General features: G+C 35.9%; 1 long non-coding RNA gene across 1 annotated transcript; it reads right to left on the minus strand.

Moving 5' to 3' along the window:
- Window positions 1-13,589: 13,589 nt before the first annotated feature.
- On the minus strand, window positions 13,590-43,721 carry LOC103097482 (uncharacterized). Its single transcript, XR_468205.2, has 4 exons — window positions 43,642-43,721; window positions 38,920-39,026; window positions 24,334-24,367; window positions 13,590-13,953 (listed from the first exon to the last, which is right to left on the minus strand). It is a non-coding gene; the product is annotated as an uncharacterized LOC103097482 (long non-coding RNA).
- Window positions 43,722-72,089: the final 28,368 nt, after the last annotated feature.

The raw sequence follows: 72,089 nt of genomic DNA on the forward strand, positions 1-72,089 counted from the left end.
AAATCCTTTGCCTCATGGAATATCATATTCCACACCTTCTGATCCTTTCATGTAGATGCTTCTAGGTCCTGTGTAATCCTGATTGTGTTTCCAATGTATTTGAGTTGAGTTTTTCTAAATGCTTGTAGTATTTTCTCCTTGACTTGAGGTTTCTTGAATTTGGCTATAATAGTCCTGGTATTGTTAAATTTTGAAATACTTCCAGGAGGTGATTGGTGGATTCTTTCAATGTCTATTTTCTCTTCTTGTTCAATACATGATGAGAGTTTTCTCTTATAATTTCTTTCAATATGATGTCTACGTTGTTTTTTGACCATGGTTTTCAGGCAATTCAGTAATTCTTAGTTATATTTCCTGATTCTACTATCCAGTGAGAGATTTTGGATTTTCTTTCTTTCATTCTTTTGAATTTATTTTATTGTTTTCTTTGGGCACATGAAGTCGTTAGCTTCCATTTGTCCAATTCTAATTTTTAGGGAGGCATTTTATTCTTTGAGGCTTTGTATTTCCTCTTTTTAGGAAGTTATTTTTCTTTTTGAGGTATTGTATTTCCTTTTTTTGGAACTATTTTCTCCAGTTTGTTTTTGTTCTACACTATTGATTTTTTCTATCATCTTTGTATCTAATTTTTGTTTTAAGTTTATTATTGCTTGTTTTTACAACTTTTTTCGGGGATATTTTCTAGGGATTCATTTGGGCTATGACACACTTTCCCATTTTCCTTTGATATGTCACAAATTTTCATTTTTGCATTGCTGTCCTCTTCTGAGCTTGTATTTTGGTTGTACCATTATTACTTACTTTGTGTTTCCCCTCCATATCATTTCTCCCTGTTTGTCTTTCTTTTTTTCTCTCCTTTCAGCCTTTCCCTGTTCACAAGGCATAAGGAGTAATACACTGGGGTTGACTCAACTGTCCTTATTTTAGATTGAGCACTCTTAAAAGGCAGTTTGATTGGCCTGCTGAGTGAAGGTTTAAGGCTATTCAATTCAACTGGTGGAAGTTGAGTGTGCCCAATCCTGCAGAGGCTGGACCTTGTTGGGCTGAATTCCTCCCACTGGTGTCTATGCTGGGTTGCACCTGTCCCCTGTTCCTGGTTAGATTATGCAGAGCTGCTTTCCTCCCACTGCTGCTTATTCTGTATTGCATTGGTTTCCATTCTTACCCTGCTAAGGCTAAGCTGAGCCAGCTATTCTTTTCTCCTGCTGCCTGTGTTTTATTGCATTTGAGTTTTGTGCAGGCTTATTCAGAGCTTGCTCTTCCTACTCCACTGAGGTGTGCCCTCCTTGCTGTTTATCAACATTGTTCTTGCCTGGAGCACTGCTTTACCACTTCTTCTGTTGGAGCAGAGGGAGGCAAAGAGGAAGTAAGGAAAAGAAGATGGAGAAATAAGCATTTATTAAACACTTATTATGTTCCAGGCACTCTGCTAAATGCTTTATAAAAATCTCACTAAATCCTCACAACCTAGGAGATAGATGCTATCATCATAATACTCATTTTTCAGTTGAGGAATTTGAGGCAAATAGAGGTTAAATGACTTGCCTGGTATCATATTGCTAGTAAATGTCCATGATTGGATTTGAATTAATGCATTCTTGAAAATGACTCTAAGCTCTACTCAATTAAATTCCATTTAAAAACAGTGGCAAGTAAAATGCTGAGCCTTTCTAAGCCTAAATTTGGAGTAACTCAGTAACAAAAGATAAACAAGAGATTTAAGAGATTTATTTCTAATCTTGCTTCATTTGGGCAAATATAAGGGGAGAAAGGCTAGAAAAGGGCAGGAAAGATGAATCTTTTAAGGACCTGACAAAATAATTTTAACTTTGGATGTTTGGGAAATGAATAAGCTTTTATTAAATTTCAGTTAAATGCCAAACACTTTACAAATATTGTCTTATTTGATCCTCACAACAACCCTAGCTTCACTTTACAGTTCGAAAAACTGAGGCAAACATAAGATAAATGAATTGCCTACAGTCATCCTGGTAGGAAGTGTCTGAGATAAGATTTGAACTCATCTTCCTGATTCCAGGCCCAGAACTCTAATCATTGTGCTACCTACCTACCTTTTTGGCGAGTAAGATCTAATAAATGGAGAATAATTCAAGAAATGGAAGGGAAACTAAGAGATAAAGAGTTAGAATTACCTAGGAGGTCAAAGTGAGGGAGGCCAAAATGACCAGCCTTGAAAATACAGGAAAGTCTTAACAAGCTGGCTAGCCTTGGAAGTTAGGAAGACCCCAATGAACATGCAGCTGCAGTAGATACCAGATAAAGGCCAGGAAGACCCCAATAAACATGCCAAACCCCAGCTGCAGTAGGTACCAGATAAAGGCCAGGAAGACCCCAATAACATAAAATTGTCAAGGTCCCAAGAATAGTATGTAACCGATAAGGGCTGAGGGGAGCCAAACATGCCAGCAACGTTCCAAGAATTGTATGTAGCAGATATGAGGCTGGAAGAGGGGGTCATACATGCTGGAGAGTACTTAAGGCCCAGCCTCTCAGAAGCAAGGGGGAACTCTGATGGCAGAGGTTCCCCCTGATGTGCATATCAGTTCAATAAATGACCTTTCTCTGCCTGTTTGCATTGTCCACGGGTCTTCCTTGGTGGTGGGTGAAATCCTGGACCTTAACAAAAAGATGCACTCAGAATTACTTTCTGTCTCTAGTGCAGGATCTTATTTAAAACAAAACAAAACAAAATAAAAATAGAAAAGTAGCATGAGAGCAGGATCAGGGCCAGACTAGGTCAAGAGACTTTGATTCTGATCTCAGTTCGGAAGTGATAAAACTTTACTGATAATACCAAAAACTTGTTCTCAGTATGGAATTTTTGTCTATGTACTAGAGTAGCGCTAAACATCATCCTGAGCCTTCGTCTGAGACAATTCCCTCCTGCCATTGAATAAAAAACGCCTGGTACTTGCACAAAGAGTTGATATTTGAGAAGTTTTAACATTAGGGGATAAGAAATATTGGGTTGAGGTGAGTAGAAAGAGTAGAAATGAAATTACTAGGTTATAATAAATAACAGATGGTATTAGTTCTTAAATATTTCATGATACTCATATTTTTAAGAAGTCTTATACTAGTTACCTGTATGCCTAGGTAGTATCTTAAAAGTCAGTTAGATGAATTGGACTGCTTCCCGTTGTGGGGGTGAAGAGGTGCACCCCTGGGGTTTGGGAAGGATACCTTTTGCAAGAATGCAAGACACCAAAGCTTAGCTTAAAAATAAAAAGAAATTGATAAATTTAGAGAGTATTATTGAGAATGGCCAGGAAGATGGTACAGGTGGAACAGCAAAATGGAAGGCTGCTCCTTGGGAGGACAGCATGGATGGAAAGGCTATCACCCTGGGAGGACAACATGGATGGAAAAGCTGTCCCCCAGATGACATCAGTTCTGGAGATTTTATACTCTTTACAACAGATGCTGTGTCATGGTGTGGATATGAATCTAGAGTGGTAAACCCTCAGGCATTCAGTCAGGGGTTTGGTTATCAGACTGGGGTCTGCCTGGAGACACAGGGAATGACCCTCATAAAAGATTCTTTAGTTTTAGGGAACAGACTGATGTCTGAGATACAGCCTGATAGATTCAAAGTGTAGCCTGGAGGTGCATCTCTCTGTCCATCTTAAATCTAAAGGAGGATCAAAGGAGGACAATCATCTCAGGGTCCTATAGGGCATCTCTAGATGTTTCAGGCTGGGAGTCATAAGGATGTAAGGGAGCAAAGGAATTTCCCAGATAATACTTTGCCTGAGTTTCTGGAGGTACAATGTCCATGTCACTTCCCACTTAGGCAATGCTATCATTGAGACAAACACTCTAGACATTTTGCTTTTAAGGTGTATTTCAAAGTTCTTGAATTTTTTTTTTTTACATTTTTTTCCCAACATTTCCCTCTCTCTAGCCCCACCCAAACTTATGGAGAAGGCAAACAATATGATACCCATTATACATGTGAAGTCAAAATCCATGTTCTTTCTGAGCTTCATGATGTTTCTTTTAGTCATTTTCATACAGTACAGTGAGCTTAGACGACATATCATATGGGTTTATTTAGATGTGGTAAGGCAGTTATTTTAAGTAAAGGAAATATCTTCATGGCAGAATATCAGTGCAGACAGAGTCTAACATGAACTAAAACTGACTAATGATCTCCACTCCCTGTTGTGTTACACAGCAAGCCTTTGGCAGGAGTAGTTGACTAGAGACATGTTACTTAATGATATGATTGGAAAACTCAGTAAGGTATTATGTGAGTTTTAAATAATAGGTCTTCTAATGAAGAAAACTGAAAAGGACTTCCTATGATGTATTCAATTCAACAAACACTTATTAACTAGGCAATGAGTTAAGTGCAATACAAAGAAAAAAAATTAAAGCAGTTTCTGCCATCAAGGAGCTCACATTGTAATTAGAGACATTTGAATAACTAAGTACATAAAAGAGATGTATGTGTATATGTATGAATTTGCTTATATATACAGATATATTGACACACACACCTACAGAGAGAGAGAGAGAGAGAGAGAGAGAGAGAGAGAGAGAGAGAGAGGGAGATAAAGAGAGAGAGAATGATTTCAATATCTCAAAAAGGGAAGGAATGCATAGCTGGAGAGATAAAAAAGGCATACTGGAAAAGGCAAGGTGAGGAGCAGAACATTCTAGGCAGTGCAAAGATATAGAGATGGGAGATGACGAATTACACAAGAAACAACTAGGTGAATATAGCTTGATTATAGAGTCCACTGAGAAGAATAAAGTGTAAGAAAATTAGGAAGAGAGGAAGGGACTGGATTTTAAAGAGTTTTAAATACCTGAGGACTGTGTTTGATTCTGGAATTATTGGAGTTTGTCATGTGTGAGGGTGTGAGGTTGGGAGGGGATGGCATGAGCAGAGTGCTCCTTTAGGAAAATCACTTGGGCAGCTGAATGGAGAATAGATGGGAAAGGGAAAGAATCTTGGGGCAGAAACCAATTGGAAGGTCATTGAAATAGTATAGGTGTGAGATGAAGGGAGTCAGAACTAGAATGGTGCCACTGTGGAAAAATGTGAGCATATAAAAAACATGTTATAAAGGTAGAAATAACAAGATTTGTCAATAAATAAGATATGCTGGGTAGGTGAGAGTAGATTGTCAGGGATAATACCAAGTTAACAACATTGGATCACTGGGAGAATGTTGGTACTTTCTATAGAAATAGGAAATGTCAGAGAGGAGAGGAGACTTTTGGGTGGGGGCCATTGTATTTTGACATACTGAATTAGAGATGCCTATAGGCATTTAGTTTGAGATGCCTAAAAATCAGGTGTATGAGACTGCTGATTAGGAGAGAGACTAGAAATGGACATACAGATGTAGAAATCATGCATAAAGATTATTAAGTAAACCTGTGGGAGCTGATGATATCACCAAGCAAGATAGTATATAGGGAAAGGAAAAGAGGGCTCTGGACAGATTCTTAGAGGACACAATGTTAGATTCACTCTTGTGTGAATAAAGAAACAGAAAAAGAGACTAAGAAACATCTGTCTGTCAGATAAGAGAACTAAGGGAAAATAGTGTCATGAAAATCCAGAAAAGAGAGCATATATAGGAAGAGAATGTGATTGATTTGTCAAAAGCTGAAGAGAAGTAAAGAATAACAAGGATTGCACTGGGGGAAAGATAATAAGATTTGGGAAATTAATCATTTTTATCTTTGGAGAAAGGATTTTCAGTTGAATACAATGGTTCAGATACCAAATTGCAGAAGGTTTCACAGAGAATAAGAGGAAAGGAAATAAAGGCATTGGGTACAGTTGTTTTTCTCATATATCTTAGGGAAAGATAAATGAAATTAGCTAATATGGATAATTGGATTAGTTGAGAGAAATGGGCTTGTGTGTAGGCAGCAGAGAAGAAAGGTGTCAATAGAAAGGGAGAGATTGAAAACAGGAGGGACAGTGCATGGATGATAATGGGGGCAATTGACTGGAGAAGTAAGGAGCAGAGAAATTAAGGGGGTAGATATAAAGGTGGACTGCAAGAAGAAGAAAGTTCCCTTGTTTGGAGCATGAAAAAAGGAAGACATATTGGGGGTGATATCAGAGTAATGAGAGATGAGGGAACCTCTTTACACATGGTCTCAATTTTTTCAGTATAATGTAAAAAAGGTCCTCAACTGAGATTAGCTAATATAAATTATTTGTGGATTCCATTACCATAGTTTGTAATTTCTTCCATTTCAGTTTAATGCCACATGAATTGAACTAAGGAGGTCCATGATTGGACTAATCTAGTACTGAGGTATCAGTGAAAGGACAAAGGATGAAAAAGAAAAATTCTTGGAACAAACTTCTAAGTGAAAAAGAATTTATCGCAAATGCACATTTCCATAAATTCATGTTCTATAGGTATCTCCAGTATAACCTGAGACCCTGAGCTTTGAATTGAGATGATACATATACCCAAGCTAAATTACACAAATACAGTTTAAAGTAGGTCTGCCAAGAAGGTCCTTTCTTGGCAAGAAGGTTGTTTTTCCCTTGTGCAGACATGGTACCCTCTTGCCAAGAAGGTCTGCCATTTGGGTTTTCTTTATGAAGGTCAGTTCTTCCCCTGAAATTCATACCCCTTCTTGACAAGGTCTGAAGTCTTTCTTAAAAGGTCAGATCTTCAGACCAAGGCTGGACACACACTTGACAAGCAGGTATGAGCCTTTTCTTGGCAACAAGGTCAGATATTCTCATATCTTATAACCCTCCACTTCATATGTGGTAATAGTGAGGATAGCAAAGTTTATTCTGTAGCTTCAGAACAAATAAGATAACAGCTTCAAAAACTCCTGTATATATTCCATGACATTGAAGGTATGCACAACTTCCCTTGGCAATGATATCTATAGGGAATTCCATTATTAATTTTAAGGATACTATAATTTTTGATTACTGATTATCTTATGCAGTTTTGAATAATTTAATAACTGGAATTGTAGCTTATTATTTAATCGATTATGAATACAACTTACTAAAATACTGATTATGTTAATAGAATTACATACAAAAATATATGGTCATATAGAGGCATAAAACAAAGCTTATAAACTGAATTAGATTATATTTTAAAGGGATCAAAGTATTTGAGAATTGAACTGTTTATAGTTGAACTAATTCATCAGGGATCAAAACATGGTAAGAGAGAGATAGTCTTTGCAGGGGTCCTATCCTGGGGGGAGGGGAATTCAGAGTGAATGGAGATCATGGTGAGGAGAAGGAATATGCTTAGTAGTAATAAAATACAAGAAAAGATGGAAAGGAATTTTGGAGTTTATGAACATGGAAAACTGGAGCTCAGGGTTAAAGAGTCATATGAATGAAACCAGCCCAGTCTCCTCTTAGAGAGTTTTGAGTTTTACAGCCCATAGAATTGGGATAGAAGCCAGCTTTCATTTCCAATGACCCTCAGTTTTTAGTACAGCTGCAATATAAATAATATGGTCTTGTGTGCCTTTCAAATCATCCCAAATTAAGGCTTCTCTCCCTTTTTTGTAAACAAGCTCAGAGGTATCTTCTCTCTCCAACTCTGTGTGAGTGTGAGCTAAGCCTATTTGTTTGTCAGATTCTACAATTTATGATTTCTTACTGTTGCTGCTTTGCTATTTACAAGTCTTTGCCAGTCACAGTTTAGGAGGGAAGCCAAGATGATTTCTTGATTAAAGCATTTGTGTAATACTGAAAAAATGGTGATTGAAGGCTCACTGTAAATTGCAACCTATTTTCTAAATCAGTCAGCTGGAAAAACTGGACAGAATCTTTAAAGTAGAATCTTTCAAGTAGAATCTTTAAAATATGGGGGCATAGTTTCCCTTAGGAATTAAATGAAGTAAAATGGTGGCTATCTTTTGAAAAAGAAAAAAAATAATTAAAAGCTGAAAACAATAATTTCACAAACCTTTTCATCATTTTACCATAAACTAACTTTAAGAATATTTTCAAATTAGATCCTTACAAAAAAGATCATAGCTTAGAGTTGGAAAGGGATGTCAGAAGTCATTTCCTCCAATTTCCTGACTGAAGATACATATAGACCTCTCAGGTTTACATATAAAAGGCCTGGACCCCAGAGGCCAAGAAACAAAGTGTCAAAAGTCACATAGTTAATTGATGGTTGAACCAACATTAAAACCCATGCCTCTTGGTTAATTTTATTACTTTCCAACAATATGCTGAGTTTCATGTTTAAAAAGAACATCTTCATCCTTCTTAACTGTTGAATACCTTCATTTTAAGACTGAACTTAGCTTTAACCTTCACCTTAAAGGTTTTCTTGATTTTCACAACTGAAAATGTTCAAATTTTCTTAGAGCAGGGATTCTTAACCTCTTTTTGTGACATGAAGCCCTTTGACCTTCTGGTAATGCCTATGGATCCCTTTTCAGGATAATATATTTAAAAGTATGAAATGAAGAACATAGAATTGTGTAGGAGACCAATAATATTAAAATCAATATGTATTTTGTCCTATCCAAGTTTATAGACTCCTTGTAATCTATCTATGGATATATTAAAAGTCTATGTACTCTAAGTTAAGAAACCCTCTCCTAGTAGACTTTTTGTGGCTTTCTCCTTTGGTCTTACCATATTCTGCTCTATATCATCTTTACTTGTGTATTTATTAAATTCTCCATACCTCTATGAAATTGAAATTTCCTCAAGAATAATGACTATTTCTAGGATGTCACAATGTTTTTTTGATATAGTAGGCATTTATTAATATGGGTTGACTTCAATCTTACTCTCAATAGAATCAACTCTGAGAGGAAAGTGCATCTAGATCCATTGCAGTATCAAATTCTATCTTACTCTACAGGGAAGTTGAGAGAGGGCAAACTTAGGGGGTTACTGGGACAAAGAGTACCAAAAATGAGGGAAAGAGAGAGGGGAGGGAGTTCAATAGATCCTAAAGAAAAATATAAGGGGAATAAGAAGGAAGGGGTTGGGAAGGAAAGTAAAATAAGAATGAGGATTATGGGGACTAATTAAAAGCAAAAAACTGATGGAGAAGGAAATAGTGAAAGAAGGAAGGGTAAACTAGGAGAGAAAATTAAAATGATGGGAAATACACAGGTGCACTTTTTCAAATGGAATCAGGCCCACTCCTCTGCCTCTTATTAGGTTCTTGGCTCAATTCTTTGTCCATCTGTAATATCTGTCCAAAATATAGAAACTCATCGATGACCTTTTTGTCTAATAACATATCATAATCTGGAGAGTACATATCCTTCATTTAATTGGCTTTTTCCTTTAGGACTAGTTATATTGAAATATCATAATTATCTTTACATAAGTCAAGGACTTCCTTAATTAGATGAGACAAGCTGATGGAGAATTTTGAAAATGATATTCCATAGCAGACTTCATCTTTATAGTCAAACAGTTGACTGAAAGTTTGAAAGGAATAGTAGATTTTACTTTGCTTGTATTGTTAAAATATGAAAATAATTGATTCAATTATGCCAAATAACATCTTAAAGTTTTTTTCCATGTCTCCAATGCATTTGTTAAAATCATACAAAACCAACAATTAAAATTTTAAAATAGAAACATAGGTAACCAATACTCAATGTCTCTGGCTATCTTCAGTTATCAAAAAATTCCTTCCAACTTCCTTAATCTTATGATGGTATAACAGAAAAACCTTCTTTATTTCCAATACCCTTTGAGATTGCTCATTTCCAGTTTTTATTTTTCTTTTAGACTAAGCTCATTTGAGATGTTTTTACGCAAAAACACCATACCTTAAATTTTCAGCTGGAGATTATGTGAACTTAAAGATTTCACATTTCCTTGCTATTTTCTTACTCATTCTGAGGACATCAGCTGATAGTGCTGTAATTAGTAAATTTTTCATCTGAGATTAATAAAAGGGAGAAAGCAGTTTTGATGATGTTGCATGGAGAGCAATATAGGAGAGTCTATTCTTGACCCCTATAGGCTTTGGGACTGGACATGGGAGAGGAATTCCATGCTGGTGGAATAGTGTGAGAGATGGCTTTATTCACTGTGGTTCAGGAGTATTGATGGCAGAAAGGTAATATAACCTTCACTCCCAAAGTTAGCACCCTGCTTAGGTCCTGCTTATCTTCATCTAGTTTTAGTTTTTCTGTCTAGAATTCTGGCTGAAAGGTTACTGAGCTATTTGTTTTCTTCCTTTGAATAGGACTAGTGTTGACATTAAAATGTTACCTCTTGATTCCTGTTTCTGGGAGTTAAAAATTTCATGGGGGACAACAGCTTCCTTTTTGTTTGCAGCACCTCTCACCTTAGGCCAAAAGAGACACAGTGATGCATAAGTGACTACAGGCTTCCCAACAGATGGAAAAGAATATTATTCAAAATTTGAGGAAAAGAGAAATTACAAATAATTTTGACCACTGTGGAGTTTTCCTTTTGAAAGCAAAGTAGTTTCATATTTATTAGCTTCATAGTCAATATTTGCCTTAATGAAAATTAGCCCAAGGAGAGCTCCTGGAAAGAGATGGTGAACTGGCATCTAAAAAGGAGATCCTATAGTTTAAACTGTCAGTTTATACTGTCAATTTGTGTAGCTCAGAAGAGATATAAAGAATACTTGGGGAAAAGGCAAGATACTCCCCTTACTGTAGGTACTACCTTTCCTATCTTGGGTGATCCTATTCTTTATTTTCTTAAATTTATTTATCAATTACACATAATAAACATCTTTTACATACATTTTCCAAAATTAAAATATACAAATTGTCTCTCTTCCTCTTTTTGTTCCCCCTTCCCTGAGATTGTAAGCAATTTGAATTGGGTTATACATGTATGATCTTGCAAAACATATTTCATATTGGTCATGTTGTGAGATAATACTTATATAAAATCAAAAGTTCAAAATAAAAACCACACAAAAATAAAGTGAAAATTAGCATTCTTCAATCTTCACTCAACTGCCATCAGTTTGTTCTTTGGAGGTGAAAAGTATTCTTTGTCACAAATCCTTCAGAATTGTCTTGGATCATTATATTGGTCAAAATAATTGTTTTTCAGAGATGGTAATTGTATAATATTGCTGTTACAGAGGACAATGTTTTTTCTTGGTTATGCTCACTCTACTCTGAATCAGTTCATGTAGATCTTTCCCTGTTTTTCTGAAATAATTCTGTTCATTATTTCTCATAGTAAATAGTATTCTATTTTAATCATATGATCCATGATTTCAATACCCAACTGAGTAGGGATGTTATTCCCTCTTTGAGCCAATTTTGATGGAAGTGACATTCAAGACTCTTATTCTCCTTTCCATTTGATTAGGTTTTTTTTTTCAGAACTCTTCAGATTAGATAATTTTCCATACTGTACCTCTCTCTTCTCTCTCCTCTCAATGGAATCCTTTTTCATTTTTCATTTTTTTTTCTTTTGGATATCATCATCATAGTGAACATATTCCCAAACCCTTTGTCTATTTATACTCTTTTTAAGCGACCTAATAATGATAAAATTATTGAATTACAAATATCATCTTTCTACAGAGCAATATAAATACTTTGAACTTATTGAATCTTAAGTTTTCTCTTTCCTGTTTCCCTTTTTATGTTCTCTTGTGTTCTGTATTTGAACATCAAATTTTCTCTCTAGATTTGGTCTTTTCTTTGGGAATGCTTAGAAGTCTTGTTTCATTAAATAACCAATTTTTTCCACTGATAGGCTATACTCAGCTTTGTTGGGTAGGTGATTCTTGGTTGTAAACCTAACTCCTTTTCCTTCCAGAATATCATATTCCAAGCCCTTTAATCTTTTAATGTAGAGGCTGCTAAGTCCTTGGTAATCTTGACTCTGGTTCTCTGATATTTGAATTATTTCTCTTTGGCTCCTTGCAGTATTTGCTTCTTGGGCTGGGAGCTTAGGAGCTTAGCTCTAATATTTCCAGGAATTTCCTTTTGGGGAGCTCTTTTAGGAGGTGATCAGTTGATACTTAAATTTTTTATTTTGTCATTTTGTTCAAGAATATTAGGGCAGGGGGGCCAGATAGGTGACTCAGGGGATTGAGAGTCAGGCCTAGAGATAGGAGATCCTGGGTCCTGACCTCAGTCACTTCCTAGCTGTGTAGCCCTGGGAAAGTCACTTAACTCCCATTGTCTAGCCCTTACTGCTGTTCTATATTAGAACAAACACACAGTATTGATTCTAAGTTGGAAGACAAGAGTTTAAAGAAAAGAATATCATAGCAGTTTTCTTTAATAATTTCTTGAAATATGATGTCTAGGATTTTTTTATCTTAGCTTTCAGGTTCTCCAATAATTTTTAGATGATCTCTATTTTCTAGGTCAATTCTTTTTACAATGAGACTTTTCATACTTTCTCCTATTTTTTTCATTTTTTTATTTTTAAAAATCATTTCTTGAGGTCTCATGAAGTTCATTAGCTTCCACTGCCCTATTCTAATTTTTAAGAAACAATTCTCTTCAGTGAGCTTTTGAACTTCCATGTTCACTTGGTTAATTCTACTTTTTAAAGAATTTTTCTCCTGAGTGGACTTTTTGTGCTTCTTTTACTATTTAATCAATTCTATTTTTAAGGTGTTGTTTTGTTCTTGCATCACTTTCATTTCTTTCCCCCATTTTTCCTTTGCCTCTCTTATTTGATTTTTGAAAAATTTTTAGCTCTCCCAGACCATGAAATCAATTTCCATTTTCTTTGAAGCTTTGTATGTCACCTCTTTCATCTCATTGTCTACTTCTATGTTCATGTATTGTGCTTTCTTGCCTCCATTATAATTTCTAAAATTATAATTTAAATTTTTTACTCATTTCCCAGCCTTTTTCTTGATTTTTATTTTACCTTAAAGGTGAACTCTGTTCCCATAGTAGAGGAAGCAGTATCTTGAACTTCAATTTTTTTTCTCAGACCTAGTTTTGGGTGTCTGCAAGTTTCAATTCTTCCAAAGTGATGAAGGTCTGTCAGATGAGGATTCAGGAAGCTGCTTCCCACTGCTGATTCAGAGCTTGCTGTTGATTTGCAATCCTATGTGTACTGTTTATGCCTCTCTGTAGGCTTGCATTGGCCAGGAACATTGAGGGGTTATGCTAGGGCTCAGAACTTTGAGGTATAGGTGTGGGGGTTGGTCTGCTGTTGGCTTAGGCATGGCCTCCAAGTCCTACTGCTGGGTTGAGTCTTAGTTTAGAACCTCAAACAGTATGTGTATGTAGAGGAAGTCTCACTGTGGGCCTATGCTGTTGGTACAACCTTCTTAGGAATTTTTCTACTCTCTTATTCCAGTGAAAAGGACCTTCTCCCTAACTTCCAAGTTCATTTTGAAGCTTTATTTTAAGGTTCGTTGGAGAAGGTTTTCAGAGGGATTCAGGGATTTCTGTCTCTATTCTGCTATCTTGGCCCTGCCTTCTAGAGGATCCTATTCTTAAAATTCATGAGTGACATTTTTATAGAAGTTGAAATAAAACAGAAAAAAAAATTTGAATACATCTTTTTATATTTTGTTTAATAATGGAGTAAAGTTCATCTTTGCCTTTCATTATTCTCAGTAATTATTTTTGGAAATATTTGGAAATATTATTTGATAAAAATTTATTGTCACTCCAACATTCACTCCACATTGTAGCTTCAAATCCTAATCCTCATTTTCTCTTATTCCTGGACCCTTTAGTTAAATCCCAAACCATATCTCTTACACTTTCTACATTCTCCTCCCTGCCTTCCTTAGTGAACCAGTTCAACTCTCCACCTCTTCTCTTGAATCCCTTGCCATCTGATTTTATCCTTGATTTCTCCCACTATCTGTTGCCTTCACTCCTTGTAATGCCAAAGTAAACTGGAGAAAATCATGAAAAGATGATGATTGGATCCATTTCAAATGTGTTATATAATTCTTCACTGCTGCAAGGCGATCCTTATATACTTCTTTAATTGACTCACTAAAGAAAAAGAATACATGTGTTAATTTGTTTCTCTGGCCCACACAAGTCCTCAATTATCTAAGCTGGCCTCCCTCAAATAAAGCAGCAAATTTAGAAGTTGTAGGAAACAAGACCTTCATGTAATTGCAGGATGGTTCTGAGTAGACGCAGAAATAAAAGATTCTAACCCCTTTATATTGTGGTTTAATAATTTCAGTATTGTCTGGCTTTTGTGACACCAATTTGGGTTTTCTTGGTATAGATATTGGAGTGATTTGCCATTTCCTTCTCCAGACCATTTTAAAGATGAGAAAACTGAGGTAAACTGAATTAAATGAGTTGCCCAGGGTTGTATAACTAGTAAGTATCTGAGGCCAGATTTGAACTCAGGAAGATGAGTCATCCTGACTTCAGGTCTGGCACTCTATCCACTGGACCATCTAGTTGCCCTAACTGGACAGGGTTTTCAGAGAAGACTAGCACTTCTGGTTTGAGGGTTTGCTGAGTCCTTTAAGGGCTCTTTTCTTCCTTCAGTGTCCACTTGCCCCCCAGCTCTTACCTGTGGCTACAAGAAGCTGTAGCGTGTGCATCAACCATTCATAGTAATCCATCTTGGCAGATGGGCTAATTAACTGACAGCTCTCAAACTCATCGTGAATTAAGGAGGTATCTACCTCAGGCATGTGAAGACTTTCCCCAATGGAATGGGCTATAATAACAAATTTTTAAAATTATATTTTCCCCCAATTATATGTATTAATTTTTAAAAATATTCATTTACTTAAAATTTTTAAGTTATAAATTCTCTTCCTCCTTCCCACTTGTCTTTCTTCCTTCTCCCTCTTCCCTGATCCATCCTCTCTGAGAATAAGCAATCCAAAATAGATTTTACATGTGCAATCATGTAAAACATTTTTCCATATTAATCATTTTATGGAAGAGGTCTCAAATTAAAAAAATAAGAAAAAAGTGAAATATTGTATATTTCAGTCTTCATTAAGACTCCATCAGTTGTTTCTCAGAGGGCAGATGGCATTTTCTTCATGAATTTTTGCTTTACTGAGAACAACTAGGTCATTCATAGTTGTTTATCACAAAATTCTGCTATTACTGTGTACAATGTTTTTCATATTCTGCTCACTTCACTTTGCATCAGCTCATGTGAGTCTTTCCAAATTTTCTCAAAAACATCTTCCTTATCACTTCTTATAGCACAATAGTATTCCATCGCAATCATATGCCATAATTTGTTTAGCCCTTCTCCAATTGATGGACAGCTCCTCAATTTCCAATTCTTTGCCACCACAAAAAAGGGTCTGCAATAGATATTTTTGTATAAATAAATCATTTCCCCCTTTTTGATCTCTTTGGGATAGAGGCCTAGTAGTGGTAATCTTGGATCAAATGGTATGCAGAATTTTAGAATCCTTTAAACGCAGTTCCAAATTGCTTTCCAAAATGATTAGGAAAGATCACAACTCCATCGACAATACACTTGTTACCCAATTTTCCCAAGTCCCCTCTTACATTTATAATCCTTTTCTGTCATATTGGCCAATTTGATAGGTGTGAGCTGGCACCTCAGAGCTGAAGAAGCCAAGGTCATCCTCTGTATCCCAAGCCATCAGCAGTCATCCTGACTTATCTTGCCAGTGCTCTTTGATGACTTTGGAAAGGGAGTGAGGGCTGACAATTTTGTGCCACTCTGCCTCTTTTACATCCAATTTATGCATGACTCAAAAGACCTCATCAGTCTTTTTTTTGGTCCTCTGAGTAGGAAGGGCAACAATGAATTGACTCACTATACCACCCACTATGGTGCATTTTTCAAACTTTTTCAAGTCTCCTTCAACTCCTTGTTCTGTATTCTAGAACAAAATTGACTAAATATAAATACTAAGTCTGAATGACTGTCCTTCAAATACATTAAGACAGAGATCATGTCATTTCTTCTTAAATCTATCTAATTCTTTTAATTGATCTTCATGTGGCTTACTTTTGAGGTCTTTTGCCATCTTTCTTTAGATTTCCTTAAAAGCCTTGATATTCTCTTAACCATTTCTTATCTAGAATTTCATATCCCTATTAAATATCTTCATTCTCTACTTTCCAGTATAAAATCAATTTACCTTGATAGAGATACATAGGCAAAATAGGAATGAAGTATTTTTCTTTTCTCTCTTTGTTGTTTCTTTATCCCCTTCATTATAATCTGTAATCCCATTTTAGTTTCCATTGCCATTCATCATATATTACTACCATGAATACTAAAATGAAATTTTCTCAATATTTATTAGCATCTATCAGTAAATTTCCCAGTTGCTTCATCTTAGGTTATTGCTCTCCCAAAGACAATACTGTGTTCCTTCAGTGATGTGGAAGATACTTCCAGATACTTCAATTTCTTTAACGTATGATGGGTTCAACAAAGACTTCCAGGAATTAAATGTTATATAAATTCAAGACAGTGTTACTATCTTCTTTCAGGAACACACATTTCTTGAGATACTCTTTTGAAAGATTTATTCTTGACAAATTCTTCTAACTATTTGTAAAAATTATAAGGATAATCATTATAGAATATGACTTTCTTTTTACTCACTTCTCTTCGAAGGAGCCTAGGAAACTTATTTTGGTCTATTTGCCAAATCTTCACACAGTTCTTGTTTTGTACCATTTCCATTTCAAAGTAAAAGAAGACAAATTAGTACATTGTAAATAAACTCTTTAAGTTGAAAAGTAGAACCATTTCCACAGCCAGTATTGCCCAAGGGAACAAATTAAGGATGTGGTGAGCACTCTACAAATTTTTCAGAGTGGCTAGAATTTTTTTCCTGCCTTTCTTTGTTCTTTTTTTTCCCTTTTCCTAACTTTATCAATGGAAGTATAAAAAGAAAATATGAAAATTATGCAATCATCTGTATATTTCAGGTAATTTAACATGAATTCTTTGGATCATGGCATTTTTCACCTAGCAATCAAATCCTGATTCAATGTGCAATCCACTGTACAATCAAATAAAACAGTCATTTTATAAACATATCAACTACTGTTTACTAGATCAATAATATTTGAGGTTTGAGTTACCAGCAAAATTCCTTGAGGTCAAGGACTATCTAAGTCATCTATAATTTGCTATCTATTGTAGTTTTATAATTAGCCCAGAGTAGCTGTTCAAAAATCACATTTAAAGGGAATGAAAAAATTCCTTGGAATCATTGATCAATTGGCATAAAACTTCGGTGAGAAGTAGCATTGCATGTGTCTAAAGAGCTAGTTTGGGAGCCCGGAAAACTTCGGTTCTAACTTCACCTTTGATACATACTGGCAATATAATCCATGGTAAGTCACTTAACCTCTCTTATCTGGGCAACTCTAAAATAATAAATTCCAGAGAAAGTGTTGACCTATATCGTCAAAGACAATTTCATCATTCAATAGTTCCCTTTTTGTTGAAATCATAGACCCAGTCCTTAACCCTGACCCTCTAACTAGGGTCATAAATAAAATATTTTTAAAATTCCTGTTACACGGACTAAAAAATTTAAAACATGGTGTCTCTTTTTTTAGTGAGACAATCAATTTTTAAGCACTGATTAAAACCCTATGAGGTCAGAGGTATTGTGCTAGGCAGTTATTCCAGTGTAGATGTATATATCTTGATAAGAAATAAAGCCATATTGCCCTATTGTGAATAAAATAAAGTTTTTTTGAGGTTCTTGTAGACACAGCCAAAAGTACTTGGCTTAAATTTACTCTGGAATAACTGCCTCTGTTACCCCCACCCCAAACTGGCTATTTGCCCTCTTTTTTGGTCTTCTAAAGACTGAATACTAAGCTCCGGCTGCAGTTTAACAGCATTTACAAGTGACATTCTCTGTAACTCATTTTCCATAACTTTATTTCATTAGTAGCCATAGTTGGAAAGCATATGCTTTCTAATCATAAATTGTGAAAATGTAAAAAGTTATTGTCATGTATGACTAGTTGAATATTTTTGTTTCTTTATGGAAATATCTTTCATCAGTTGCAGGGAACATTAAGGTTGAGCAAAGGTTATAGACATGCAACTGTCTGGATATATTTTTGGCAAGAATATTGGGCCAAAGTTTTGAAATATAGTTTATTTGGTCAAATATGTTTTCATACTCAGTATGGTTGCTTTGCCAGAAGAAATGGCTTTATTCATGTCATATGGCATATCTATACACATATTCCTTTATGCTATTCCAAAGAAACACTGTTTATAAAAAAACTGAGTGACTTTGGTCATTGATTATTTGAACTCATCAAGATTATCAAATACAATATATTAAATTTTTATACTGCGCATTAAATGATTAATCAATCCAGATGTATTTATAAAGCACTTACTTAGTGATGAATAATACATTAAGTTCTGGAGATACAAAAAAAAAGGCAAAAACAACCCCTGTTCTCACTAAATTTATTATTCTAGTGTGGAAGATGATATGTAAATAATTAAGTACATAAAAGATACACACGTAGTAGATAGAAAGTAAGCTTAGAGGGAAGGGTTCTAGTTACTGAGAGGTCCAGGAAAGATCTCTTATAGAATATAGTATTTGATATATTTGAAGAAAGTCAGAGAAATTAAAAGATATTGAAGAGCATTCCATGCACTCATGGAATAGCATAAATGCCCAGAATCAGGAGATGAGTGTTTTTTTTTTTTTTACACCAGGTCCTTATGAGTTCAAGTCCAAAACTTTATCCATTACATAACACTCCCTTTTTTCATGAGATAAAATCTGAAATTCAAAGCTAATATGTTGACTTCTTATCAAATGTTATAGTCCATACCCCAAAGCCAAAGCTGTGCTGTACCTGAAATTAGAATAAATTAAATCCCTCAACTATTTCTCATGACTAAGCCATTTGAGTTCCAAGACCTCATTAAATTAACTTAGTTCATTTTTTAAAAAGGTCATGTTTTAACAAGATTTTATGTGGAAAATGCTTTACCAGTAAACAAAGAGAATACAGTCATTTCTCATTTATCACTAGAGGTATGTTCCAGAGATGCCCACAATAGGTGAAAATCTATGAAGTACAGTCACTGAGCCAATCAGTCCCCACGATACAGAACACAACCTTTCATTCCATCAGCCAGTAGTGTGCTATGCACAATTTCACGTTGGCAAATTTGCACCAGCGACAGTGGAGTACTGCATTTCCATTGTGTATAATACAGTTTTCAACTATAAAATCCTGTGATATAGCAAAAACTCAGAGATACAGAATTAGATATTTTTTTAAATCTGAGGTACAGTGAAGCTGTGATAGATGAACTGTGATATAGTGAGGGTATATATTTATTATGCAAAGTCTATTATATTACTATTTACCTGAAGCAACAATTTGTGACCTTATTAATATGGTCATAGCTTAACCTGTAGATTTAACCCAGGGGAGAAAATTCAATCCAGTCCTCCAATATATACATATAGTGAGGGAATAGAACAGTAATTAAATGTTTAAAATGTTGTTTGGCTATCTGCATGTATAAATGGCCTGTTGGTCAATGACAGAAGCATATAAAAATATTTTGAAACTTCAGGAGGGAAAAGATAATCTAGAACAAGGAAGGGGAAAAGAGATGAAAGGAAAAGATAAGGTTACTCACTCTATAGGAAAAATCTTGTTAAAAAGGGAATAGGAAATACTACTATACTTATTGCAAGACTTCCATGCATTGAGAGAAAATTCTCCTAATTGAGCTTTTCCTTTTTCCTATTTTTTCATGTTTTACTGTATTTCTGATTCACTAATTTAAGTAATGCAGCAATTTCATGATTACCCTTATCAGTTACTATCTGGCTTCCTACCATTTCCTTCCTTCACCCACCTTATTCCTGTATTTTTGCCAGGTATACCAACATGTTTTCACTTGTGAACTAAGGTGGTATGACCAAAATTTCTGGTTCTGAGCAGAAATCATTTAGATAATCACTAGCTCAAAAGTCATCTGTCATGGTTACAGTTTCTATTTTTTCTGATGTGATTCTTTCCATTTGTTTTCAAGACACTTTATCTGGATTTTTTTTCTTCATTCTCAAGCTTGGATTCTTGATCCCTATCCCATGATTTGTTAGTCTCTAGAATTTTTCAGTCTAAGTCTATCAAACAATCAGTAAGCATTCATTAACCATCTACTATGTACTGAGTGCTCTGCTATGCTATAGCAGAACTATCAAAACAAAATAAAACAAACTTCAACAATCCCCAATTTTAAGGATATGACAATAGATACTCATGTATATAAGGTATGTAAGAAGAAAGACACTAAAAGATGGGGTGATCAGGAAAGACAAAGCTAGTGTTTGAGATGCATAAGGAAGTAAAGGATTTAATAAAGTGATGGTGAGGATGGAATATTGAATAATGGAGAAAAAGGCCAGTTTAGATGAGCAATAGCAAGAAAGAAAGGGAATATATGTAATGAGGCTGGAAAGACTGGTTGAAATCAAATTGTGAAAAGCTTTAAAAGATGAACATAGCTATCCACAGTAAGTGCAATAAAATATGATGATTAGCTGTGAATGACTTAATTACTTTCAGAAATGTAAGGATCCAGTAACTCCAAGGGATTCATGATAAAAAAAAGGCTATCCACTGCTCTAGAAGGAACCGATGGAGTCTGAACACAGATTGAAGAATGTCATTCTTCACTTTATTTACTCCATTAAATTTTCCCTAGTATAAGTGGTATGTATCTTCTTTCACCATGTCATAATCATGGAAATATGTATTGTATAATAATACATTTATGACATATATCATATTGCCTGCTGTTTTGGGGAAATGGAAAGGATGGGACAAAGGGAAAGAACACATATGACAAAATGTCAGAAAGTGATTATTGAAAATTGTATCAATGTAATCTGGAAAAAAATTTAAAATTTTTAAAAAGACAAACAAAATTTTATCTCTGAGACAATAAGGAGACCATGGATTTTATTGAAAAAGGGAGTAAAAACACCAGATCATGAGAAACTTGATTCAGGGAGGCTCTGAGCTCAGGATAGCTGAGGGTAGATATATATAGCTCTGTGCATTTTCTGAAAAAAGATGCCAATTAAAACCATGTGATCTGATGTCACCAAGACTGAGTATAGATTTAGAAAGAAGAGATGAAGACCCAGGACAAGACGTTGGGGTTCAATGCCAGGTAGGGATATAGTACCAATGAAGATTCAGAACAATAAATTATGTTGTGAAAACTAGAAAAGAAAGTATTCAGGAAGAAAAAGTGGTCAAGAGTAGCAAGTGCCATAAAATAGACAAGAATGGACACCAACAAGATTATTTACTTTGAAAAAGCAATTTTAGTTTATTGATGAGGTCAGAAACCAGATCTGAACCTACTTGGAAGGTGGAACTACATGAAGATACTCTGGTGATACCCTATCTCCCTTGTCTTCTTTTGTCCTATCCCCCATTCCTGGGTCAATTAGGGATTATCTAGGAGAGCAGAGTGGTTAGAAAACCCATCATAGGGTATTGGGATTCCTACACTCTGATTCCCTACTCCCTTTGCCCTCCCTAAGTTGCTTAATTGCTCTTGAGATGAAATGAGAATCAAGTCAATTCCTTCCAATTATATGGGATTCTACCAGGTCATAATATCTGCCTTATTGCTATATTCTAAAGTCCTCTAGATCTTACCATTTACCCTGTCTCTATGCTCTGTAATCTTCCATTGCTATCATGATATGACCTATTTCACTCAAGGACTTCTGTGACATGCTATGAGCACCATCCTTGCATCCTTACAAGTTCATGACCTACCTGTCCTATAACTGAACTTTTTTGTGTTATCTCCCTGTACTAGAGTGCCAGCTCCTTGAGAGTAACTGTTTATTTTTTTCTCATACGTAACCCTAGAGTTTATTTTGTTAGTTATTTGGCACACAGTAAGTACTTACTGTGATGGGGGTGCAGATGTGTACCCCGAGGTTCGGGAAGGATACATTTTGCAAGAATGCAAGACTCCAAAACTTAGCTTAAAAACAAAACTTAGCTTAATTTAGGAGATAATGTTGAGAATGGCCAGGAGGATAGCAAGGTAGAAGAGCAAGATGGGGAGCAGTTCCTTGAGAGGACAGCATGGATGAAAAGGCTGTTTCCCCAGAAGACATCAGTTCTGGGGATTTTATACTGTTTACAACTTAGAGTGTTAGTCACTCAGGTATAAGGTGGGGTCTGCCTGGGGACATAAAGATTCCTTAGTTTTAGGGAACAAACAGATGTCTGATAGGATTGAAGTGTGGCCTGGAAGTGCATCTTTCTGTCCATCTTAAATCTAGAGGACGATCAAAGGAAGATAGTCATCTCAGGACCCTAGAGGGGTCATTGGGTGTTTTTATGCTCAGAGTCACAAGGATGTAAGGGAGCAAGGGAGTTTCCCTGATAACAGTTTGCCTGGTTTTCTGGGGGTACAGTGCCCATGTCACTTATTAGATGATTTTTCATATATTTATTCATTCAGATAGCAAAGAATAGAAGAGGGAGAGAAGAGGAAATGGAGGCAACAAGAGAAGATAGCTTTATCTGGGAGTTTGGCCAAGACATAGAATAGAACTGTTGTCCAGAGCTTGAGAATTGAGAGAAATGGAAGGGGACAGAAAGAGTAAGGGGTGGGGAGAGGCAGAGAAAAGGTGAGCCTACAATTTGCTCTAGAAAATGGAAGTAGATAGGATCAAGGCTTCATTGAGGAATTGGTTTTCTCAAAAGAAAAGATACCCCACTATCAGAGCCTGAGGGAAAGGAGGAGAGACTATGTGGGGAATTGATGTCAAGGCATTTTGACACGAAAATGGAACTCACTTGGTAGATGCCTGTTTGGATGGTTTTGGTTTGTTCAGTGCCTTCCTTAGCCTGACTTTCTTGGACTTGATATTTTTCAATAACTGGGCTTTTGAAACCAGTCAGCACTTTTGGCACCTGCCTTTTGTTATCTTCCTTGACTTGACTTCCTAGATTAGATCCCTATTCTATTTGGTACATTCTAACCCCACTCAAATAAAATCAAATTCCTTACTTTGAATATCAAGAGGCCTCCTGTCTTTGTAAAACCCAAGATCTAGCAAGACATGTTAGCATGTAAATTTAGGAGAGAAATTCACTATAGATCAAAGGTTCTTTTTTGTGTACCATGGACACCTTTGGCAGTCTAGTGAAGTTTCAAAATAATGTTTTTAAATATATAAAATAAAATGCATTGGGATTATATATAATTTATATTGACTTGGTTACAAAATATTTTAAGAAAAGTTAATAGACCCAGGTTAAGAATTATTGCTTTAGATAATGTATACCAATGTCTTCAAATAACAACTTATATAGTATTTTAAAGTTCACAAAATACTTCACAAAAATTATTTCATTTAGGCTCACAACAATATTAGGAGGTTAGATGCTATTATTATCTTCATTTTAAAAATGAAGAAATTTAGGCAGATAGAAATTAAGTGACTTACCCAAGGTCACATAGCTAATATGTGTCTGAGGGAAGATTTTAACTCTTGTTTTCATGACTAGAGGACAGTGTCTATGAATTGCACTACCTAACAGCTTCAACAAGGCTTACATGAGCAGAATGACCAAAACAAGGAATATAGCACCCTGGAGCACTGAAATAAATTGCTATGTGCTTTGCTGAAGCACAAAATATCAGAGTTGGAGAGACTTTCATGGTTCAACCTGTTCAGATTTAGTTCAATGCATACTTTAAAAAGAATCTCTTCTATATTTTCTGTCGTCTGTACTTGAGGACCTTTCATAATAGTAGCCAAAGTAAGAATGTGAACTATCATTCCACAAGGAATGTAAACTACTTTGAGTAAGTGTAAACAGTAAAAGAAGCTCCAGTTGTCCCATGTGAAAAACTTCCATATGACCCCTAGGTCATTTCTGGTGCTGTGCTCTCTTTGCTCTTTCTACATCTCTGACCTGGCCTGGGGTGGGTGCAGGGATACACCATGTTACTTTGTCTGCTGTCACCAAGGATGACTAGTCTCTTTTGAGTAAACTCATCCAACAAAACAAATTAGCCCTAATAAAACCAATTTATAACCAACCTGGTAGGAGTTCCTCTTTCTCTGGTATCTCAGTATTCTCTCAGAGGGTATGCCACCTTATAAGTGGCATAATTAGGACATAATAGATATGGTTCCTAACTCGGAGGTCATGCCACCCTACAATTGGTATAAGTGGGGTAGAACAGATTTGCCCCCTTATAGAGCTCTAGTAGGAGAGAGAGGACATGTCGATCTCCAGGTAGACATTTCTATCTTGAGATAGCTCTAATTACTTGAAAGTTTGTCATAACATCAATATTAAATTTATTCCCTTATTACCACTATACATACTTACTCTAGAAGTGCCACCTTCTCTGGGAGAGGATATTCTGGGAATTATTATACCAAAAAGAAAAAAAAAAGAGAAAGAAACCTTTATTTAGTAACATTAAAACTTCTAGGTTTCCCCTACCTTGATTTCTCATGTTACACAAATTAAATTTTTAGCATTTTCTCTTAATGAATTAAATTATTCAGAGCAGTTGTTCATACTTAGGGCTTTTTGAGTAAGAATTTGAATTGATTAATTTTATTTTGTTGTTGTGAACACATTTTGTTTTGACACAAAAGATACTTTCCAGCAAATTGCAAAACATATCCACTACAAAGTACAATCCTGGAAAATTTAAGCTGAACTTCCAAATATCGTTATTATGACTGATAGCCCATGTCACTTTCTGTCTTTGAAGTTTACTGATTATTCCCAGAAAGGAAGGATGTGTGCTTTAACTTTGATAACATGGTACCAGCATTGTCCATTTCAATTCATTCATATTAAGTAATGGAGGTATACCCTCTTAGTTTATGTGAAGCAGACATATAACTGAGGTATCTTCAAATAGATGAAATACTTTATTTTTTTTAAGTGCCATCAAGAGGGAAAAATTATTTAATCATTCAGATAGATTTTATTGATATATTTTGTATTTATATTACCTATATTCCCTCCTATATCCCAGTCTCCCAACCCATAGAGAACTATCCTAAATAAGAAAGAATAAAACAAATCAAAACCAACATACTGAAAAAAAAATGCCTAATGATATAAATAATGTTCCATACTCATTGACTAACCACTTCTGCAAAATAAGGACACAGGAGAGAGGTTATCTTTTCACATTTCTTCTTTGGAGCAAATCTTGTTTTTTTCTTATAATTTTCAACATTAATTTTCTTTTAAAAATATATATCTTATTGGTATATTTTGTTTTTTTATATCACCAGAATTTATCCCAGCAATCCTCTTCCTTTAGTTTACAGGGAACCATCCTATATAATAAATAATATTTTCTAAAATACACAGAATGAGCAGCTGGGTAGCTCCGTGGATTGAGAGTCAGACCTAGAGATGGGAGGTTCTAGGTTCAAATATGGCCTCAGACACTTCCTAGTTGTGTGACCCTAGGCAAGTCACTTGATCCCCATTGCCCAGCCCTTACTGCTTTTCTGCCTTAGAACCAATGCACAGTATTGATTCTAAGATGGAAGGTAAGGGTTTAAAATAAAATAAAATAAAATACACAGAATGAGAAGAGAAAAAACTATCAAAACTATTCAGTAAAACAAAAATTATAAGAATATGTCTTATTCTTCTTTTCATATGGCACCATTCTTTGGTGCCATGTTCCTTTGTAATTTTTAATGTGTACTTTTAACAGTTTTGTAGCTGTCCTTTCCATTTTCAGTGATATTGTTTTATTGATTCTGTTTACCTCATTTTGCATCAGAACACGGAGCTTTCCATGTTTCTCCATACTCATTGTATTCATCCTTTCTTGTAACACAATAATATTCCATTCTATTCATTACTTGTTTAGCTATTTCCCATTTGATGGTCATCTAACTTATTTCTAGTTTTATTTTTTCCTAGACAAAAGATACTGTTATAAATATTTTGATGTATAGGGGCTTTCTTCTTATGAATGATCTATTTGAGTATGTTTATAAAGTGGCCACACACCACCACCAAAGCAATAGAGTGTCTATCTTTCCATGACTATTCCAACATTGACTATTCCTATCTTTTATCAGTGAAATCAGTTTCTTGGGTGTAACTTGAAACCTCAGGGTTATGCTGATTTTCATCTCTTTTATTTGAGTTTTATTATTTGTTATTATTTTTATAATATATACATATATTATATTGTTATTATTTTATAATTTAATTTGAGTAACTTTTTCACATTTCTTAGACTTATAAATGTTGGAAATTTCACCATTGGGAAATTTCATACTTGAAAAATTTCCTATTGATAGTGGGAACTCTATTGGAATGTGAACCCCATTGGCATGGGAGGTTCCTCCTCCTCCCTTCTTAACATTACTTTAGGACAGAAACCTTTTTCTGAACAATGGAAAGGGCTTTGACCTATGCTTAAGCATAGAACAGGAATTTCTTTGAGTCATGATTGATTTTAGAATTGATACAATAGAGATACTTGGAATGACAGAACCAGGTCTTGGAAAATACAATTTCCACCCCACTCAGTCCTAACAGGACTGCAGCAAAGGATCAAGATTTAATTATTTGAGAATATGACCTTCAACAGACATGTGCAAAGCCACAGACCTCTGGGCGGTCCTGGGTTAAGCTAGAGCCACCATTGGCACAGGGAAGGCATGGACAGTGATTGGTAGATGTGAGAACTGAGGGGAGGGAACTTGGATGGTTTCCTTAAAGATAGAGGTGTCTGAGGACTGAGGGGTGGTGGGTTGGAGAGGTTTTTGCTCTGAGAGGTAGTGCTTTGAGAAGTTTGCTCTGAAGGAAGCTGGAGGTGGAGGCCCCTGAGACTGTTTCTCCATTTTGGTCACATGAGTGATAGGGACTGATCTCTTTTCTTTGCCTCAGCTATCTAAGGGCTTGGGCCTTTTGGCCCAGCCTAAACAGAAGGGGTATTTAAGCCCTATTCCCTTCTCTACCTTTTCTCTCTCTCTCTCTCTCTCTCTCTCTCTCTCTCTCTCTCTCTCTCTCTCTCTCTCTCTCTCTCTCTCTCTCTCTCTCTGTCTCTCTGTCTCTCTCTCTGTCTCTCTCTCTCTCTCTCTCTCTCTCTCTCTCTCTCTCTCTCTCTCTCTCTCTCTCTCTCTCTCTCTCTCTCTCTCTCTCTCTCTCTCTCCTCTCTCTCTCTAATACCTTTCTTCCTCCTGTTTGTAATTAAACTCCATAAAAGGTTGACTGCTGACTTGAGTTTTCATTTAGGAATTACATAGCTGAATTCCTTGGCGACCTTAAATTAATATATATCAGTCTTTTAAAGTGATTTCCTTGTCACACATTTTCAATAGTTTGCAATTACTTTGAGAATTGTGTTCTTAGCTTTTGACCACTTTATATAAATTTCCAACAATTTGGGGCCCTCGTACATCAAATTTTTTACTAGTATGTATTGTTATTGTCATTATCAGCAGACTTGTATTGAATTCCACTTCATTACATACAGGGCATTGTATAGGAAAAATGAATATATATGTATATAGACTACATATGTAAGAATACATATGTGTAAAGATACACATATTTACATATGTGTGTATTTTATACACATATATATGCTTAACTGAGGATTACTAGGAGGCAGCATGTGATCATTGCTATAAAAGTATTCAGGCAATTAATGTGATAGGAGCTTAGATGAGAGATGCTTATGAGTATATAGGGCATGGAATACTTCTTAAAGGAGGTTGATCTTGGGCTGGATTTCCAGAAAATCTTTATTAAGAATTCACTATATGTATAGCTCTATGTTAGTCAATGGGTTGTGAGAAAACAAAAGTCTCACGCTATCATAGGAAGATACCTAATGCACACAATTAATAAGTAGTAAGATATAGTGGAGTTCTAAATCAGGATTATCATCATCATCATTTACAGAGCATTTTAATGTTTGTAATATGCTTTACAAATATCTTATTTTGCCCTAATAATAAGCCTTGGAGATAGGTTCTGTTATTATTCCCATTTTACACATGAATATCAGCAATTTTACCCACTGCTTGCGTTCTATGACAAGGTATCTAATTTTTCTGAGTTGGCCTCTCTTCAGTTTCCTCATCTGTAATAATGAGATTTGAATATATGATCTCTAAGATTCTCCAACTCTAAATCCATTATATTATTAATACAGTAAAGATTATAATCAGTGATATGCAGGACAGAGAAAATGTCTTAAAGGATAAGTGTAATTTAGGCCATGTATAGAGCTTTCAAGGCAGAAGGAACAAAATAAGCAAATGAGTGGAAGCATAAACATAGAATGAATAAGCCATTTTGGCTGGAATAAGTGGCAGGTGCAGAGAATTAGTGTGAGGAAAGTTTGAAAAGTTAAGTTGGCATCTGGATTTGGGGAAACCTCAATGCCAGGCTAAGAAAATTGGATTTTATCATATAAACAACAGTAGTGAATGAAGTTAGGAACATTAAATACAAAATAATATTTTCAGAAAATTCATATGGAAGCTGTGTGTAAAATGGTTTGGAAGAGTACAAAAATGGAGGTAGGCAAACCAGAGAGGAAGCTATTGCAGCAATCTAATTGTTTGAGGTGGTGAAGGCCTATAGTCAGGGATAATGAGATTAGCAATAAAAAATAAGGCCTGAATTCAAGAGATATTGAAGGGAAGGTTCTGTAGCTCTTGATGACAATGTTTGGATGGCTAAGAAAGTGAAAGAGAGATGATCAAATGTCACTGAGCTTTTTTGAACCTTGATAACTATGAGAATTATAGTCCCTGGCATTTGATTTCATTTTTCTCCTTGGATATTTGTTGATCCCTTGCTTACTTTGATTTCAGTTTGAATTATCCTCACTAGATGCAATTAATTGCCATAGAATACTAACACTATACAGATTAAATGTACATTTCAGTATTGGATCTTTACATGAAATGTTAACTTAAATGAATATTTTTGTATTAAATTCAAAGTAATAAGATCTAAATTTTGAAAAATAATTAAAAGTACTAATACTAACAGTATTAGTACTAAAAGTACTAATAAACTAACAATCCTTTAATAAAAGATAAAGCATCATTAAAGGAGTGAGGGGATCCCCCTCTTCCCTCTTAGAAAAATTATCTCCAATGAGGGAAGCTGAAATTACTTCATATGAATGGATGAAGAGAAAGATAACAGATGTTGGTAATAACAAGTGAAGAAGTACTTAGTGGTTTTGGTAGATTGTAATAATGAGAGATGGAGTTAATGGAGAGATGAAGAAGGTAAATAAATGTAGCAGCAGATCACCTGAGCAGGAGAAGCAGTGACAAAAATTCTATATAACTCATGTTAGTTGTAACAAGGGAATCAGCTTAAAAAGACTGATATATATTAATTTAAGGTCGCCAAGGAATCAGCTATGTAATTCCTAAATGAAAAACTCAAGTCAGCCATCAGCCTTTTTTGGAGTTTAATTACAATAGGAGTAAGAAAGGAATTAGAGATATAGAGAGAGAAAGGAATAGGGCTTAAATACCCCTTCTGTTTAGGCTGGGCCAAAAGGCCCAAGCCCTTAGATAGCTGGGGCAAAGAAAAAAGATCAGTCCCTATTACTCACGTGTCCAAAATGGAGAAACAGTCTCAGAGGCCCCCACCTTCAGCTTCCTTCAGAGCAAGCTTCCTCAGAGCCCAGGAACCACACCGACCAAAAACTCAACCACCTCCTCGAGTCTCCAGACCCTCCTATCTTTAAGGACCCCATCCAAGTTGCCTCCCCTCAGTCCTCACATCTACCAATCACTCTTCATCAATTTCCCTGTCAATGGAGGCTCTCGCTTAACCCAGGACCGCCCAGAGGTTTCTGGCTTTTGCACATGTCTGTTGAAGGTCATATTTTTCAAATGATTAAATCTTTACTCCTTTGTTACAGCCCTTTCTAAATCCTGTTAACTTGAGTATGGTAGAGATTGGAATAATTAAATTTTGATCTAGGCTGCAGCCCTTACTCAATCCTATTAGGACTGAATAGGGTGGAGTATCTCCATTGTATCAATTCTAAAATCAATCATGACTCAAAGAAATTCCTGTTCTATGCTTAAGCATAGGTCAAAGTCCTTTCCATTGTTCAGCAAAAGGTTTCTGTCCTAAAGTAATCTTAAGAAGGGAAGAGAAGGAACCTCCCATGCCAATGGGATTCCCATTCCAATAGACTATCAGTAAGAAATTTTCCAAGTATGAAATATCCCAATGGTGAAATTTCCAACATTTATAAGTCTAAGGAAATTTGAGGTTTACATAGTTAAAGAGCTTCCCAAAAGGACACTTTTAGTAGAAAAAAATGTATAATAACAACTTGCTTTCCCTTTCATTTTATCTGGAACCAGTGTAACTCTGCCCCAGGACCAGCTCCAAAGTTCAACTGATCATTTCCTTTAAATGAATGGATGGGAGGGTGGGTCTCTGAAAGAAAAATAAAAGGCTTGAAAGCCCTCCTTCTTCCTAGCTGAGCAGACAGTGTTATGTCTGAAGCTAATGTTACAAGGGGAGTTTGTCCTTCACAATGACATATTTCAGAGCATCTACAAGAAAGAGTCTGCATATAAATATAAATGACATGCTTGAGTTAGTTTTTTCTAACCCAATGGTTTAAAAAATACTAATGTTAATAAATAAAAGTCATATGGTGAAGTTTTCTTGTAGCTGTGGAATAGTGCATAGAATGTTCTTCCTATCTTCAAATAATTCAGTAGTCATGAAGAAAGCCAATTCCCTGCTCCTTATAGTCTCTACCAGACCCCTTCTTACCACCACCCTAATGAATCAACCTCTCTTAATTTGAGATTTGTTCATCCAGACATTATCTTCCTTGCTAGTCCTTATCACCTTTTATCTGCTGGCCCTTACATCATTCTGTATCAATGCTCGAGGAATTCAGGACCAGCCTCAGTCTTCTTTTCTCCATCTTCATTTTCTACCTTTTCTATCTTCTCCTTGTACCTCTCCCATTAGAATGTACATTCCTTCTCCCTCAGTGCAGATGTTTCAAATTCTTCTCCTCTTCCATTCCCTCTACTTTCTTCTTTTCTTTCTTTCTTGTCTTTGATTCTCCTTCCTCTTTTCAAACATGGAAAAAATGGGGATGTGTGTAGATCTTTCTGTTCTCCCAAAGTCCATATTTTGAGTCAGAACAACATCAAATTCCATTCTCTCTCTTCTTCTCCAGTCTCCAGGGATGAGTAGAACTTTTACTTGCCAACATTTAACACTGTATTTGTGCCCTGAGAATAATCCTATATACTCTTATCTTTTTTGGGAGCTTGCTACTTTGATCATCCTGTATTCTATTTTCCTTTCATAGACAGACTACCATAAACAAATCTGTCCAAATTCATTGTCTTTGCTTTCTCCATTTCCATCAAATTCTCTACCATTTGCAATATATAGTTCAATTCTGAATCACTAGCCTCCCAAAAATCTCTATTTATATATTACAGAGACAGCAAAAACAAAACAAATCCTTTTCTCTCCTCTCTCCTTAGTACTCCTATTCTGAACTTCCTTATTTCTGATCAGGGAACAACCATCATTCTAGTCATCTATGTTAGAAATCTAAGCCAAACTCAAATCTTCACTTTTTCTCACTTCCACTTATCCATTTGGATAGTGTTTTCTTGATTTTACTTCTTCAGCATCTTTTAGATCTACTATCTATTCCATTCTCTCCATTCACGATGTAACCACCTTCACTATTTTTAACCCATTTAAAAAATAAAAAACAATGAATTTTCATTTATCAAAAAATAACAGAAGAGTAGGAAGGACACAATAATTGAAATTTATAGATAATTTACAAATTTCATTTTCGTCAATAATTTCAATTCCCCTAGAGGTCAGCTAGATGGCTCAGTGGATTGAGAGTCAGGTCTAGAAATGGAATGTCTTGAATTTAAATTAGGTTTCAGATACTTCCTAGCTATGTGACCCTGGGAAATTTAATTTCCATTGTCTAAACCTTTCTGCTCTTCTGCCTTAGAACCAATACTCAGTATTGATTTTAAAATGAATGGGTTTTGGAGAAGACTTCCGGGTAATCATGGCTGTAATCTAGATGCCACACGCTTCCTCTCCCTGGCACCGAACGAAATAGACTACATCAAAGGAGCATAAAAATCACCTTTGGCGGAACAGGACTCCCCAGTACCCCACAGAGGCGAAGGTACATGGGGTTTGAACATTTCCACACTATAATAAGAAGGAGGAAAAGCTTGCACAGAAACGTGAACTGAGCCGCCCTTCCCCCCCCACATCCCCCACCAAATCAGAGTGAGCTACCTGAGTGGTCACTTGGACAGTGAGTGAGTGGGGAATGTCTCTGTCTGGGGGGGGGGGCACTCCAGGGTCCTTGGGATCTGGGGACTGCCAGGAAAAAATGTCTCAGGGCGGTTTCATGTGAGAACCCGGCTCTGAGCACGGGGGTCCTCGGAGCTGTACTTGGGGTGGTTGTGCTGAACATCTGGGCGGAGCTAAACACCAGGGGCAGACCACGCGCTGATTATCTGGGTGGAGCTGAACACCTGGGCAGTTTGGCTGTGATCAGGGCCCCAGCACTCTAAGAAACCTCGGAGGCAGGGAAGAGCTAGTCTGAGGCAACCTAAATTCACAGAAAACAACCTCGATATTACTCTACAGGAGATTATAAAAGAAAATTGCCCCCACGTTCTGGAGCAAGGGGGCAAAATAGAAATAGAAAGGGTTCATAGAACACTTTTTATACTAAATCCCCAAAAGACAACCCCTAGGAATGTAATTGCCAAATTCAAGAGCTTCCGAGAAAAGGAGAAAATCCTACAAGAAGCCAAGAAGAGGAGCTTCAGATATAGGGGGGCTCCCATAAGGATCACACATGACTTAGCGGCTAACACACTAAGAGACCGCAAAGCATGGAACACGATATTTAGAAAGGCAAGAGAGCTGGGTCTCCAACCAAGAATCAACTACCCAGCAAAACTGACTATATACTTCCAGGGAAAAGTATGGGCATTCAACAAAATAGAAGATTTCCAAGCATTTGCTAAGAAAAGACCAGAGCTCTGTGGAAAGTTCTATATCCAAGCACAGAAAGCAAGAGAAACATGAAAAGGTAAATATGAAAGAAAGGGAAAAGGAGATAAATCTTATCTTTTTCTTTAAGTCAAACTCTCTTCTATAAGGACTACATTTACATCAAATTATATATATTAATATGTGGGGAAAATGTTTTGTGTAACTCTCAAAAATTGTAGCATCATAAGAGTAGTTAGAAGAAACATGCATAGGGAAAGAATGGGGCATTAAGAAGATTTAGGGAAAGTGGGGGCAAAGAAAGGAAAAGGGAGGGGGGAACCATCGATAATACTAAGATTTACTTCAAGAAATAGGGGGGGCACTTAATAGAATAATCTTTCCCATATAAAGATACACATGGGAAGGGGAGGGGAAGAACTCTCATATGAGAAGGAGAGGAAGAGAGCATGAAGGGGAATTACTTAAACCTTTCAGTGAAATAAAATCTGAGAGGGAAGAACATCTAGATCAATTGGGATTCTGAATTCTATCTTATCCATTAGGGCAATAAAGAAAGGAAAATTAAGGAGGGGGAGGGGGTAGGGAGTATAAAAAGGGAGGGAAGGAGAGGGGGGAGGGGAATGGAGCATAAAAAGGGAGGAGATAGAAAGGGAAGCATCTCAAGGGAGGGGACTAGGGGGACTAACCTAAAGTAAATCACTGGTTCAAAAGAAGATAGCTAAAAAAGAAAAGTCAGAACTAGGGGAAGATATCAAAATGCCAGCAAATCCACAAATGACAATCATAACTTTGAATGTGAATGGGGTGAACTCACCCATAAAATGTAGACAAATAGCAGATTGGATTAGAACCCAAAACCCTACCATATGTTGTCTTCAAGAAACACATATGAGACGGGTTGATACTCACAAGGTTAGAATTAAAGGTTGGAGTAAGACCTTTCGGGCCTCAACTGATAGAAAGAAGGCAGGAGTTGCAATCATGATATCTGACAAAGCCAAAGCAAAAATAGACCTGATCAAAAGGGATAGGGAAGGTAAATATATTCTGTTAAAAGGGAGTATAGACAATGAAGAAATGTCACTAATCAACATGTATGCACCACATGGTATAGCATCCAAATTTTTTATAGAGAAACTAGGAGAATTGAAGGAGGAAATAGACAGTAAAACCATATTAGTGGAAGACTTGAACCAACCACTATCAAATTTAGATAAATCAAACCAAAAAATAAACAAGAAAGAGGTAAAAGAGGTGAATTAAATCTTAGAAAAATTAGAGTTAATAGACATATGGAGAAAAATAAATAGGGACAAAAAGGAATACACCTTCTTTTCAGCACCACATGGCACATTCACAAAAATAGATCATACACTAGGTCACAGAAATGTGGCACTCAAATGCAGAAAAGCAGAAATAATAACTGCAGCCTTTTCAGATCACAAGGCAATAAAAATATTGATCGGTAAGGGTACATGGAGAGCCAAATCAAAAATTAATTGGAAATTAAATAATATGATACTCCAAAATCGGATAGTTAGAGAAGAAATCATAGAAACAATTAATAATTTCATTGAAGAAAATGACAATGGCAAGACATTCTTTCAAACCTAATGGGATACAGCCAAGGCAGTACTAAGATGAAAATTCATATCCCTGAGTGCATATATTAACAAATTAGGGAGGACAGAGATCAAGGAATTGAAAAGGCAAATCAAAAAACTTGAGAACAAACAAATTAAAAACCCCCAGAAGAAAACCAAACTAGAGATCCTAAAAATTAAGGGAAAAATTAATAAAATCGAAAGTGACAGAACTATTGAGCTAATAAACAAGACTAGAAGCTGGTACTTTGAAAAAATAGACAAAATAGACAAAGTACTGGTCAATCTAATTTAAAAAAGGAAAGAAGAAAGGCAAATTAACAGCATCAAGGATGAAAAGGGGATCTCACCTCCAAGGAAGAGGAAATTAAGGCAATCATTAAAAACTACTTTGCCCAACTATATGGCAATAAATATACCAACCTAGGTGATATGGATGAATATTTACAAAAATATAAATTGCCTAGACTAACAGAAGAAGAAATAGATTTCTTAAATAATCCCATATCAGAAAAAGAAATCCACAGGCCATCAAAGAACTTCCTAAGAAAAAATCCCCAGGGCCTGAAGGATTCACCAGTGAATTCTATCAAACATTCAAAGAACAGCTAACTCCAATACTATACAAACTATTTGACATAATAAGCAAAGAGGGATTCTACCAAACTCCTTTTATGACACAAACATGGTACTAATTCCAAAACCAGGCAGGTCAAAAACAGAGAAAGAAAATTATAGACCAATCTCCCTAATGAATATAGATGCAAAAATCTTAAATAGGATACTAGCAAAAAGACTCCAGCAAGTGATCAGAAGGGTCATTCACCATGATCAAATAGGATTTATACCAGGGATGCAGGGCTGGTTCAATATTAGGAAAACTATCCACATAATTGACCACATCAACAAGCAAACCAATAAGAACCACATGATTATCTCAATAGATGCAGAAAAAGCCTTTGATAAAATACAACACCCATTCCTACTAAAAACACTAGAAAGCATAGGAATAGAAGGGTCATTCCTAAAAATAATAAACAGCATATATCTAAAACCATCAACTAATATCATCTGCAATGGGGATAAACTAAATCCATTCCCATTAAGAGCAGAAGTGAAACAAGGATGCCCATTATCACCTCTATTATTTGACATTGTATTAGAAACACTAGCAGTAGCAATTAGAGAAGAAAAAGAAATTGAAGGCATTAAAATAGGCAAGGAGGAGACCAAATGATCGCTCTTTGCAGATGACATGATGGTCTACTTAAAGAATCCTAGAGATTCAACCAAAAAGCTAATCGAAATAATCAAAAACTTTAGCAAAGTTGCAGGATACAAAATAAACCCACATAAGTCATCAGCATTTCTATATAATTCCAACACAGCTCAGCAGCAAGAACTACAAAGAGAAATCCCATTCAAAATTACCTTAGACAAAATAAAATACTTAGGAATCTATCTCCCGAGACAAACACAGGATCTATATGAACACAACTACAAAAGACTTTCCACACAACTAAAACTAGACTTGAACAATTGGAAGAACATTAACTGCTCATAGGTAGGATGAGCCAATATAATAAAAATGACCATCCTACCCAAACTCATCTATCTATTTAGTGCCATACCCATGGAACTTCCAAAAAATTTTTTTACTGATTTAGAAAAAACCACAACAAAGTTCATTTGAAAGAATAAAAGATCAAGGATATCCAGGGAAATAATGAAAAAAATACAAAGGAAGGGGGTCTTGCAGTCCCAGATCTCAGACTATATTATAAAGCAGCAGTCATCAAAACAATTTGGTACTGGCTAAGAGACAGAAAGGATGATCAGTGGAATAGACTGGGGGCAAGCAACCTCAGCAAGATAGTATATGACAAACCCAAAGATCTCAGCTTTTGGGACAAAAATCCACTATTTCATAAAAACTGCTGGGACAATTGGAGGACAGTGTGGGAAAAATTTGGTTTAGATCAACACCTCACACCCTACACCAAGATAAATTCAAAATGGGTGAATGACTTGAACATAAAGAAGGAAACTATAAGAAAATTAGGCGAACACAGAATAGTATACATGTCAGACCTTTGGGAAGGGAAAGACTTCAAAACCAAGCAAGAATTAGAAAGATTTACAAAATGCAAAATAAATAATCTGGAATACATCAAATTAAAAAGTTTTTGTACAAACAAAACCAATGTAACCAAAATCAGAAGGGTAGCAACAAATTGGGAAACAATCTTCATAAAAACCTCTGACAGAGGTTTAATTACTCAAATTTACAAAAACTAAATCAATTGTACAAAAAATCAAGCCATTCTCCAATTGACAAATGGGCAAGGGACATGAACAGGCAGTTCTCAGCCAAAGAAATCAAAACTATTAATAAGCACATGAAAAAGTGCTCTAAGTCTCTTAGAGAGATGCAAATCAAAACAACGCTGAGGTATCACCTCACACCTAGCAGATTGACTAACATGACAGCTATGGAAAGTAATGAATGATGGAGGGGATGTGGCAAAGTGGGGACACTAATTCATTGCTGGTGGAGTTGTGAATTGATCCAGCCATTCTGGAGGGCAATTTGGAACTATGCCCAAAGGGTGATAAAAGACTGTCTGCCCTTTGATCCAGCCATAGCACTGCTGGGTTTGTACCCCAAAGAGATAATAAGGAAAAAGACTTGTACAAGAATGCTGCACTCTTTGTGGTGCCCAAAAATTGGAAAACGAGGGGATGCCCATCAGTTGGGGAATGGCTGAACAAATTGTGGTATATGTTGGTGATGGAAAACTATTGTGCTAAAAGGAATAATAAAGTAGAGGAATTCCATGGAGACTGGAACAACCTCCAGGAAGTGATGCAGAGTGAAAGGAGCAGAACCAGGAAAACATTGTACACAGAGACTGATACATTGTGGTACAATCGAAGGTGATGGACTTTTCCATTAGGGACAATGCAATGTCCCTGAACAATCTGCAGGGATCTAGGAGAAAAACACTATCCACAAGCAGAGGATAAACTATGAGAGTAAAAACACCGAAAAAAAGCAACTGCTTGACTATAGGGGTGGACGGGATATGACTGAGGAGAGACTCTAAATGAACACTCTAATGCAAATACCAACAACAAGGAAATGGGTTTGAGTCAAGAACACATGTGATAACCAGTGGAATCATGAGTCGGCTATGGGAGAGGGAAAGGTGGTGGGAGGGGTGGAGGGGAGGAAAAGAAAATGATCTTTGTTTCCAGTGAATAATGTTTGGAAATGACCAAATAAAATAATGTTTAAAATTTTTTTTAAAATGAATAGGTTTTAAAAAAAATAACAATTTTAATTCCTTCCATTGTCAAGTCTTGTGCCCAATTTGCTATCAAGTATAAAATAAAATCACTGATTTTGCAGTATACTCTTCCTTGTCCCTGTAAAGCTCCAAAAGCATACTTGTAAACCACGTGAAGCATGAAATAAGCATTAAATTGTTGGTAAGTTTTACCCAAATTTCAATAATGAGAGTTCAGGCCCTCATCTCTCACTTGGACAATTGAATAGCCTCCTAATTGGTTACCTGTCCTCAAGTCTCTAAATTATCTCTAATGCATCTTTCACCCAATTTCCAGATTGATATCCCTAAAACATGAGTCTGACTATGTTCTTCCCTTCCTCAAGAAGCATTTAATTGCTTTTTTTTGGTCCGTGAATAATAAATAAGCCTACCCTCAAGTTATTTTCAGGCTGATTATATAATATCATATATATACATATACATATATGTATATATATATAACATCTTATATTAAGCTCCTTTGTTGTAGTCCAATTATCCTTTTTGCTTCTACTTCTACATTACTTTCCATTCCCTACCTCTAACCCTTTGGAGAAACTTTCCTCATATCTATAATGTTGTTCCTCCTCTTTTCTCACTCTTGGATCCTCTCTCAATTCATCTTTTAAGTGTGAGCTTCTTTAATAGGACTTTCTTGACTCTCCTAATTGTTAGTCCAAACCTTCCCTACCACCCACCACAATTACTTTTTATTGGTTTTTATAAAATCTATATTTACTTTTTCAGCAAGAATTGTTGCTTCTGCCCAATAAGAATGTAAGTTTCTTTTGAGCAGGAATTGTCTCATTTTTTGCCTTTATCTCCATTAACTAGTATGCTGCCAGGCACATAGTAAGTACTTAATAAGCATTTGTAGATTAATCATTTTAATGAGTTCCTAATGAGGGATAGTTTACCACTAGCAGCATATGTAAGAGTGTAATGCTTACCTTGATGTAAAAAAAATAGGTTGCATCAATAAGTAAATTCACTTGTAAAAGGATCAGACCTTTCCCTCAAAATGACCAAAAATCCATTTCTAATTAATTTTGGACTTCTGAAATAAAACGAAAACAAAGACCAACTTGTAAAGCTCTAGTATTTAAGTAATAAGGCTTAAAGAAGCATGTCTTCATTGGATATATTGTGGAAAGTACTGACAGTTTTGAACTAAGACACAAAAACAAAGACATTTTTGACTGGTTTATTTGTCCTTTGAGGTGAGTTTGATTAAATTAGTTTTAAAAACCATGCCATAATTATTCACATACTTTCCCTGATTATTTTCACTCTAAATTGGTAAGGGATGGTGAATGGAAAGAGAGGCACAATTAAAAAGAGCACCTGGGTCCTGGTCTGCTGCCATCCCTAAAAATGTTGGCTTGTTTTGAAGCACATAGTAACCTTCCTGGTTGCACTTTGAAAAGCTGTTTGGAATATATAGATAATTATTCTTTTCTCTGGCAATTCTTCCTCATTTAGCCCAGACAATTTTATGTCTTTGAGTGAGAAGGGAGAAGAAGATGATTTAGAAATGGTAGAAACATGGTTCTTATGTTTAAAGTTTCCTATGCAACTCTTTCCCTTGATTTATTAATATATCCCTCCCACAATGTCTACTACCTGTCTTCCTCCAATGAGTAAATTAAAAGAAATTCCTATTATCCATGTCTGGAAATATATATATATATCTTTCTGCATCTTAAATTCATCACTTCTGCCTCGAAATGAGTAATGTGTTTCATCTTCATCCTTCTGGCTTTTTGCTTTCTGATTCTTTCAAGGATTATGTACCCTTTGCCCAAGAAAGAAGCAGGAGTCTACTGTGATCCTGGCTTAACATATATTCTTCTCAAAAAGGTTAGGATCTTGTGCAGACTTAGGGCTTTCAAAACCTTAAATCACTAGCTATTACCATCATTCTCAGGACTTCAGTACTTCAAAGAGCCATAATTTCATCTGTGTGGTTACTCCCTCTCCTGATATAGATCAGAACATGTCTGTGCCTTTCTAGAAGATTTAATAAGTATTCATGACCAAAAAATGTATTCTCGAGGCCACCCTGGTGGTAATGAGTCTCTCTGAACTTACCTAGATTGGGCCTCTTATAGCAGATATATAGCCCACTGTACAGCCTTTACTTATAATATTTCTTTTTGGCATGATCTCCTAGAACTTAAATATTACTGAATAATCTTCAAGAGACCAGAGTCACTATCAGTCCATAATGAAGCATTGAAGTAATAGACTAATCTAGATAGCCTCTAATATCTTATCCAACCAAAGAGGGTGTGAGTAGGACTAGTGGAAACATTTTTTCCTATTCTTTCCTGAGTCTTATGTTTTGGGTATATGCTATATAGTCCATTTTATTTTCTTTCAGGGACTTTTTGGAGGGAGTAGATAATTAAAGTCAATATTGACTTTGAAGGTGTGCTACTAGGGGAAAGCCCATATTTTCTAATTTCAGTTTTTGAAGAATGAAGATGCTAGATCTTGAAAGCAATCCAAGAAATCTTTGGTCCTGTTTGATGCTAAACTTAATATCTAAAAATATTCTTTAATCTCTTTTTTCTCCAGAAAATGATTAATAATGTATTAAAAATACTTATAAATGCAGATATGTTTAAAATGGTTTCTCTGCTATCTTTCTAAATATATATATATATAATGTATATACATATATATCTTTTCTAAATTCCTGATAATGTTCATATTTCCATAAAAAAAACTTTCTTTAAAACAACATAGATACAGAGTTTAAGTATTATATCCATTTTACTGATGAGGAAAGTGAAGCTCAAGAGGGTAATGTGATTTCCCCAGATTTATATACTAGTACAAGAACTATACCAAGAAGCCAGACCTTCTTTGTTCAGATACATTCCACTACTCCATGCTGCCTCTCAACAATTCCATCCTAGGATTAAGCTACCCTCTCCAGATTCCAACTTAACAAATACATGGAAGGAAAAAAAATGTATATTTTTCTAAAACACTTGAGTTCCTGTGTGCCTGTGACATTTTACTAGGTCTCACCTTCAGTGAGTATAAAGATAGTTTTCCCTCTAAGGCTTTACAGTTCCAAGTGGATACTATGAAATCTTCCGTGTCCTCTTGAGTTGGTGTTAGTGCCAGTCAAGTGATAGAGCACAAAGAATTAGAGTACTCCGAGAACAAGTCACCAAGGAGAAATGAATTAGTTGGGATACTAGGATCTGAGTGGAAAAAAACCATGAATGAGCTATAGAAAAAGCCTGAAGCTCAAGAGGTGCTTAGTAGGAGGAAATGAGACACAAAGAAGGTGTGATCACTTTGGGCATTGAAAAAGGACTATGATCCCTTTTTCTTGGCTCTCCATGATAACCATACATCTTGATTTTGTTTTAGGCATAGACAAATGACTAATGTAGTCAGTGCTTATTTTGGCTGGGGTTTGAGAAAAAAAAATCATGTGATTCCTTTATTACTGGATAGTTTTGTTATGCTGTTATGCTCTCTAAAATGTCAAGATAGTAATAAAGGGTTTTTGCAGATGTTTTACTGCTTAGTTTTAACTCTTCTGTGGATACAGTCCTACTGTACATATAAAAGACTGAAAGCTCAGAATTTTAAAAAAGCAAATACTACTGTAGGAAGTGTAGATTCTAAGTGCTGGCCAGCTAAGTTATCATCTGTTCAATGAAAGCTGGATTCATACAACATGCTAAGGCCTTTTGCAACTCTATTAATTTCCCATTTAAAATGGATCAGGTTTCATACCCTGCAATACTAAATTACCTTAAAATGTTCTAGGAGATTAATCTGGACACATAAATAGCACAAGAAGGCAAATTAAGCTCCACTTACCTATATGCACTTGCTATGAATTAGAATTATAATAGAACAACTAGAAGTTTTCTTAAGAAACACTAGATATTAGGAATAAAATGGACTCATGGACTCATAAGATTTAGAGCTGTATGTGACCTTAGAAAGCATCAATTCCAATCCTTTCACTTTTCAACTATGAAAAGCAGGAATGAGAGAGATAACTTTATTTACTAAACATCACACATGTACCTTTAGATTACATACATAACAGAACAAAAATTCAATCTATTGCTTCTGACTCCAAAATCTGGTGTTCTTTCTACTATATAATATTACTCTAAACTTCTATTACAAAAGATTTTAAAATATTTCATTTGTTTTCTGAATTACATGTAAAAATTTTTAAACATTTGTTAAAACTTTGAGTTCCAAATTCCTTCTGTCCTTCTGGTCTCTACTCAAGAGCAAGTAAGCAATTTGATATAGGTTATATATATGCTATTATGGAAAATACATTTCCCTGTTAATCATTTTGAATGACAACAAAAAAACCAAGAAAAATGAAAAATGGAAGTATAATATGGGAGGCACACTATCAGATATTCAGGTGAGAGGACTTCTTCTGTCAATATTCCTTTCCCCTATGAAGGCTAGAGCTTAGGCAGGAAAGGTGTCATCAGGAGAAGGAAGCTATCTTTCCCAACAACTTTCCTCTTCTTTCTAGGGATAGGTACAATAGGAGATGGAAGGCCTGACGTCCAAGGGAAGATTGCTCCTCTCAAATGGGAGATGTGCTGGCACATTTGGAAGTCCTGGCACTTTGGAGCAGAAGGAAGACACCTGTAGTCAATAATTTAAGGAGGGGCTGGTCCGGATGATCAGAAAATTCTCCTTTAGATGACAACTGTATTGATCCTTGTTGGAAGCAAAGGATTTTTAAGTGGCAGAGGGGGGAGAATAGAGAATGCTTTTTTGATATAGGAAATTATAATATGTAAGAGTGGCATGGGCATTGTACCCCCAGAAACTCAGGCAAACTATTATCAGGGAAATTCCTCTGTTCCCTTAGGCCCTCTCAATCCACATCACTGGACTTTGGAGATTACCCTCCTTTGATAGCTACATTGAATTGAGATGGACAAAGAGTCACACCCTATTCATTCATCCTCCAAATCAGGAGAACCACCCCCATGCCCTCTGGCTAACCTCCCCCACCAACCCCTTGCTCCAGAGACATGTCCTCACTGCAATAGAAGACTATAAAAAACCCAGAATGGAGGAATTCTGGGAGCAACCTCCCAGGTTCTTCCACTCATGCTGTCTTGCTGACAAAAAAATTTAACATTACTAATAAATCTCTCTCTTTACTTTTAAGCTTAAGTTTTGGAGTCTTGCATTCCTTCAAGAGGTATCCTTCCCGAAATCCCAAGGGAACACCTCTACACCCCACAACAAGAGGAAAATGGATTGCCTATTGTAAGGAATAATAATTGGAAAAGTTTGTAGAGAATGAAGACCACATGAAAGAGAAAATTATGGATTAGATCTTGCCATTCTACACTTCAAATAAGTGATACTCTAACACTGTGTGTTATTGTATCTAACTCATAAATATACATTGTAAATTTGAAATAACCCAGAACCACTAAAGTAGTCAGAAAAAATCCAAGTCTTTCATCGGGAAATAGGTTCAGTAATTGGTGGCTGTCACAGAGCCCAGCACCAAAAAATAAACTTCATTAGGTCTACACCCTGGGACTCTGGGGAGCATACCAAGGTGCACTGTGCTGGATCATTTCTCAAAGGAATAATATAATTTGGGGAACTGAGGATAGGGAAGTATGATTGATTGGCATTACCATGGCTACAAGGAAATGAAAAGTCCAAAACAGGATCCTCCAGGAGAGGCTGATGCTTTACAATGGATACAAAAGGGAAGGGTCCACCCAAGGGCTGGGCTACTTGGGAGGGGACTTTGATTCAATAGGAGAAACTATTATGACAAAAGGGTACTTAGCATTTGATTTGTCAACCTTAGGGTCTATTGTTTGGTCAGAAATGGGCAAGTGAGAACTTCCCTCACAGTGAGTTCTCAGAGGACAGGGTAAGACTTGGGATCTCCAGATTTCAAGTTGACAATATCTACATCTAGCTCAGTAAATACTTATATGGGCAGTTTTCTTTTCCCTTTTAGTCTAAAGTTTTTTTCTGGGAGATTTTTCAAGGCTCTAGAAAAATATATATTTGAATAATTATTTTATGAAATAAATACATTCATCGTACTTAAAAAGAAAAGATCCTTTAATGTTCTGCATGAAATTTGTTGTGTCATTGACAGGATATATGTACAGCCCATATAACTAATTTATTCATTTCTAAAGTAAATTTATTATATCAGTTTTTTATATTATTTTCATCAGTTTGCAGGAAGCAGTTTTTTTTTTTTAAACCATCATAGACTAAGAGAAGTACGAAGAAATGTTTTGCCTTGGGATTAATTTAAACAAGATACTGAGTAATGTCTTGAAAAAACTGGACGTGAGCTTGAGAATTTTTTCAAACTGTTGCCTCAGGAGATAAAACTAGAAGTTATAATTCTAAAGTTAAAAATTAAATTGTGCGTATGATCCAAAATTTTTCACTTTTACTGAAGAAAAATGGTGAACAGACCTTGCTTGAACTTGTAAAGCTTTAACATTAGCCTATATTCTTTTTTTTTTTTTGGAACCTAGGACAACCTCTAGATTTTAAAATGTTTAATATTATTAAGATGGAATTTACAGCTCTATTTCTTTTCCCTACCCTCTAGTTGAATAAGAATACAGTCAAAGCTCATTTATCTGGAAACTAGCTTCTTAAGATAGTGGAATTGTGAATTTTAAAACTACTCCACGCTACTCAGACAATACTTTAGAAGATCTTATTTACCTATTTCCTGATTAGTAACAATGGAGATACTTGGTTTAACAGAATCAATTCTTGGGAACTCTACATGTCTCCACCCTACTTAGTTTAACAAGGTCAGGAATGTCTGTACCATACTCAAGGATTAAGTATCTGAGAAAATGGCCTTCAATAAACATGTGCAGAAATAGTGGACAGACACATGGGCTGTCCTAGGTCAAGCTAAGCTATCATTGGTACAGATGAGATGCAGGAAAGTGACATAAAACCATCTGTATAAGGCATGTCACTTCCTCTCTTCACTCTCTATTCCCGGAGAGGAGTCTCTGGCTGGAAGCATGCTAAGTGTGCGACATCTTGGCATGGTGGCAGCTATTTGTCTGGGTTTTGGTGGTGAGTTTGCCCTTTAGCTAAATCAGGTTCAGGCATCTTGGCTGAGCCCTATTGGAGTTCAGTCTGATTCCTTCTTCCTTCACACTCCAAATTGTTACTTTCTAGATCCCCTAATCTTCCCACCCAGTAAAAGCCAGGTGAGAGAAAATCCTACACCTTTTCCTTCTCCCTTCTTCTTAATTTCTTTCCACTATATTAGTTAAATCACCATAAAATTTCAGACTGACTTGGGTATTTTTATTTTATTATTATGATATCCATGGCAACCAATAATTAATATAATTTAGGTCACAGTGCTAAAATTATCCTTTAAAGAGTAGAGAAAAGAGAGTGGATGGAGAAAGTAGGCTTGGGAAGTCTGTAGCCATTGTAAAGGTTTTGTATCTTCTGGCTTTCAGAAGGTTCCTGTCTCTTGCCCTTCCTGGCATTTAGAAGACTGGGTTCTTGCAAAGAGTGACATAGGAGGCCTTTGGAAAGGGATGTCATTAAGAGCATAAATTGGAATAGCATGAGTGAGTGGGGCCTTTCTCCTATCCAAAGCATATCTGTATGCATCAGCCATTTCTGGGCTCTAGGCTTTTCAGCTTCATTCTTGGAGGGAATGCTGGCCACTGGTGGCAGGAGGCCTTTGCTTTTTCTGGCCTGCTTTTTATCATTTAATAAGTAATTATAAGTTATGATACAGTCTTCAGAGAATGTGAAGCAAGCTAGTGTCTCCTTGGTTTATGCCCCATATAGATTAGATTAAAACAAAGAATCATTCTTATTGAATTTCTGTTCTCTTGTACTAAAGATCCATAATGTATCCTTTCTGAGTATCCCATTGTCTTCCCACATCAACTTTATGCCTCTTCTTTCTCTTCTCCTTGGTCTCACCTCCTTATTTTCTTTCATTGCTATTCTACCCTGAAGAAATATGGGAGAATACAAATATTAACATGCTAGGATAACTTTGATCAGTTCTTGGAGAATAAGTAAGGAAAATAAAATATCATACCCTTACATCAAATTAATTTTCTTAATGCTCCACATATGAGTTGGAACATTATCATATTCATTGTATTGAGCAGAATTTAAAATGATAACTTATATTGTTTACTATGTGGAAATGACTAGGTTCAGTGGGGAGGACATGAAAGAGAACTTGTGGAATTTATGAGAGAGCTTGGGCTGCTGTGTTTGGGGAGATGTATGTGACAGAGGCTTGGATATCAGAAAAGTGCCAGATTGAAGAGTATGTGGAACTGATCTCCATGACAGGGGAGGGGCCCCTGGAGATTGGAATCTGGAGGAGTAGAAGATTCTAGCTGGAAGAGCAGTTGGTCTCTCAGTTGGGAGAAGCCTAAGAGAGAAGGTTGAAAAAGACTTTCTCCTGTGGGTTACCACTTTTTCCTGCTTGTGACTGGAAATCTTCCCCCCAACACTTCCCAATTGAAGGGACTCAGAGAAGAGAAACCTGAGAAAGGCATTTTGAATCTCGGTCAGACTTTACCTCAACTCCTGTTGCCCTGAGTCTGAACTGTGGCCAAGGGACCAAACCCAGGGTCAGTTAACCTGACTTTCTCTCAGGGGGCTCAGGCTGCCAAAGTTCTATAATGAAAGACTTAACCCTCTATTACAACCAAACCATTTCTCGATTACATGAAACAAATGAACACTTTTACTGAGCAACATAATGGTATAATCATTTGCATGTTGGAATATTGTAATAGCCCTGTTCATCTTCCTTCTAATTAAGGGTTTCTTAGCATGGGGTCCAGGAATTAAAAAAAAAATGTTTTTCATAATTGTTTGTTGTTGTTCAGTCATTTTTCAGTCATGGCAAATTATAACCTTATTTGTAATTTTCTTGGTAAAGATACTGGAATGGTTTGCCTTTTCCTTCTCCAACTCATTTTGCAAATGAAGTAACTGAGACAAACAGATTTACGTACTTGCCCAGGGTCATATAGTCTGTAAGTATCTGATGCCCAAGTTGAACTAAAAAAGATGAGTCTTCCTGACTCCAGGCCCAATAATCTGTCTACAGTATCACATAGCTGACCTTTGATAACTTTATTTGGAAATAATTTCTTTTGTTAATTTATGTATTTTAATGCATTGAACTATAATTTTGAGGAGTCCATAGATTTTACCAGACTGCCAAAGAGGTTCATGGTATCTAAAAAAAGTTTAAGAGCTATTTTTTAAATTTCCTGATAGTTCCCAATCCAGTTAAATAAATGTTGATGAGCTAATATTTTCTTTTTTTACCTATAAAAACATGCAATAGCTTTCTATGGCCAGATTTGAAGATTTTTTCTTCTAGCAAAATTACATTATAATCCTATAAAATAAAGAATAGGAAAATGGTGATCTTTAAATGATAAAGATTAAAACACAACTAAGATAGAACCTAAAAAAAATTAAAACAATGTTGAATCGTTAAAATGCGTGATCAGAAGAATATACAATCAAATTACTGATGGATTGATATATATTCTTTTGATATGTCAGACACATTTCAAGATGCCTACAAACTCTCTTGCTTCTCCCAGAGTTGTTGATATTCAGTGGTGTCTGGCTCTTGTTATATTATTTAGTTGCTTCACTGCCCAAGAGGCTTATTTACTTAGAAAAGAACTTGTCAACACCATACTCAGCAAGGGGGAAAAAGCAAATGTGTAGTTTTAGTCTTAAAATCAAACTTTTTCTTTTCCTTTAAAATAAAAAAGGCTGTTTTGGGGTGCCAAAAGGTGTATGGATTACTATTATATTTCCACAATGGAAAGTGTACTTTCTTGGTTGTAAATGCTAAAAGGTAAATTTTATAATATTTTTAATCCTATCTAATAGTTAAAAATGAAAAAAAAATAATCTATCAAATTTCAGTTTTCTATAACAATAGTCATTCTTACAAACTAATCAGAAATTATGGAGCTTTAATGATTTTGGCACAACTCTTTAGAATGTTTTGAAAGATTTTTAAACAGGCTACTGAGCTTCAGTTACCTCATTAGTAAAATGGGAATAATAATATTTGTATAATCTACACAGGGTAGTCATGAAAAAAAAGTGTTCATCATAGCAAGAGTTGGGGGACTACTAGGAATCTAACAGTCAGTTTTGCATCAGTTATTTTTGCCTAATTATTTTTCATTGACCTAATGTAATGTTCATGGTAAAGGCAGTGGGGAATGATTAATGTAAAGTTAAAACTCAACTAGAAAAAAATTCAAAAGAAAATTGTTTAATAAACAGTAAACTGTTATGAAAATGCTAGTTCTTATTTCTGTCATTCACTGATAATGATTAGGGATCCTGGATGATAGTTTAACAGATTTTTTCCATAGAGTGCACCCATGATTTTCTGTGGGGAGGAGAGGAATCATTCATTCTTTCTCATATCAGAGAATAAGACCCAAAGTCCTTAGACCTACTAGTATGGAAACACTATTAAAATCCATTACTACCAATTTCTCATTTTAAATTTCACTACTGTATTTCTCTCACTGTCATCATCTTCTTTTTCCTCCTCCTCCTCCTCCTCCTCCTTCTCCTTCTCCTTCTTTCTTTCTTCTTTTCCTTATTTTTATTTTTCTCTTTCTCATATAATAATTTATGACATATATTTATGTATATATAACATACAATTATATATGTGTATCTATATTTCATACTGAAGAAACATACTGATATCATAGGAACTTGCCCTCCAGATAATACCCTAAATAGGGTCCCTTGTCCCAAGAACTAAAATTACCACACCCTTATTTATGTACTGTAATATGTTATCTCAAGTCTTCAGGTCTCACTGACCTGACCTAGGTCACCGTCCAGACCATATGTTAAAAGGAAGCATGTGGGACTAAGGTTGATGTGTCTTCACTTCTGGTGCCTGATTCTCAAGACTGACCCCTACCCCTAGCCCTTCTATATAAACCAGACCTCTGCAATGCTCAGGTCTTCTGCTTCTTGTGGAGGCCCAGGCTATAGCTTGAATAAAGTACCTCTTGTGTATTGCATTACCATGTGTGTCTCCTCCTTCGAATCTGAACCAGGACTGGACAGAACATTTGGGGGCTTGTTCTGGGATTCCAAAGGTTTGGACCACACAGTGGTAAAGGTACTTGAATCCCTAAAGGGAAATCTGAGTGTTTTTATCTATGTGAATGTGTATAGGGAAGGGAGAGTCTGGATATGTAGCATATGGCTAAGTGGCTGGCAGATTCTGTGCCCCACAGATTATATGAAGATGGCCTATTGCCAAGTCAGATCCATTAAAACCCCCTTTCATCTGTTTCTGAGTGAGGACCTGTCAAGTACATAGTTCCTGAGTCCTGCTAGGGGCCAGGCCAGAACTTCCAGGAAAATGGAAGTTGTTGTTTCGAGAGATTGAGATATTTCCCTTCTAGAGTGCTCAGTAGGAACTTTGGGGTGGTTAGAGCCCCTCTCCCAAGTTGGACTTGGGACAGGGACTGGGTCCCTGCAACAGAGGTTTGAGTCCTCTGATGACCCAATGAGTCCTAAGGAGCACGTATGGTGATGGTGAGTGTGAAAAACTTCCATGCTGGCCAACGTGCTGAGGAATATTATCTTTAAAATAAGCCCCTGGGGTCAGCGGAGTATACTCTTGCCTGCCCTGAAACCTAGTGAAAGTCTGTATCTCTGTTGTTTATCTTCCACATCTGTTTGTTGTCTGGCTTTTACTGTTTGTCTCGTGTGTCTTTCTATATTTGGACCCTTAAGAGTCCTCATGGGTCAACAAACATCTACCCCCCACCTAGATTTGGTCTTGGCTCACGTCTCTATCTTTCAGGCAGGAGCCCAAAATCTCTACCAAGAAGCTATCAGTTTATAGATCAGATCTGCCATCCTCCTCTGCTGCAGGGAGGAAGAGGGTTGATTCTGAACAGAAAGACAACAGGTGAGACACTCCTGCTTTTGAGATGTTTCTGTTTATCGTTGTCTTTGTCACAGCCTTGTCTCTACTTAAATTCTTATTCTTAAATATTCTTAAGTATTCTTAAATTGGACACCCACGAAAAAGGAAATTGGGGAGGTGCAAGATTGAACACAATCTAAAATCCTCAGCAGAGGATAAAAGCAAATATTTATTCAATGATTTCTTCCTCTTTCTTCCTTTGGATGGGCCCCCAAAGGAGAAAAAAAGAGAAAAATTCAGAGCACAAAAGGGATATTTTTACTCCACAGTTAAAGGCACTTTTCACTTAAGATTAAATCTAAGGGTTAATGCATGAATTTGGGAGGATTGCTAATGATTTTGATATGATACAAATGTAATTTCATGTATTGTGGTAATTGTCAGTTAAATGTGAAATGTTAGCCAGATTTTCTTAAACACAACAAAACTCATCATTAGAAGTTTGTTTTGTTAGATCTTGCAATGCATAATGGTTTCAGTGAATTTGAGAATTGTCTAAATGTGACTGATAGCCAGCCTGACACACAGGGAGTGTTTTATTCTATAAGGACAGAAATTGTACTGGCTACTTCATAGATATAAAAGTCATCCAGAAAAAGTTGTTATGTTGTTGAGAACTTATTCTGGAATTTAAACTTGGGATTTTTTTTTCAAATCTGATGTTATTTTAATGTATGTGCTGTCAGAACTAGCAACAAGAAATCATATGACACACAAGTTTTTAAAGTGGTTAAACTGTGCATAGGGTTTAATAATACAAGTACTAAGAATTTAGTATTTTGCAAAAGAAGGAATTTCTAAATGGTCTTGTCTTTGACTAAGGTTATATGAATTGTTTTTAAAAATGTGCACAAAGTATAGGAAGGAATTTGTGATCTAGGGATAAACATGTATTCAGATAAAAATTACATGTGTATTAGTACTATAAAGATATATAAGTTTTCCACATAAATAGGTTAAGGGTACATGATGTGCAAACTGTATGTCCTTAACAAGACAAAGTTGACCAGCCCTGAAATCAAGAAGGGCTTGTCATGAGGATTAAATACAATTCAGTACAGTACCTTTCCTCTACTTACAATAATGGTAAAGAGGAGAAGCCAGAAGAAATAAGAGTAATGGATAGAGATAGTAGTTGATACTATGAATTCTAGTGTGAAATAGATACAACAAATTATAAATTGGAATAATGTTGATGGAATTTAATCAGGTAGGTAGCAATGTTTTGAGATAAAAGGAAACTAAACTGGAGGTTCTATTCTACTTTAGACAGAGGTTTGAGAGGAGTACAGGTAAATGCTTTGCACTTCAGTTTGGTTACACACTGAAAGATTGCTAAAGGACTTAATAAAAATTATTGGGAGTTGTGGAGTTCAAACAAAAATCCACTGAGAGCAAATTATTATGAAGGGGGCTTGATACATCCAAAATATTAAATTATAGTAAGTTCACTTGTTAAAGAAGGATGGGACAAGGTTGCTATATCTAATAAAATCTAAATATCTAAATCTAAATAAAATAAAATCTAAATCAAGCCAAGCAGCCTTAGGATAAGTTGCTCAGAAGTTATTAACCCCTTCCTTGCACACAGGAAGGAGAAAGAAGTGCTTATAATTGTTCCACACTGATACTTAAGGACTGAAATAGGGACCTCAAAGAGTTGACAATCACTGTGTGACCAAAATTAAAGATGAGTATATTTAATTGTATAATTTGGAGGTTTTAAGGTGCTCAAGCAAGCAAAAGTTGCCAGCCCTGTCTGACCAAGAAGCTTGTTTGAAGTTGTGGAATATTAATGCAAATTATTCCATGTCCAGAATGATAAAATAAGTTGAGTGATATGTAATTGATAAGTTACCTCACACGAACTTTGGGAATATGTTGGTTGGTATTTTGATTATATTTTGATATGTATAAAGATATATGTTGCAAACAGTAGCCAAGGAGTGGGTAGGAGGTTAAAATGACATATATGTGAAAAATGCTTGCTCAGAATTTTATTATTGTTATGTGACTTGCTGCTAAAATGATCAAAAACTTATAACTGATGAGCACTATGCTAAAGATACAGTGGTTCAATGATATAATCCTTTAAATCAGAATTCTTTGGGGTTACCAATTATCAATTGAAGTGATACCAAATTGAAGGAAGAATGAAAATCTTGCTCTGCTTTTTAAGCAGAGGGTTTTGAAGGCAAAGAGAGAGAGGGGGAGAAGGAGACACATAGGCATAGGGAGATGAAAGAGAACAGATAGATGTTCTACTCTTATAATTGGATCCCTGACATTGGGATAATTTCTAAAATTATTGTATGTATTGTGGAAAAATCACATATGATTCTTTAATTTCTCTGGACAGTTAACCTAAAGTGATTCCTGACTGATCTTGTCTTAGTCTTTCAGACGGCGTAGGTCCAAGAGATGATACAGTTCTGATTTATATTACTATGGAGCTACTCAATTCAGCACTCATGTTCTTTATTTCAGGTTTTGTGACTAAAGTGTGATATGTAAATTATTGTAATAAGATGGCCTGTATTTGTAGCCTTAATCTACCACAGTTGAAGTTTAGATCTTGAGCTTGAATATATAGTTCAAAGCTTTCTTTAATTTCCCCCAGAATCTGGGGTAAAGAAATATATCTGTAAAATATTGTTACTCAAGTATTTATAGATGTTTATAGTTAATGTGTACTTTGCACCTCCTGTAACAACTGGCGTCCCATGCCCCATGTGTCACAAACTTTGTGCCTCAGTCTTTGGACTCCAAAGCCATATGAGGGTACACTGTAGATGAAAATGCACAAAGACAATTGTCATTCTCTGACCCTGAGAGACTACCACTATACTTTGCAAAAGGATATTCTTTAACAGAAACGCCACATACCAACTCTGCAAACAACTCAGGAATCCAAATTCCTAAAGGGATCTATTCCTGTCAGAAGATGATTTCTGAAGAAGTCTTTTGGCTAAGATACCCAAATGCAAATGTGTACTATCAATTACTATTGTACTATTTTTCCCTGTTTCTAACTGGTGTTCTAGTTTTTGCCCCAGTCCTGGTTTCTACGCTTCTATCTTAGGGGCTGACTCTCTCCCTTGTGACCTGTCTGCCAATGGGGGAAGCAGTCACTGTACATCCTTCAGATCTCCAAGCAGGTCCCCGCCTACCTAGGACCCAGGCATTCACTGAGGACACACCCCTAAAGACCCTGTGCCTACAGCCTTTCCCTCCCTGTTCAAGTTTTGGCTACTCCCCTATGTGATATGTGAACCTTGCATTGTAACCTTGTCACATCTCTAGTTGCTTCTAGGGTAGAAGCACTCATGGGAGTCATCCAGATTTCACTGTAACCTCAGCAACTATTCCAGCCTGAAGCCCTGGACATTGCCCACAGTCAATACCTCTCTCCTGGCAATAGGCAGGGACAGCTCTACAACCATTCTTAGCTCTGAAGAAGCTACAGAATATTGAGACCATTACCCCCTCTCCCTAGATATTTGGAGAGGGGGGAGATGACATGGGCATTGCACCCCCAGAAACTCAGGCAGACTATTGTCAGGGAAAATCTTCTGCTCCCTTACATCCGTGTGACTCCTAGCAACAGTAAATACTTTCACCCACCCGAAGGTGCCCAATGGTTGTGTGTGTCCTCATGTTTTAATCCCTATGTAGCTAAAGGCTCCTTAGACTCCAACCAAGATCTCTGCTTACTGTTGACTATTTTCCCTAAGGTCTTACTCTATAACAGCAAGGGTCTTTATCAGAGAGGGCTAGATCTTCTATTCCTTCAGCAAGGTGGACTCTCTGCTGCTCTAGGAGAAGAATACTGTTTTTATGCAGACCACACAGGTCTAGTTAGGGATTCCATGATAAAACTATGAGAAGGCCTGGCCATCAGGAAGAAAAAACATGAGGCCCAGAAATCCTGGTATCAGCAGCTCTTTCACAAACCCCTGTGGCTAACAACTCTCATTTCCACTTTATTGGGTCTCCTCTTCATCCTTTTCATTTTGCTGACCTTTGGCCCTTTTATTATCAATAGACTTGTGGCTTTGTAAAGGAGCGCATTAACACAGTCCAGCTCATGGTCCTAAGGCAGCAATACCTGCCCCTAAATGACATCCATGCCCCTATGAGAACACTGTTCCCATGAGTAGGATTCCTCATTGTCCTAAAAGAAGTGGGGACTGAAGAAACATACTGATATCATAGGAACTTGCCCTCCAGACAATACCCTAAATAGGGTCCCTTGACCCAAGAACCAAAATTATCACATCCTTCTTTATGTACTGCCATATGTTATCTCATATCTTCAGGTTTCACTGATGTGACCTAGGTCACCAGCCAGACCATATGTTAAAAGGAAGCATGTGGGACTAAGATAGATGCATCTTCAGTTCTGGTACCTGGTTCTCAAGACTGACCCCCACCCCTAGCCCTTCTATATAAACCAGACCTCTGCAATACTCAGGGTCTTCCACTTCTTGTAAAGGCCCAAGCTATACCTTGAATAAAGTACCTCTTGTGTGTTACATTACCATGTGTGTCTCCTCCCTGGAATCTAAACCAGAACCGGACAGAACAATACTTCATGATCTAGCTTAGATCCCACCTTTCCTTAGCACTTATTTCCTGTCCCACTCAATTGGTCCTCTACCATAAGCTGAGCAAATCATTACCTTTATTATGTATATATATTATCTTTTCTATTTGAATGTAAGCTCCTTGAGAGCAAGTATTCCTAATGTCTTGAAGTTGCACCAAATTACTTTTCATTTATTCTCTATATAATTATATATGTACATATTGTCTCTCCTAATAAAATGTATGCTACTGAAGAAGGGGTTGCTTCATATTTGTGTGTGTGTGTGTGTGTTTGTGTGTGTGACCAGCACCTACTGCAATGCTTAATAAATGAATGTTGGTTGATTAATTTGTATTCTTTCATGAGTTTCTTTTAGTAAGCAATCTCTAAATATATAACCATCCATTGTTTCATTAAGGGAATAAGATCTTGATGAAGAAAGTAAGCAAAGCATATTATCAATAATACCCTTTCAGCTTTTAAATATTTTCCATTTATTTTAATGTATTTTTTGTTGCCCTATGTTCAGTTTTATTTTGGATCATAATTTTTTCCAGCTGACATGCTACATACTTAACATCTGAAGTGTCCTAGCTGTCTAAAAGAAAAATCAATCTCCAAAGTTACTTTAAACTGATGATATACTTGGAAATCCTTCTATTGAAAATATCTGAATACTAACATTGTGACTCTCTGCTCTTATTTAATCCCCATTGCAATGCCACTTCCTTTTTTGGGTACTAGCAAAATGTTCAGGCTCAGTAAAACAGAATAATTTCCCAAATTAGAATCACAAAATACCTTTGGGATAAGTCAATTTGCACTGAATACTGTAATGGAGATTGAACTTTCTCACACCCAGTAAAGTCTATGACTTGGTGTGTGATGAAGTTACAGATATGGGAGAATTGCTTGCCAAATTTGAAACTAGTTCAAAAATTCATTGGGTCAAAGACTTAGACTCAACTTTTGACCCTTGATTTTTTTAATTCTCATACTTTGTAATGTCTCCTCTTCAAGGAAAAACATGGAAATCTGATTTAAGCAAAACTTGAACATTTCCCAGCTCTCTAAAAGCAGCATTTTGAGTGAAGTAAGCACAAACAAATTAGGTACATGTGGATTAAATTTCTTGTAAATTGTATTTGAATTTTAATATTTGGGATAAAATATTTTCAGGTCAAAATATACTTATATTTGAAATTATCTCAAAATATTGACCTAGATTTCTGTTCTTCATTTCAACTTCAAAATTCTTGCTTATACATCCATCTTTTCTTCCCTTATCTTGTGTTCTTTTCAATAACTTCATGGATGGAACACTGAACTTGGAATAGGAAGATATGAATGTCACTGCCAGCACTAACACTTACTAGCTAAGTAGTCATAGGAATAGTTCCTTAACTTTACTTAGTCTCAGTGTTCTCATCTGTAATTTGGGCACAGAAATATTTGTATTTCCTTTCTCCCAATGTTGTTGGTGAAGAACATGCTTTGATAAAGGACTATAAAAATGTGCATTATTTTTTGTCATTTCTTGCTGGCTAAGGTGAAAAGTTGTTCTTGAAAGTAGAAGACAAGGCAGAAAAAATCCCAGATGAAACTACACAACTTGATATCTTGAATATAATCAAAAGGAGAAAATCATTGGTGGAGGCTATCATTTTCCAACATTTCCAACATTTCTAACATTTAACCAATAAAAAGTCTAGAACAGCCCCCAAGGACTCAGATATCCTTTTTTTTTATTTATTCAGCATACAATTATGAGCAAACAATGTACTATCACTATTCTTGTAATCAGAAGCTTCAAAGAGGTCAACATAGCATGGTGGAAGGAATGATATGGTACAGTATAAATAGGAATAGCTCTGCAATCAGAGTATGAGGTTCATTTCCTGCTTCTGAATCTTATTACCTAGGTGACCATGGACAAGGTGTTTAATCTCTCTGGGTCTCAATTTCCTCATTTGCAAAATGGAAGATCTGATTTTATTCTATTCTAGTCATGTATTTCATCCCCTTAAGTCTTACTGCCATCCTCATAACTTAAATTCATCTAATTTCCCAAAATATGTAAATTGAGTCATAAATCACAGACTTGTAGCTAGAAAGGATGTTGTTGTTCAGTAGTTTTAATAGTGTCTGACTCTTAGGAGGTCCCTTCTAGCTCTCTGTGTGTGATTCTTAGCATAGTAAGATAGCATCTTTGCTTTTATTTAATTTTAGCCTACATTTACTACCTTTGTGATTTTGGAACTCACTTTCCCTTTCTGTAGAATAAGGAAGCTGAAGTAGATGAGAGTCTAAGGTTCATCTTTTTTAGTTAGCTAGTTGGTATAATGGATAGAGCTCTAAACTTAAGAGCCAGGAAGATTCAGCTTTCTGAATACAAAACTGGCCTCAGACACTCACTAGCTGTGTGGCTCTGGGCAAGTCCCTTAGCCCTATTTTATTCAGTTTCTAGATCTGTAAAATAAGCTGGAGAAGGAAATGGCAAATCCCTCCAGTATCTTTGTAAAAAAAATAACTCCAAATGGGGACTCAAAGAGTCAGACATGATTAAAGCTACTAAACAATGTCTTTTCAAGCTACATGTCTGTAATTTATGATGCAATATATATTTTATGACCCAAGTAATATATTTTGGTAAATGAAGGAAATTTAAGTTATGAGGATGGCAGCAAGATGAGGGGGGGATTAAATGCATGATTAGAATAAAACAATGGAAGATTATACTTTCATAAGATCATAGGTATAGAGCTGTAACAGAACTTATAATCACATAGTTCAACTTCTACATTTTATAGGTAAAGAAACCAAGACTCAGAAATATTCCACATCTTGCCCAAATCATGTCTTTTCCCTTGAAATCCAATATTCTTTCCACTATGCCATCTTGCCTTGCTAAGTGACAGATATATAAGTAAATTTCATTAAAGTGACTATGGTATAATGTCTATATGGTATATGGTAAAATGGAAGACTATGGCTTCCAGTGTTAGCTCTTTGGCTTATTAGTTCAGAGACTTCAAGAAATCCACTGCTACACTACCACCCCACTCCAGAGATTCAGTCTCCTCATCTATAAAATGAAAGGCATGGATTGGAGATGTTAGGGGTAAAATTTATAGTTGGACTGAATATATTTTAGTTGGTCACCAGAGATTTAAATTCTAAATCCCAATGAAATACTCAAGTCAGAATGGAATTTTATGGTGGTTTATTTATAATAGAGAGAAGATATTAAAAAAGAAAGAGAGGAAAAAGAGAGAGATACCAGGCAGGAGTTCAGAGGCCCCAGCTGGGGATAGGGGGCAGAGGATTAAATCTAGCATGGCTTCTAGCCATGAGGTCTCATCCAAGATGAGGAGCCTCTTCAGAGGCTGGTGCCTCCCAAAATCCAAGGGAAAAGGAGTCCCAAGAGATGAGCCTCTCCAGAGGCTTGTGCCTCCAGAAAAGCAAACAAAAGGGGAGTAAGCCTTGCACTCACCATGTGACAGTCTAAGAGAAGCAGTCTAAGGTCTCATGCTCGACCTCCTCCACAATCAAGTTCTACTGCCAAGCCCTCTCACAGGAAGAGATGCAAAATATAAAGACAGTTATTTATGTCACTTCCTGTGTCTTACATGTATCAATGGTGGCTTAAACTTGGCTTTGGACTGCCCAGGGGGTCAGCCAGTTGTTTCTGATTTGTCATTTGCTAGCATAGACCTTCCCCCCCCCACACACACACTTAATCCTTAAGTGGGGTGTATACATTCCTGGTTGCTAGAATTCTAAAGACTAAGCAGGATGGAGTAAAATGTAAAATTCACAGAGATTTTGTGTTTCATTGTAAGCTTAAATCCTATGATCATAGAAGTTTATTCATTATTTTTCAAGATAGGATTTTCTGGCCATTTGGGACTCTATAGTTAATAATAATAGTATAAATTAGCCCTATAGTACATATTTTAACTTTTAGAAATAAAATTTGAATGAGAATATATTGTATTCTGAACTTATCATTTATGAAGTATTTTAAAATATCTGTTATGCATAGCATTATAGAATTCATCAATAAGAATAGACATATTGGGAGACTAGTCAGAGTAAATATTATTTTAAAATAACAAATAAATATATTAAATTTAAAATAAAAATGTAATTTTAAAATCCCCTCAGGAAATTTTATTATGAATAAGGAAATAAGACAATTATATAAGAAATAACTACAGCATATAAGGAGTAAAAAGTCCTTTTTGCTTAGCAATCTTATCAGTATTCTGTCTCAGGGACAGCTCCCTGTCCCTGCTTAGTCCTTACTGTTCTGCTGCTTTAGAAGCAATACACAGGTTTCATTCTAAGATGGAAGATAAAAGTTTAAAAAAAATTCTATTTCCCACATTGTCTATTGTGAATCATTGCACTAACATTACTGAAACTATTTTCTATATTTGTGTCTTTGTCAATATTACTTCCATATACTCTGCCAGCCTGCTATACACACTCATAGGGGAAGAATTTCTCCTTCTCATCTAGCAATTTGTGAGTATTTTTTAACAAATTTCCAATAAATCATTGTATTACTGAATTTCACTCAATAAAGCAGATGCATTTCTATGCAGGCAGAGTCTATATAGAAGGTATTGAATGAAGACTTGGGAGCATATGGACTCTGGGAAAAATCTCTGCCTCAAAACAACACATAAATCTATTAAAACTGACTTCTATAATAAGCAAATATTATTCTTAACAATGAAACCACAGAAACAAATGCAGAGAATTATGCAAATACAATGGAATTAGAGGACACATCAGAACTTTTCCTAGGGCTCTGTTTGGCAGCTTTACTTGTTATGAGGTCACATGGCCCAGCAGTTCCAAACAAAGCAGAGTAGGGGAAATATTGTGGTCTACCCTGGCAAGGAGCCAGACCAAGAGGGAGAGTTCTGCAGCTGGGCCACCACTTTCCGTCTCCTCTCCCTCCCACTCTTGTCCCCACTGCTCAGAAAGGATAATGCCAGAGAGGAGAGTGTGACTGTGCCTGGATTAAAGCCATACCCAGAGAGAACAATGTGGCTTCTGCTCTGACTGCAGAAAAAGAGGCAAAGACAGTAAAATCTGAGACTGAGCAAAAGGCTCTAAGCAGACAAAGATGGGAAGGGGGAAGGGATGCAGAGATCAAGAGGAAAGGAAGAGGCAAAAGGAGATGATTATTTCTGAGACAATACAGTTTATTCTCTTGGTCGTATGTCAAAATTAATGATGGTGGGATGATGTAGAAGAATTCCTCTCAGGTGAGGAGAGGCAGGGGAGACAGCAGATTCCATGAGCAGATGGGACAAGACTTGAGGCAAGAGGATGAGTCACTTTCCATCATTGCCCTTGTCTTTGGGTTAATAGAAGACTTCAGATAGAATAGTTCAGGCAGATCACAAAAGGAGACCCTGGAGCCGAGTCTTAACCACAGAAACAAAATGCTAGAAACACCACAGAGTGATCCCACAGTTAGGAAGGAGTAATTTAGGGGTCCCATTCTGTTGGGGAAGGTTGGGAAACTTCTGGAGAATTGCTTCACCATTGTAGGGGCTGTGCTTCTCCTGACTGCCTCCTAATAAAAGGGAGGAAATGGCTGGGATCCTAGGGATAAAAGCCAAACTCTGAGTAATTGAAAACTAATAATGATCCCAGAGAACAGTTAATGAAATAATAAAATATCCCCCACCCCACCTTCTTGGCAGAGAAGAAGAAGAATTCTAGGACAGAATGGTATATACATAGTCTAATATGGTAACTGTATTGGATGATTTTGCTTAACTCTTTTCCTTTCCTACAAGGGACTATTCATATTGGGGAAGGGTAAAAGGAAGAGAGTATTTAAAGGAATGATATCACACAAAAACAAAGGACATCAATAAAAATGGTTTAAAATGAATTAAAATTTATATTTGAAAGGCTCTCACAAAGAAGTAGAATGGGGCATAGTTTTCATGATTCTGAATGACAGAAAAAAACTATGAATAAACATATCATAGAGCTTCAGAATACAGCTTCATGGGAAAAGAAATCTTCCTAACAAGTAAAGGAATCCAAAAGTTACTGTACTTTCTTGATAGGTATTGACTTCTACTTACATTCCATCTTCAATGGGAAGGGACATTCATATATAGACACCTCATAATGGAACAAATCATTGTCTATGTAATCAGAAGACTTGAGTTCAAATTCTGACTATCAAACTCTTACAGTGAGATAGTGATCAAGCCACTTTGCTCAATTGGGACTCAGTTTCCTCATTTGCAAAGTGAAGTGATTGAATTAGATACTCTATCCTTCCAGATGAATCTTTGTCTATAATACAACAAACTTAATGGACTTTTCAAATTCTGAGATTCTGATTCTATTAATCACCAATAGCAGTTAAATATTTTAGAACATCTTGCTATAGGTAAGACAAGCTATATCAGTAGAGAGATTATACATGAAGATAGTCCAAAATTCCTTATCTGTTTCAATTTTGGTAATTTAACCATCTAATTTAGCTACTAAACTCATTTTTTCAAAGCATTGAACTGGCTGTGTTACCCTTGTATTCAATAAAGTGTCCCTCTATTATTTCCAGCATCAAATATAACATCTCCTGTTTGTCATTCAAAGCTCTTCATAGCCAACCTCCCTTTTACCTTTTCAGTCCTTTTATCTCCCCTCTGCCTGCTCCACCCTCTTCATGAATTCACCAATCCAGTGACACTGTTCTCTCTTTTCTATGAATAGAACACTATTTAATGGTTCTAAGCCTTTTCTCTTGCTCTCCCTTATGCACAGAACACTTTCCATCCTTTTCTTTGCCTCCCAGCTTCCTTGACTTTCTTTTTAATTCCAATTAAAACCCTACCTTCTACTGGAAGGTTTTCCCAGTCCCTCTAATAGTGTCTTCCTTCTGTTATTTATTTTGTATTTATCTTCTATATACCTTGTTTGTACATATTTGTTTTTTATCTCCCTCATTAGATTGTGAGCTCTTCAAGGGCCATGTTTACTGTCTTTTTTCTTTCTTGGTATCCCCAGCAATTAGCAGAGTGCATGGAATATAGCAAGCATTAAAGAAAGCTCATTGACTGACTTATTATTTCTTGATACCTTTACTTAGTCATTCCTGATACTTCTCTACCTGGTTTTCTGAGGAATATGTTACTTTTGTTTTTCTTTATTTACACCTCTCTTCTCCCTCCCCCACAAAATCAATCAATCAATTAATTTTTTAAATACTTGCTATATTCATTTTACCTTTTACAAATTATTAATCATATTATCAGGCTGATGACTTAAGTTTTGCAAATGATATATGCAAGCAAAGGTTTTTTGTAGACCTAATAATAATAATAATAACAAAACATATTTTATATAGTTCTTTAAGGTTTTGAAAATAGCTTTGCAAATATTTATATTTTTAATCTTTATAGCCATCCTGGGAGTAAGGTACTATCTTATCCTCATTTTACATATGAGATATCTGAGGAAGAGACGTTAAATGACTTATCTAATGGTCCTAAAACCAGTAACTGAGGTTGAATTTTAATTCAGATCTTCTTCACTCCAGATCTAATACTATATCCATAATAGCATCTAGCTGCAAGAAAAATGGCATACACACACACACACAAATATACATAACCCAAAGGATATTTGAAGATACATTGACAATAGAGAGATATTTTCCTTAAATCTCTATCCAACTTGTCATGAATTTTGAATAATCAGGGTGTAAGTAAAATATTATAGTGGTTCCTAATGGATATTTCATTTTTGCAACATCATCATTACATACATTTTTAGGATTTTGAGGTTTGAAAGATGCTTTACATATATTATCTCATTCAACCCTCTTTTGAGGTACCCATTATTTTTGTCCTTCATTTTACAGATGTGAAAACTGAAAGTAGGAAAAATTAAATAACTAGTGAAACACAAGAATTAAGTGTTTGAGGTAGGAACTAGTTGTTCTGAGTTTGGGGGGGGGAGGGAGAGAGAGGTATAAACAAAAAGATGGGCTACAATTAGAGGAACTGAAAATATTATTAGAATTTTCTTGAGGAAAGAGGTTACATATCCTATTCCTTTTATATTCTCCAAAGCACCTACTCCAATAATGCTGTTAAAATCCTATACGTAATAGGCCAACAAATTTGGAAATTTCAACATTGGTCACTAGTTTGAAAGAGATCAGTTTATGTTCTAATCCTAAAGGACAATGCCAATGAATGTTCAAATGACTGAATAATTGTGCTACTTTCACAAGCCCTCAAGGTTATGTTTAAGATTATATAAGATAGACTGCAGCAATATATGAACCAAAAATTACAAAAAAAATTACAAAAAAATTACAAAAACTGATTTTTTTAAGAGGCAGAGGAACTAGAGAATGAGCCAGCATTCATTGGATTATGGAGAAAATGAGGGTATTCCAAAACATCTATTTCTGCTTCATTGACTACAATAAAGTCTGTGACTATGTGGATAACAATAAAATATGGTAAATTCTCAATGATAAGGGAGCATCACATCACTTAACTTGTGTCCTGAGGAACCTATATGGTCAAGAAGCAACAGTGAGAGCCAAACATTTTTCAACTGATTGGTTTAAGATTGGGAAGGGAGTATTACTTTTTTTTTTATCACTTTCTTTATCACTTTCTTTACTTAACTTGTATCCAGAGTACATCATGTAAAATGTCAGACTTGACAAATCAAAAGCCAGAATTAATGTTGCCAGGAGAAATATTACCAATCTCATATGAGTAGAGAATACTACAACTTGAAGGCAGAAAATGAAGAAGAATTAGCAAAGCCTCTTGATGAGGCTAAAAGCTAAAAGCTGCCTGGAAAATTAACACTCCAATCCCCCCCCCCCCAAAGAAACCCCAAAACTAAGATCATGGCAACTGGATGTGTCACTTTCTGGCAAATAGAGGAAGAAGAAATGGGTAGCAGATTTTAATATTCTTGGGCTTAAAAATCATTGTGGATGGTGCCTGCAGCCATGAAAGAAAAAGACACTTATTTCTTAGGAGGCAAGCAATGGTAAATCTGGACAGTATACTAAAAATAAAAGAGACATCATCTTGTCAACACAACAAAGTTCTATATAGTAAAAGCTATGTTCTTTACACTAGTAATGCAGGGCTGTGAGAATTAGACTATATCAATGCTCCTGAAATGCAATTCTAGAGGAGGCTTTTTGAGACTATTCATTGGAAGGAGAAATACTAAAGCTAGAACTTAAATACTTTGGCTACATAATGAGAAGACAGGACTCTTTGAAAAATATCCTGGTGTTGGGAAGGATTGAAGGCAAAAGGAGATGGGAACAGGAGAGGATAAGATAGATAGTACCATGCAAGCAACAAACATGAGCTTGGGCAGACTATGGGAGATAATGGAGGATAGAAGAACCTGACTTTCTATGATCTATGGCAGTAATGGTAAACCTATGGAATGCATGCCACAAAGGGCACACAGAACCCTCTCTGTGGGCACATCTGCAGTCACCCACCAGAGTTTGTTACTAGAAAGCCAGAGGGACTTGGGGAGGAATTGTTTCCCTTCCCCTCCCCATGAACCTAAGTACATTCCTGACTTCACCCACCCCTCTGTCCAGCAGCCCAATGGGAGCATTTCCTCCCTCCCCTGTCTGGAGTAAGGTGGTGGGGTGGGTGGCTTACATGTTTTGTGAGGGGTTGGCACAGATGGCAGCCTATTAAATCTGTGGTGAAGGTGATTCCTGTTATGGGATTGGAGAGGAGCTTGGTTTGAAGGGAGCATAGCTCACAGTGTGGCACATAGCTGGAGGAGAGCAGAGTGCTCTGGCCAGTCTCCTCCCCATCTCCAAGGGTTGGCCATCACCTGCCCCTTTGCCCAGCAGTCCAGTGGGAGTGCTTCCTCCCTCTCCTGTCTGCAGGCATGGAACTTGGTCTAAGGGGTGGGGTGAGGGTGGGCCCAGCACTCTATCTCTAAAAGGTTCACCATCACTGGAGTCATCACTGGGACATCAATGAATGACTGAACAAAACCAAAAAAATAAAAGAGTATTGTAAACTTGGGTCTATACATGAAAAAATTCATAATGCTATCTCAATAGAATTGGTTTCCTTTATAATCCTGTGTACATTGTTTTAATGCATTTATAAATATTATTCTAATAAGGTGTCATAAGGCTTCCCTATTCCATGACACAAAAAAATAAAACCCTGACCTAGAGAGTGATCAATAAAGATCTACAGAATCAAAAAATGAATGAATCTTTGAGATACAGTTTACTATCCCTTCTGATAAAACAACATTTCAATGGACAATGTTTCATTCTAATGGTAAAAACTATATAGAGAAATTTTCTGATTCTCTTAAAGAATAATCAAGCTATATTTTAAAAAAGCTTTCTTAGACTTGATTTCATCAGTTTGAGACTACTATTGCCTAGTCAATTGCATAGATTTCTTCAATGCTAGGTCATGTGGTACTCTGATAGCTAAGACTGAACAATGAAGGATGTGTGCTCAGAGTCCTTTCCTAAAATGGAGAATAACAAAAGATCATACCAATGGGAGAAGGAGTAGGAGCTCGGTCAGGAGGTAGGTGCAATAAGGTAGTATATATAATTCATAGAACCAGGGATAATACCTTGCATGTAAGAGGCACCAGTTAATGTTTGCTGATTATTATTGATTCAGAATAAGCATATTGTTTGAAATGTTACTTTTCAAAATTAAAAAAAAAATCATTAATATTGAGAGAACCAGAGAAGAATTCAATGTTCTTTTATTGTGTTTTCTCATTCCTGCACTTAATAGGGTAGTATAAAAAGGCTTGAATGCTCTACATGGGGATGTTCAACTGTATTTTAAAGTGGTGTTTCTTAGGCATTTTCTTGTGTAAAGAGAACTAATTGGATTCATAGGCCATTCATTCAAACTCCACTTATAATGTCACATTGGAGAAGTAATTTACCTTCTCTTGGTCTCAGTTACTCATTTGTAAAATGAAGAGGTTGGACTCAGTGACCTTTAAGATTCTTTTCACCTTTAAATATTTGATCCTCTTCTCCTAAAAAAGAAAAATCTCAACATCTAACAGAAAGACCAGGGTAGAAGGAAGACTATATCTTCATTTCTGTGCCAAGCTAGTTTAGATTATGTGGGTGGAATAATGTCTCCAAAATTCCATACTATGGGTGGAGAAGTTTGGGAAAAATCCATTCATTGAACATACAAAAATCATTTGAGTATTTAGCCAATAAATTCTGGGATAGAACCACGAGTGACTGTCATCGCAATCTCTGAAGCTACACTCTTTCAACTGGTGGCCAATTGTGGCTGGATGGAATCTTAGTGTTTCTGGGCAAGCCACTCCATGGTTTAAACTTATCTCCCTGGTTCTCTTCCTCTAAAATAGATTTGAACCTTTGCAAATGACATACGTTCTCCCAATGTGAAGAGAATAATTTTTAGAATAAATGTGTAGAACCAGATACACCTACTAAAGCACCGAAGGGCCATCATAAACTCTCACCCTTAAAAATTTGTTTTCTATTTCATCCTATAAGTAGCTTATCTTGGAGACTTTTCAAGATCAAAGAATCTATTTCTGGTATTCAACTGGTTATTATATTTTTTTTTTATCTTAACTAATACATTTATTTGATCAAGTGTGTTCTCCACCTCCATCTTTACTTGGTTGGGAACCAAATATTGTACTGACATCAATGTAAAAAATAGGATATAATTTGTATGAGTTAGAGAAGTCTATTATTTTGTAAATAAAAACATAACAAATATGAATTTGAATGGAAGACCATAGTTCTACCTTCATATAGTAGGATAGTTCAATCTAGAAATCATACCCCCAAAGCAATCATTTTCCAGTTCCAAATCAAAAAAGAAGGAAATTTCCTCTCTCTCCGACTAAAGTTGTTACATCTGTGAAACCTCCTTAATGACTTGAAAAATTCTACAACAGTTAAAACTAGCAGATAATTAAGAGAGCCTGGAAGGGACAAAACAAGAAAGTGATGATTTTTTTCCATACCACCCACTAAGGTGCTATTGCTTTTTGGATGATTCTGTGCCCAAATGGTGACTGAATCAGAAAGCATGATGTCTACTAATTATATGTTAAGCCTGGAATTCCTTCCATATAAGAAAAATGAAATTATTACTTTGCTTAAAAGCTACCTCCAAGAATTACTGACCTCTGGAAATTTGAAAGAAGAAAAAACAAATTCACATTGTCTTCTGCATAATGCCAGAAAAATCTAGTCTACCATTTTGGTGGTAGATATGATCATTCAACTATTTTCATGAATTCAGAGGTCATAGGATCATAGATTTAGGGTTGAAAGACATCTGAGATGTCATCAATTGACTATTCTAACCCAATTACTTCCAATTGAGGAAACTGAGGGCCAAAGGCACACAATTACTAAATGATAGACTCTATATTTGAACTGAGATCCTCTGATCCCAAAAATAGTTTTCTTTCTACTTTATCTTCCTCTTCATCCCCTTTCCCATTATATTCTTACCTTTATTCCACTTATTGGCCACAGCCCTAGTTGAGGCTTTCACAGAGAACCTTGAAGTAGCTTCACAAATGGTCTCCATCTGATAGCTGTTCAGAAGTCTAATCCATCCTGCATATAGCTGCCAAAATAATTTTTCTAAACTACAGGAGTCTGACCTCAAGAAATTTAATTGGCTCTGTACTATGAATAGGATAAAATATAAACTTATCTTGGCATTTAAAGCTATTTATAGTATGACTCAAGCCTACTTTTCCAGACTTATTTTACATTATCCCCAATGTACTCTGTGCTTGGGAGTAATGATCATGCTGGTCTACTTCCTGTTTCCCAAACTTCATAGTCAAATTTTTTCCTCACCTCTGCTTCTAAAAATCCCTTCTTTCCTTCAAGACTTTTTCAGGAAGTCTCCACGGTCTCCTGAGTCCTTTAGTTGTTAGGGCACTTTTATTCTCCTGAAATCACATTATATATATACTCATCTGTATAAATGTTGTCACTGTCCGCCCCCCCCACCCCCACATTCCACTAGATTGTATGCTCCCTGACCTTAAGACTGCTTTCCATTTTATCTTTGTATTTCTAGCACTTAACCCATTGCCTTATACATCTGCAGTTAACAAAATTATTTTGCTTTTGTTTTTGGAATGAAGATTGGTGACCCGACTCACTTTTCTTTGGCATTAGGTATTCTTTATGATGCTCTGTGGTAGTAAAGTGATGTTTTTCTTTTAAAAAAGTGTTTCTAAAGTGTTTCTCTCCTTTCCCTCTGTACCTACCCCTACTTTCCTCTGAATAGTGGAATTCCAAAATATAGGGGCAGTTGTGGCGCAGTCCTGTGGCAGTATAAGGGAATCAAGTTACAATAAGAGTCCAGAGAAAATTTATTCTTATACTAGCACACTGTAAATCAGGCATCTTGGAGGGGCTAGCTGGCATTTTTCCTATATCCACATTTTGAGACTTTTAATGTATAAAAATTTAGAACATCAGTCAAGTGTTCTGGATTTATTTAGCTTCAGGAAGGACACATTAAAACTTCACAGGAAATAGGGGACAGAAGAATCACAAAGTTTGTTCTTAGGTTGGGTAAAGTTTCTAAGGTATATGACTAAAAGGAAGCTTTTACTCAGTAGAAATGTCAACATTTGCTAGTAAGTTTTCTATATGTTTCTGTTGGATTCTATAGGACCTTTTCTGTGGAAAGTATACCCAGATAACAAAACAAAACAAAAAAAGAAGACAAAAACAACTCCCTTTATTAGTGTAGATTAGTTATGGTTCTGCAATGTATTCTATTATTATTTGGGACACTGAGATGTTTATGGTCACATAAGCAGAATATATCTGAGGAAGGACTTAAACCTAGATCTTCCTGACTTCAAATCTTGCTTTCTAAAACTTCACTATAAAAGTATTTGGTAATGAAAATAATTCAATTTAACTCAGGACCCCTCTAAGAAGCCCCTTTCTCATGCATATTCATTCTCTCTGCCTTCTCTAATTCCTTCCCATCTATTTATTATTATATCATATTCAAGCACATCTAAGAGCACCCAGTTGTAGTGGATAGAAAGCCAACATGAGAGGAAGTAATCTGGGTTAAAATTATGCCTCCTTTAGGTACTGGCTTTGTGATCCTGGGCAAGTCCCTCAACCTCACATTTCCTCAGAGAACTCTTTTAAGACCTTTACTTTTGGAGAAGTTGCAAATTTGCATTAAAAGAGGGAGTTTCCTTAACTCTGAATTCCCTACACTAATTAAAATCAGTATAACTCCATAGTAAATTAAAGTAAAATTCCAGTTTTATCACAAGCTTCCCTTGGTCTTGAACTTCTATCAAACAGGATCTTATTTCTTTCTTCTCCATATCCAATTTTTTAAAAACATTGCCTACAATTAATTCTTCAATTTCCTTGGCACTCAGGATAGTTTTACTTTCTATTTCCTTTTGTAAATCATCTAACTTCTTCTTTAGGAATTTGGATGCTATTCCATTTGGTGCATTTATATTTAGTACTCATATTCCTTTATTATCTAAGGTACCTTTTATGAAGATGAAATTTCCTTCCTTATCTCTTTTGTTTAGATCAATTTTACTTTTGCTTTATCTGATATCAGGATTCCTGTCTTGCCCACCATTTTCTAATTTCAGCTGAAGCAAAATAGATGTTTTCCTAGGCCTTACTTTTAATTAGTGTGTGTCTCTGCTTTAACTGTATTTTTTTCTTTTTGTAGACAAAATATTGTGGGATTCTGGTTTTTAATCTACTCTGATATCCTCTTCCATTTTATGGATGACAATCTCATTCACATTCACAGTTAAGATTGCTTTGTGTTTCCTTCTATTTTATTTTCCCCCTTTTTAGTCTTCTCTCTTTCCTTTCAGCCTTTCCCTGTTCACAAATGTTTTGCTTCTGACCATTGCTTTTTCTTCACTTTCCTTTTTATTCATCCCCCTTTTCTTTTGTTCTCCCTACCCTCTTACTTCCATATAGGGCTAGGTAGAATTTTAGCCACCTGAGTGTGAATATTATTATTGTTTTGAACTAATTCTGATGAAAGTAAGATTCAAGCATTTCCTGCCAACCCCAACCCTATTTCCCTATTTCCCTCCACTGTTTTGACTATTATGTGCTTTCTCATATGAGATAATTTACCATCATCTGTTTCCTCTTCTCTTTTCTCAATGTGTTCTCTTTTCTCACCCTTAATTTTTTTTTTTACATCATTGCATCAAAATCAACTTTCTCCCACCACTCTATGTATACTCCTCCCTGACCTACTATTGGTAAAGTTCCTAAGTATCTTTAGTACCACAAATACCTTAAGTACTTTAAGTATCACACATATCTGAAGTATCCCAATTATCACCTTCCTATGTAGAAATATAATTAGTTTAGACTTATTGAATTCCTTGAGTTTTCTCTTTTTTGTTTACCTTTTTGTTCTTGTATTGAGTGTCAAATTGGATCATTGAATTTTCTTTTAAGATCTGATCTTTTCTCCAATAATGCCTAGAAGTCTTCTATTTTATTATATTTCTATTTCTTCCCCTGGAGAAAAATGCTCAGTTTTTTTTCTTTTCGGTAGAGTATTCTTAATCATAATCCTATATTCTTTGCCTTGCAGAAGCTCATATTCCATTCAAAGTGGTTCTTAATATAGAAGCTACTGTGTCATGTATAAACTTGAGTTTGGCTCCACCATATTTCAATTATTTTTTAGCTACTTGTAGTATTTTCTTTTTGTCCTAGAAGTTTTGGAATTTGGGTATAATAGTCCTGGGAGTTTTTATTTTAGGATCTTTTGCCAGTGATGGATAGAGTCTTTCAATTTCTATTTTACCCTCTTGTTCTAGAATATTAGGACAGTTTTTCCTGACAATTTCTTACAATATGGTTTTTTAGGCTCTTTTATTGATCATAGCTTTCTGTTATTCAAATGATTCCTAGATTCTCTTGGATCTATTTTCCAGGTTGGTTTTTCCAGTGAGATATCTTAGGATTTCTTATATTTTAACTTTTTTTGTGTATTTTATTATTTCTTGATGTCTTATGGGGTCATTGGTTTCCATTTACCCAATTCTAACTTTTATCGTGTTATTTTCTTCATAGAACTTGTGTATTTTCTTTTCCATTTGGTCAATTTTATTTATTAAGTAATTTTTTCTTGAATGGATTTTTGTGTCTTCTTTTCCACTAGGCAAATTCTATTTTTTTGGGGACCTGCTTTTTTTTTCAGTGAGTTCTTAAATATCTTTTATCAAGTTGCTGCCTCTCTCATTTCTTTTTTTCCCCCACTTTCTCTTTTACCTCTTTTATTGTGTGATTTTTAACTTCTTTTCAAGATCTTCTAGGAATTCTTTGTTTCACAATTTCTTTGCAGTTTCACATGTTTGGCATGTTGTCTTCTACTGAGTTTGAATTTTGATCTTCCCTTTTACTAAAGTAACTTTCCAAGATAAGGATTTTTTTTTTACTCTTTCACTCATTTTCCATCCTTTTTTTTTCATTACCTTACCTTTATGTTGAAGTTCAGCTCTGTTCCTGGGGTGAAGAGAGTAATGTCCCTCCCCCCCCCCCCCCCCCCCGGTATTGTATGCTTTAGATTAAACTGGGCTCTGTTCCCCAGATGGCAGTTTCCCCAGGTGTGTTTGCACTGGGGCTTGCTTCCCATCTGGGTTTGCTTGTACTAGGAATCATGTCCTACAAAGGATTCCTTTGAGAGCCACATGCTCTGAACTACTCTTCTCTCTTACCTTACTGATAACAGCTCTTTCTTGCTATTATTTTGCACTGTTTTGGTTTAGAACACTAGAAACATGTCTAATCAAGGTAATCTTTAATTAGATTTCCTCTGTGAAGTTCAACTTATTCATTTTATGGATAAGTAAAGAGAAACTCATAGAAATAGTGTGACTGTCCCATGATTATTATAGTAGTGACAGAGCAAGGATTAAATCAAGGTGACTCTGATTACAAATATAGCGGTTATTTTTACCAACCCATGATTATAAATAGTGTGGAATGCTCTTGAAGCTTCTGCTAAATATTTGCCCAAGTATTTTAAGTGAGGTATGTTTAAAGGCTATTTTATTAAAATTTTAAGAATAGGTTATCTGGGGAAAATGTATACTTGACATATTTAAAAATTTTAATTTCTACTACAAACTTTTCTCCTAGCACTTTCTTAAATTTTGATAACAAAGAGAAAACAATAAACAGGTTCTAATTTGCAGTGTTTGACAAATTCCAAAATGAAAATAATCACAGTGAAAATTTAACACTTGGTTTTTGAAAGATGGTTTGAAATGACTTCAGGATAGTACTTTTATGGACTACCAAGATGATTCTGGCTTAATGTTTGCAATTGAATTGAAGTATTCTATAGAAAGATTAAATGAATAAAATTGGTTGGATTTCTACAGTCTCCATT

Source organism: Monodelphis domestica, chromosome 4 (assembly GCF_027887165.1).
Source record: "Monodelphis domestica isolate mMonDom1 chromosome 4, mMonDom1.pri, whole genome shotgun sequence".
Lineage (NCBI taxonomy): Eukaryota > Metazoa > Chordata > Mammalia > Didelphimorphia > Didelphidae > Monodelphis > Monodelphis domestica.